Source organism: Cibotium barometz, chromosome 40, assembly GCF_041138505.1.
Source record: "Cibotium barometz isolate CiBa-2024 chromosome 40, ASM4113850v1, whole genome shotgun sequence".
Classification (NCBI taxonomy): Eukaryota; Viridiplantae; Streptophyta; class Polypodiopsida; order Cyatheales; family Cibotiaceae; genus Cibotium; species Cibotium barometz.
This window is the reverse complement of record NC_141085.1, coordinates 43,580,638-43,652,726: the sequence shown is the minus strand read 5'-3', so window position 1 is coordinate 43,652,726 and position 72,089 is coordinate 43,580,638. Positions and strand designations below refer to the sequence as shown.

Here is a 72,089-nt window from a genome sequence, read left to right as displayed (position 1 = left end):
ACTAATCTATTACTCATTCAAAATTACATTGGGTAACAATTGAAATTTTTTAATAATAATTCTTATCTTAGCTGTCACACTCTACGCTTACATCCTCCACTGTTTTCTTTCAATTCTGCAAGATTGCAAACTTTATTCTTTCTTTGTCTTTCACCTAATAGAGTTTCTTTAAACACCATATTAGATAATTTGGGAAAAATCCCATTTCCACTTGAAAAATGGGATCATGGTGAACTTGTCCAAAATTGTGTTGAAACCTCCTCACGTGACATATCATTGGAAATATCTTAAAGAGTAGACTCTAGATCTACAATCTCCGACAAATTTGGGATTGGCATGTTTAAGATATATCCAAAATTAAATGGAGTGAGTGATTCCCAAAATATGGGATTTTTCCCAAATTATCTAATATTGACTTTTTACTTCTTGTTTTTCTAAGTTTCTCTTTTGTCTTTTGCAATTCTTCAATCTCACTTTGCAGGTAGTTCCTTCAACATTGAATGCTCAACAATCTTTTTAGCCTTTGTCTGTTGCTTCTTGTTGATATAAGTGTTTGTACACATCTACAACTACCGAGTGACTTGATATATATCTAAGCAGACCTTTATAACCATCCCTGATAAAATTTAAGAGTGATGTATGTTGCTTTATTGCTGATATAAGTGTTTGTTGCAACTACCGAGTGACCTGATATATATTCGAGCAGACCTTTATAACCATCCCCAACAAAACTTAAGAGTGATGGTGGAATGAAAAAAGAGGGAGTTGAGTCTGTGATTGGACATTTGGGATAAGTTGAAGCATCACACCATAGATCAATGTGGTGCAATCCTGATGACCTCATGTTCTCTCTCTCCATATAGCACCAATGCGTGGATCCTTTCTCCTTTTCTGAACTAGAGCATAATCTGCTTCAAGATCTATATAAAGATGATAAAGCCTCTTTCGGTTTGAAAATTCACCTCCTTCCTTTTTTTTTGGTTGTCTGCTAAACAAACGAGACCTTTTATCATACTGAATTAGGACTAATGGCACAAAACTTATTTGTTACCCTCCAAAATTTAAAAATTCGGTGAATTTAATGTTTGATAATACCTTCAGTTTGGAGTGTACAATAGTTAGTGTTCGTTAATATGATGTGTAACATAGTTAGTGTCATATATTCTGTCTTAAATGCACAAGGATCTAAATATATTCTATCTTAAATGCATGAGGATCTAAATATATTCACCTTTTCAATATGTGAGAATATTATAATGTTTTTTTAAATTGTGTTTTTCTTTTTTACACATTCTTGACATCAAATAAATAGGAAAATAAAGAATTTCTTAAAGGGCCCCAAAATGAGTTTTGATTTTCCCTAATGTCACAATAAATCAAAGTAAGGAGTTTCCACTCTCTTTCCAGTTTTTTGTGACCTATCAATTTGTTGCTACCAAAGGTGCACATGATTGGAGATGGACCAAATCTTTCCCACCCTACAAACGAGAATCAATCACCCTCTCCTCATAATTTTCTCCATGGCTCACCTGACATTACCACACCCCAATGTGGTAGCAAGATATTTTTTGTAAAGGAAAATTTTCCCATTGTATATATTGTAACAAATTCCAAATTTATAGTTACATTTATAAGGAGCCCAAAAAAAAGGAAAAAAAATTCCAAGAAAGGAGTAGAAATTGAAGATAAAGGCAGGAGTCCCAAGGCTTGAATCTTATGGAATTTGAATGCACCAAGCACCCTAGAGAAGAGGAAGAAAGACTCACCATGTCTTCTTCAATGCACTGATGGAACTGTCATTCGTCGAGTCACCTGTCAGACCATGTCTTCTTCAGCGCACTGATGGAACTGTCATTCCATTATAGGTGACACCCTACCTTGATGCCCTTGGCCTTCAAGTAGTCAGATCATTGACCCCATGGGAACCTGGACCTTGCCATGGTTGTCAATTACATCCACTCTTACAAGGCAGCCACCACAGATAGTAGCACCATCACCCGTCCTACTCGCCAACCTCTCACAGTCACCCTCTCCATTGACCTGGTCCACACAGCACTGCAGCTGCCACCACACAACTAGAGATTAGGTTCATGTCAAAGGCACATTCATCTAAGTTGCATAGCATTTGTGGTCTCTCACAATTGCTTACCCTTTGAGGAAATTACTCAAAAGAACCTGGTAGTTCTCGCCCATGTTCTTGTAATTCTTCTTATATATACCTAGATGAATCCAAGAACATGCCCAAATTCACCTTATAAGAAAGTGCAATTTATAACCTCATGATAGTCATCCATAAGACAATAAACCATCAACTCCATCATGCATAGAATGGACTAGATACTATGACATCCCCACACCTGCAAAGGAATAATATGGGTGCTAACAAAGCTCCATGTTGCTCAACCACAAAATTGGGCAGACTACTTCACCACACCAAGCTTCAAAGTTGTTGTCACAACCATGCAAAGAAGGTAAATTGTTCCTACCTTCTCACCAGAGTTCTCTACCATGCAGCAGACTTGAAAGTTGCTGTCTCGCCAACCATGCAAAGAAGGTAAATTGTTCCTACCTTCTCACCAAAGTTCTCTACCATGCAACAAACTTGTAACTATTATCTCAAAAGCATTGACCTCAACAGCCACCTCCTAACATCTCCATCACCACTTTTATTCCACATGGGCTTCCTATTGTGCCACAACCTTCTAAACCCACACACTCAAAAAATCCCAAACCAACATCACAGTCCACATTGCTGCACACTCTAAAACCTAATGTTACTTCTATACTCCAACATAACTCCATACTCATTAGTAGTGCCTTTGGAGATTATACTAGCTGCTGGAGCATTTTTGACACACACTACCATTATCCCCATGGCTAATGACCAGGCTCACTTCACCAAGGGGTAGCCATCCCCTCAAGATGATCGTCCTCCAAGCCTGCCAATGCACTCAAGCAACTTGGCTCGAGCTACTGCATCTTGTGTCCACTACTTTCGACACCATGATAAAAAATTTGCTGGGAAAATAGTGACAAGCACACTCAATAGCTCTTCTCCCTACTACAAAAGGTGAAAAGAATAGATCCAACTTACATGCCCATTGCTAAATGGGAAGAGAGTTTTAGTGCCTCATTTTTAGAGCAAACCCTTATGTTTGGGCACCCCCCGCCGAGGTGGTCACACTTATGCAAGTGTGAACACAGATTCATAAGTGTGGATGTACTCCCATGTATGAAAGAAATTTGCAAAGGAATAGAGGAATCTCCCCATTATACTCAATTGATTCTTGCTTGTGATTGCAATCTTTCCTCTTGTTATTAGCTAAATTAGCAAGCATACCAAGGCTAATTAGTGTGAATGCGAGGTGAGGGAGAGCCCTATAGTGAGCTTCCAATGGCATCTATGCATAGAGGAGCTTGCAGCTACCCTAATGATTACCTTGTTGACAACAGGAAGTGAAGAAGGAGCCAAGCTTCCTGGTAAAGGAAGTAGAGACCAAAGATTTTGGCTAGTGGAAAGTCCCCAATGACAATTAGGGTAAGCCTTAACAGCATTATCAAATGAGCTTTTAGTGAAAGACCTCTTTTTACCATTATGGTTATGTTGGGGATTTTTGTTGGTTATGTTTGTTGCTTTACAAAATTCCTTATCATCATTGAAACAGTTAGTTGATATAGTTCACCAAAACCCACTGCTTTATTATTGGTATCCTCCAATGTTATACTATAGGGTTTTATAGTGGTCTTCATGTACTGACATATATTTTGAAATAAATTTGTGCATAACATCATGATTTGTTACACATTGATCCTTCTATAAAAAATTGATAAGAGCTCTTCCTTCCTACGTGCAAGCCCTACCTTTTCAAGGAGTTCTAACAAGTTAAGGTTAAAGGTTGCTATGGCTGAAGAATATATTGTAGGATAAAGAGTGGGCTAGGAGAAGAGTTTTGAAACTTAAGTGGCCCAATGGCTATATAAAGGGATTATTAAATGCAAGAGCCACATGTGGGAGGCATTGTTGTATAAATGGGTGGGAGTACTGATGCCACTCTTGGCGAGGGAATAGACATGAAACTAGAGGTGGAACATGGGCCAAGTATGTGGACCCTACATTCGAAAGGTAGACATGATCAGTCCTGGAATGCAGTTAATGTATAGGCCAAGTTCATGGACCCTACATTCATAAAGGTGGAATGGTGGGTCGTCCTGGAATGCAACTAATGTATGGGCCAAGTTTTTGAGGAAGTTCAATGGTTCTTCAGTCGATTGGGAAGCAGAGGTATGCCCCAAGCTTCCTAGGATGTTCTCACCACTATGTGGAACTTGGTTTGCATCACATTCCCCACTTCATGAAGGGTTTCCAATGTCATTTGATCGTGGATGTATAGGGGACCAAGCATGTCAAGCAGCACTTTTTCCATCTAATCTTGGGTCTCCGATCAATAGGTTTCTATAGAAATTGATGGGGACACTTGACCTTCAAAAACCTTTTACCTATTGGTGTAGCCTTCTTTAATCGCATTCTTTGCTAAGAATCTTGGGATAATAGATATTTACAAAGGTATTCGTATAGAGGGTGATCCCACTGCGGTCCATTAATCGCTAGACTTTTGGATTCAAGGGTTCAACAATATTGGCCATTTTGACTCCTTTTGGTCTCATAATCTAATAAACATAATGGGTTCCATCCACATATTCCACTTCATGCATGCTAGATTAGTGATATTTTTCAAGATACCCATCTGTGGACATCATGGTTTTGTGTGAGGATCTACACCCAGATGGGAAATAATAAAATAGAAAAAAGTGAAGTTCCAAATGACACCAAACAAAGGATCACCTAGACAAGGATCATGGTTGCCAAGTGGTAAACCTCCATATAGTGTTCTAGAAGTTTTATAGAAGTTGAACTCCATGAAAGATATGTAGGAAAGCTCCACCCATGGGTGTCGACCAACAAAGCACTACTTGAGTTTCTTAAGATCCCTAGACTAGAGGCTTTTACTCACATCCTAGCTTTCTTAACACACCAAAGAGCCTTGATTGCCACAGTAGGGTACTTCTCATCATCCTCTATAAGCTACACCAAAGATAAAAGCCATTAGGGGATTCGGGATATCATCTTCTAAACAGAGAAAAAGTCTATATAAATAGAATAGAAACTTTAAAAATGGAAGTTTGCACTCTAGAAAGGTAACTTAGTGTATTGAAGCTTTGGTCTAATTGATAGATAGCAATTTAAGATATTCACCAATATCTTATTAAAAATACAAAAAAAAGCTAAACAAATGTTAAAACATTGCCAAAATCTTTTTGATAATTACCTTGTGATATCTTGTAAAATAAAATGTATCATTCACAATAATTTAATATATGTTTCATTGAAAATTAAAAATTTTCCTCTTCTTATTTAAAACTTCTTTTTCACGTAAGTGTTCTTCTTCCTAGTCTCAAGTAGCATTTTATATTTTATAGATTTCTCTTTGCCTGATTTTTTGAAAAAGTAAATCTTGGCATTTCTAGAATGCTCTAGATTCCCTTTGAGTTATTCAATATATAACAATTTAAAACACACTAGACAAATTATCGAATTAAACTCTCATCATTATGAAAAGATGTTAGGTACTTCTACAAGTTTCTTCTTGTGGGAATGAGTGAAAAAGGTTGTCTAAAATATTTTAAACTTTTCTCAAATAAAAAAATTGTTAGATAAGTACTTGTATAGCATGTTTTTGTGCATAGAGATCATCAATTAAAGAAGTGCCCAACAAGTCTTCCTTACCATAGGCCTAACTATAATTTTCTTTGAAATTCTTTCAAAAGTGTATTTCTAGATTTTAGTATAGTAAATTTTATCAATGAAATTTTTTTGATGTTTAAAGATAAATTTTCATCATTGAATATTGAATGGTAGGTAGCCAGTTCAATCTATCATTGGGATCTTTGATGCCATGCATGCTTTTCTTGATGAAATAATAATACATGGATAGACTATTACAGGTTCTTACAAAAGCTAGTATTTTCTCTTGTAATTGTTCTTTCCTCCTCACAACAAGAATGCCCTTAAAAATCTAGGATATCTAACACTTGAAAAATTTAAAAGTGAAGATTAGTTGCATCCAGGTTCAAAAAGCTAGTGAGAGCTATAGATATGATCTCTTTAATGATGTCCAAAGATTCTTGAGACATAGCATTGCTAGAAAAGAAGTCAAAACCAAGGTCTTCACACCAATAAATGTTTGTGTTGAAAGTATTACAAAGAGATTGTTTGTATACAAAACATTAAAATCAAATAATATATTATTTTTATACAAAACATTGAAATCAAATAATATTCTTGAATTCTTAGATAAAGGTTGGGATAATAAAATGTTTAATGGAATAGAATGTAGTAGAAGGCTTGCAAGTATAGATAAACATTCAATCTTTATCTTATCAATTTTCTACATTTTTGGCACATTGTATCATAGTACTTTAGTTCCATACAATTAAGATATTAAAATATTCAAGGAGTGAGATTAAGTGGTTAGTTCAAGACCGATCTGCAACTAGATATAGGAAAAAGTGATGGAAAACTTTAGACATCCCTGATGGTAGTAGGCAGCTTTTGTCGAGGTAGCATGGGAAGTGATAAAATAAGCAATGTAGAGGTGGTTTATGTTGGGCCTCCATTGGTTTTGGAAGTGGGTGGGTAGCCTTGACGACAACCAGCTTGTCAAGGCAGCATAGGAAGTGATAGGCAATATAGAGGTGCTTTATGCCATTTGTGGAAATAGTGTGGACCCTTCAACATGAGGTAGCTTTGGCAAAAGGAGTCCACACCCTAATTTGGCAAAATGAGTGCGAGGATCCCATGGAATGATTGGCATCATGGTGGATGGAGGTCCATGATGTTGTGGCACAATAGGGTATTATGATCGGATCTCATAGCCCGATGCCAAGAGATTGTGCTTTTATGTGACAAATACATCAAGGCGAGATTTTTTTGGTGTTTAATTGGACTTGAAGCTGAGAATATAGGAATGGCAGTTGTTGTTGGAGGTACTTATGAGGTCGAGGGCTCTCTAGTAGGCGATGGGTCATCCCATTGAGACTAGACTTGTGTCTGCCATGGTCCTCCCATCCAAAGATGTACCTAAAGGGTTAGCATTGACGAAGTTAGTTGTAGGTGCATGTGTATGTGTATTCCATGAGAGATGGGAGAAGTGAAAAAATTGTGATGTAGTAGTGCAATATGCAAGTGACATGCATTGCAAGTTGAGGGCTCTCTAGGTGATGGATTATACCATGGACCAAACTTACAGCCCCCCCATTGTCCCCCCATCCAGAGCTGTACTTGGAGGGTTGGCATGAAGAGGTTAGTTACAAGTGCATGTGTATGTACATGCCATGAGACAAGGGGTGGTGGTCAAAGATGACGAGGCCACGGGAAGGTCCAGGTGATGGGTCATACCATGGGTCAAGCTTGTACCAACCATGGTCCCTCAAAAGATGTAGGGGAGAAGGAAGCTTGAGCTCTTGCAAGCATACACACACACTCACACAAACCCTAGAAGAGAACACACTAGATGAGAGGCTGAAAATTATTGTTCTTCTTCTTCAACAAAAGAGGTCTACAATGGAGATAAAGTGACTAACACACATACTAGAGTATATACAAGAGATCCATAATGTGAACACGCTAAAGTGGAGTGGGTAGGTGTGGACTAGTTGGTGTAGTCCAGCTGTAGAATCTCTGGCCAAGATATATCGATGCCAACTACCAAACCCGCCAGTGATGTAAATGTCACATGGTCATGTAGGTGTCTCGTGAGTATCAGCTCATATTGAGCTTGACATCTCAACACTCCCCCTCAATCTCAACTCCAACTGGTAAACTCTAAGCATATCTCAAAATCTTCGAAGCTTCTCAGCTCCCAAGGCCTTCATGAAGATGTCACCAACCTAATCCTATGTGCTGACATAGGCCAAGTCGATGTCACATGCCAAGACTCTCTCCCTGATGAAGTGGTAGTGTACCTCAATGTTTTTCGTTTACACATGGAAAACTAGGTTCTTGGCCAAGTGCATACTGTTAAAATTGTCACAATATATGACAACATTTCTGTCCACATGCAACCCCAAATCAGTAGTAGCTTGCATAACCAAGCTACCTCAAATGCTATCACTGTAGCTCCTCTATAGTCTGCCTTTGTACTCGGCAAGGCAACTATGGGCTGCTTCTTCCTGATCCATATCATAGCAGCACTCCCCAATGAAAACATAAATCCACTGTGGTAGATCTCCTATCTAAGATGCTACCTGCCCAATCTGCATCTGTGTACCCATATAGCTCCAATAATACACCTACTGCATAAAACAATGCATAATCAACAGTGGCCCTCAAATACCGAAGTGTGCATCACACACTGTCAAGATGTAGTTTGCATGGAACCTACATAAATTGGCTCTCTAAGCCAACAATCTAACTTAAATCTGACCTGCTGATCGTGAGACAAAGATAAAACTCCCCACAGTATTCATGTACATAGTGGGGTCCTCCAACACATAACCTGCATCCACAGCACTGAGATTGCCATTTTGATCTAATGGCACTGAGATTGGCTTACAACCAGCTATCCCATACTTGGACAATATGTCCAATACATACTGTCTCTGTGGATAGCCAAATACCATCAGGCGTGCGAATAACCTCAATGCCCAAAAAGTAGCACAGATCTCCCAAATCCTTCATGCCGAAATTCCTTTTAAGAAGACTTTTTAGATGCTCAATCTCTTCCAAGTTGTCATCCCCAACAGTAAGATCATCTACATAGATGGTGATGATCACAATACCCTTATCACTCTTACGCACATACAAAGAGTGACATACATCTGTCATATGAAAACCAATAGTGATCAGTAATCTTGTCATGCCATGCTCGTGGATCTTGCTTCAGCCCATACAAGGCCTTACGAAGCTTACATACATACTCTGGGTGACCTGTATCCTCAAAACTAGGGGGTTGATCCATATACACTTCTTCTTGCAAGTCACCATGCAAGAACACATTTTTTACATCCATTTGATGTAAAAACCAGCCTTTAGTTTGCAGCCACCACAATCATAGCTCTCACAGTTGCCATCTTTGCAATCGAAAAAATGTCTCCTCATAATCAATCCCATGTGTGTGCGCATATCCTTTGGCTACCAATCTAGCCTTGTACCTGCTTATGCTACCATCACTGTTATGTTTCACCTTATACACCCACTTACATCCAATATCTTTCTTGCCTTTAGGCAATGGCACCAAATCCCAAGTCTCATTTCCATACAATGCATCCATCTCCTCATCCATAGCTTTCTCCCAATACACATTTCCAATAGCCTCATCAAAACATGTGGGCTCTATAACCTGCACAACTTTTGCCATATAACATAGTGATGTGCCACATAACCATCGTAAGTCAACCTCTACACAAGGTTTTTGACTCTTCTAGATCTTTGTAACTTTGTATTCATGGCTTCCAAATCCTTCTTTACACCAGGAGTTCTCATTGCTGGAATCCAAAGTCCTCATCAAGACTCATCTCCGAGCCACTAAACTCTCCATCAACAAAAGAATGCCCTGCAAAAATATCAGGCATACCAAGGGGCTCAACCACTTTCTCTTTTCCTTTATGTGATTTACTAACTATATATCCAGGATTGGTATTATGATGCAGCCTCTGCCATTTCGTGGTCTATCAATAGAACTGCTAGATGAGGACTCTCCTAGTCCACTCAATGTGACTGTGATTGCTAACTTGCATTCTGTGCAACCACATTTCCACTTACATCAGCCCCCAATAGCATCTTTTTCAACAACGTACTAGCTACTCATCTCATCAAATACAACATCACTGCTTACCCTCAATTCATGTGTAGCAGGATTATAACATCTATATCCCTTTTGCTCAAGGGAATATCCAATAAACACACATTTTTCTGCCTTTGGATCCAGCTTAGTATGCAACTCATCTAACACATGCACATATGCAATACATCCAAAAACTTTCAAGTGAGAAAAATCAGGTTTCTAGCCACAGAATTTCTCCTCTGGCATTACATCATGTATTGCTGCATTAGGAGTCTTGTTCATGATATAAACTGCTATAGAAACAGCTTCAGCCCAATAACTATGCAGCATATTCTTCTCTATCATCAATGCACATGCTATCTCTGCAATGTGCCTATTTTTTTGCTCAGCAACTCCATTTTGCTACGGAGTGTATCGACATGTAAACTATCTCTTAATGTCATTCTTCTGCAAGAAATCAAAGAACTCATTGGAGAAGTATTCTCCCCCTCCATCTAACCTTAGGCACTTCACATGCTTTCCTGTCTGCTTTTCAACCATCACTCTGAAATTCTAAAAATGAGTGAAAACTTCACTCTTCTCCTTCACGAAATACACCCACACTTTCCTCGTGTGGTCATCAATGAATGTTACATAATACCTGCATCGCCACCTAATGGATGTAGTTTTTGCAGGACCCCATACATTTGAATGCACATCTAGTACATTCCTACTCACATTTTTGTCATGTGGAAATATATGCTTTGTTTGCTTTCCAAATTGACATGCTTCACATACTTTTTGCATACCATCAACCTTAAACTTAAGCAGCCCTATCACAATTTCTTTAGTCTACATAGACTACATTCTTTGCACATTTACATGCCCAATTCTCTTATGCCAAATGTATGCATCTGCACAACAACTCTTGAATCATTTGCAAACATTACAGCACTCACTTCAAGCATATTCACATTCAGTGTAAACATTATGCCTACTCTGTTGCCTTTTGCAACCAATCTACATTTATCTTTAAACTCTTCTACATAACAACCATCGAGGTTAAACCGCATCTGCAAACCCTCCTCAATCATCTAGCCAATAGAAACCAGATTCTTTGTAATGTTCAGAACATCAAGTATATCTGCAAGATACTTCACCTTACCATCCTGCATAGACAATGGCATATCTCCAATATGAGTAATCGAATGAGCAGTGTCATCCCCTATTTTAACAAAACCTTGTCTTTCAAGACTCTTCATTTCCTTGAACCACTCACCATGACTTATCATGTGGTTGGAAGCACTTGAATCAACATACCATACATCATTTCCAGACATAGCATTAACTACATGTTGCATAACAAACAACCTCTCATTATCCTCATTATTTCTACTAGAGAACCCATAGTTATTTTGCTACACTTTTCCATTTCTTATATCATTTTTCTTCTTATAGCAATCTGCCTGCACATGTCCAGGCTTACCGCCGCAATAAAAACACCCTCGTGTATCATTATGCTGCCTTTTCTAATTACCACGACCTCTTTGACTCCCCTTACCTCTAAACTAGCCTCTTCCACCTGTGTGTTGTTGTTGTGAATCCTGGGACTATTGCTGTTGACCATAATTTTGATTATATGTTCGGCCACCACCTTGGCTACAGCCTCGTTCCCTCTACCTGCACTTGTGTAGAAAGCCTATTGCTCCGAATTGCCTTTGTTTTGTGAAGTCTGGTCTTTACCCTTTTCTAAATCTATAAAGTTGGGAATGTTCTCCCGAATCTGAATAGACGTCTTGAATGTTCTCCCGAATCTGAATAGACGTCTTGAATGCCTTGTATTGTGGCTTGAGACCACATAGACATACTTCTGCTCTATCATTATCATCAACATAAACACCAATAGATGCAAGGGATTCCACAATGCCCTTGATCTTCAAGACATAATCATTCACAGAAATATTTTTCTTCTCCACAGTATAAAGCTCATTCTTCAACTAAATCTTTCGTGCCTTGGTGTTAGTTTCATACATCTTCACCAAGGTATCTTCACCAAGGTGTCCCATGCCTCCTTGGGTGACTTGGTATCCTGTATATGCCCAATCATAATGTCATGTATGCTAATAGAAAGCCCAATCATAATGTCATGTATGCTAATAGAAAGCTCATTCTTCAACTAAATCTTTCGTGCCTTGGTGTTAGTTTCATACATCTTCACCAAGGTGTCCCGTGACTCCTTGGGTGATGGTATATGCCCACAATCATAATGTCATGTATGCTAATAGAAAGCCAATACATGGCTTTCCTTGCTCCTTGATTCCAATCCTTGTACTCTTTTACATCTGCAGTAGTTGGATTAATCTTTGGTATGTCTGGTGCCTCCTCATGTTCACCTTCAATGTAGTCCCAATAGCCTTTTCCCATCAGGAAATTTCTTAATCTAAACCTCCAAGCGTGGAAGTTATTCTTGTCAAGCTTTACATTCTCATAATGCTGAGCCAACTAGGTGCTATTATATAGTGCACTGGTGTGATCACATTAAGGATTCATGTGGTAGTGTCATCTTGAGTCATATAATGTCTCTCATGCATGTCACTTTCATTTGACACATTAATGAATTTGTGTTATAGATCACCCAAACACATCCAACAAGAGATTACTTGGTGAACCGCAACTATCGTTCAATGGCTGAGCTCATAACCCTTGATGTCTCCAAGCTCTATAACTCCTTGAGAAGCAATTCCACCACGTCTCCTATGAAAGTTGTCGCACCGCCACATTGCACTACGTGTATTCGTCCCTCCTCTCACCTCACTTCACTCACACACACTCACTAGCATGCATTAGAGAGGGAGATTAGCAAGAGTATTAGCAAGAGCAAGACTCGATAATAGTACAATGGGAGAGTTCTTTGTATTATGAGAGACATTCACTTATATACATGGCCATAAGTATTCACACTCACTTAAATTATGGCCGGTTGGGCACTTTAGGCTCATAAGAGGCCTAATGCTATTACAATGACTACTCTCATAATATATCCATGAAGTACATCACTTTTTTGGGACTTCATTCTAACTTACTACCACACGCTCTTGAAGTGAAAATTGCCATAGGTATTCCATAGGACCATTATAGGCGCCCGTCCAAGTTGTAGATTTGGACACCATTGCTTCATATCTTGCATGTATGACCATTTGGTGATTATGTTTCTCAATTCCTCATCTAATTCATTGAAGCAACATTCATCATTTGAAGAAATTGGCCTTCGATGATGTCCCTTTCTGGCAGGATTCTTATCAAATCTTGATGAGTAGGACCTGTTCTTGCATGCTTCTTTCCATGTGTAGTTTATGCTTTTATGTATATTTACGGGCGCTATGAAGTAGAGATACATGAAGTACATTAAATGAGTCAAATGGACTCTTATTGAGCTGTTGTTGTTGAGGTAGCCACGTGTTGGTGAGGCATGAAAGAATTACGTCGACTTGCGAGGCTAATATAGATATTTTTACTAAGTATTAAAGACCGATGTGTTGTGAAAAATTATATTTGGAGAGGTTTGCAATTTAAGGGAAAGTGTAGGCGATGGGTTGTACCATTAACCAGGATTTAGCCCACCATGCCCCCCCATCGAACGAGTGACATACCCAGAAAGTTGTCGATGATAAGGCCTTGGTGCAAATGTCCTCCAGTGCATGAGTATGGATATGTACTCATGGAGCAACTGCTAAATTAACGTAGCCAAAAGAATAGTAAGCTATAAGCCTAACAAAAATGTAATGGCTATTGAAGATCGTTGGAAGTTGCTTGTGATATTCTACCATTTTTAGGTAGGCCATATGTGTGACTCCCTTGTGTTTGTGACTCTCTTTTTGAGAGAATAGGTTCTTGTGTCTACTCTCCATTTTGAGAGAATAGGTTCTTATGTCTACCACATAGCTTCTACACTCATGCTTCTCATCCCCAGAGGGGTGACAAGAGCATTGTGAGTTTGTCTTTGATGCACTCATAAGTCTCCATTGCAGATGTGGGTATTGATTCGTGAATTTGCTGCCGGCTGTTGTCGAGGCGATAGGTAGGGCTTCTCATTGGTTGCCATTGGGGTTGACTAAACACACAAGCTCTTGTGTAGGGTGGCTTGCTTGATGTTGCTTGGGTCTCCATTCTTATCAAACTTTAGGTGAAACTATTGGGGTTGAAGTCGGTGGTGAGGCTATCTTCACTTTGTTCGATTTTGGCAACCATATGAAGGTATTACCATCATAATACCTTTGTTGTTATTGAAGCACGTTCATAGGCACCCATCTTTGATGAACATTAGGAGTTAATGGTTGATGCCTTTGGTGCTTAGGTTTCTTTCTTTGTGCAGGCTTAGGGGACTTTTTGATGTGATTGGGGATCCAAGCTTTGGTATTACCTTGGTAGTACCCTTGTGCTTAAAGTAATGTTTTTGGTACCCACACTGTTGAGATGTTGAAGTTCTTTGAGGAACTCGCATAGGCTTTTGTGGACGGTGTTGTGGACTATACTTTTATTTTTACTTGGCCTCTCAGTGTTGTGTTGAGGAAGAGGCTTTGATGATCGAGGCACCCAAATTAGATTGGTGCCTTCGTAGTAGTCTTGGGCTACAAAAGTAGCTGTTTCTCCACCCACATTTTGATACCATTAAGATACCTTGATTTTTGTTGTCTTGGTGGAGTTTTCTTTTTGGTTACAGTGGAAGGCTAGGGGCCCTCCTTCACACTGGTTTGGCACTGTGGTTGCGGTTTTAAGACTCATAGGCGTTGTTAATGATGAGGCTAGTGTCTCTTGTGGAGTGGTTATTGATGAGGCTTTTGAGTATGCAATCATCTCATGTGGTGAGGGTGGTGAACGAGGAGTTGTCGACGTAGAGGCTTTTTCTTTGAGTTCCTTTTTAGAGATAGATGGTTACCCTTGGGGAACTTTTTCAGGAATATCTGTTGATTGCGAGGTTGTGGTATTTGACTTTATTGGTGAGGATGGATCTGAAGGGGTAGATGCTTTATCAGAGTCGGTCATTGATGCAACTGGTAGGTCATTGTGTAGAGGGACTTCCGTGGAAGAGGCTTGTAACTTTTTGCGTTCTGCATCAATCCATTAGTGTTGGATCCTCTTCCGTGCAGTATGGTATTGTCAACTTTGTGTTGTTGACCATCATGATGACCCTATTGCTAGCAAAGCACAATGGTGCTTGGGCAGCAGTAATAGTCCATTTATACCCCAATATCAAATATGCTTGGGCAGTAATAGTCCATTTATACCCCAATATCAAATATGCTTCCAACACATACTCAAACCACAAAAAAACTTGCAAGTAAGGGGGTTAGTTTCAATATACATTGTATGTTCAAAGTACCCCAAACATGGCATATTCTAGTCTTGTGTAAATGGAATTCTTTCAGAATGAGCATGAGTGTAGGTTGACCTAACAAATCTCATAACTCGAGGGTCATGAGATTCTTATGTTGTGTTGGATAAAACTGTGTAGAATTGTGGTGAGTCTAGTGGAAAGTTCCAATCTGACCATAATTCTTGGGATATTGTCAGTAAGATATGTTGAAAGTTCCAACTCCTCCAAGGTCTCTTCCTCCCGTAGCAATTGCACAATGCCTGCACGAGTGGTCAAGGTGAGTGTTTGCATGGGTTCATCAATTGAATACAACGAGACACGTATCCAAGTTCCACCAAGGATGACATCATACTCAAGGGGATCTGGGGTAACATAGAATCTAAATTCCACATTTCCACTGATTGTTTGAGTAGCATAGCTAAAGTAACCTAGAACTTCAATGTTTTGTCCATTGGAACCTCTTGCAAGACCATTTTCTTTAGGGATGATTTTAGGTTACCCCAATGACACCCAAGTGTCTATTGTCATGATGTTATGACTAGCTCAAGGGCTAATCAATGCGTGTTTGCGCTTAATATCATTGCTCAGAGGGAAATCTAACCATACCATAATAGAATCTTCAAGAGGAACCATGGATGTTTCAGTTTCTGTTTCAACTTCAGATCCCGTTTCGGTTTCATATTCCCATTGACTTTCATCCTCTTCTTGGTTCTCTGCTTTTTCAATAATACCCAATGTGTACAATAATACCCAATGTGTACAATGGTACACTCGATCCTTTGACAGCTTTAACTGAGGTCTGTTTGGAAACTTGTGAATCCTCATAGTCCCATTCTATGTAGCTCTTGATGTCTTGGTATAACTCATGGTGAGCCTTTAAAGTTACAAGTGTTGGCGCCATACTCACTTCACTATTAGAGAAGAGTACTCCTCCAAATGAGGATTTGAGAGACTGCTTTAATTTTGCCAAGGGATTCATTGAATTTCTTATGTGCTTTTTCAATCACATAATTTGTGCAATCTGCCTCTTATGCTTTTTCAATCACATAATTTGTGCAATCTGCCTCTAATGACTCTTCTTGGCTTAATGAGTGCATTTTTATAGTAGGGAGTGCGTCTTCCTCTTAAAAGGGGAAGCGATACTCCTCTGGTTTTTGTATGTGGGTTGATTTTTTAGGTTTGACATTATGAGGTTCAATCACACATGATCTTGTATAACACTCAACAATGCTAAGCACGCTGTCCTGAGCTTGCTTTTGGTGCTGCACATATGTCATGTGATCAGGATTTTCAATTTGGGGTGGTTGGGCGGGTTCTAGTTTCTTGATTGGTCTATGAGGTGCACTTAATGAGAACTTGGTTCATCCTCACTTAGTGATGTACTAGAACTTGTTACATCTCTTGACTTTCTTTGGATCGTCAGATGTTTATTATGTATGCCCATGCGACGAGAACGAACTTCTTTTGGGCTTTTGTATCCTGTGTCGCACATGTGGGTGTTGTGGTTTGAGTGGTAGCCTTTGAGGTGGATGCTTCTACAATCTGTGTAACTTTTGGCTCTTTTAGGGTCATATCCTCCACAGGCTCCTTTCACCTTTCCTTTATTTCAACCTTGGTTTTGATAGTTTGGTTACCCTTGTTTTTCTTGGGTTTAGAAGGTTTTGCTTTCTCTTTTGGTTTCTACTTTAAAACATGCTTTTCCACCTATTTCAAAGTGTTTTCTTTCGCATTCTTTTTTACTGTTTCTCATGGCTTGGCTTGTAAGCGTGTAAGCACATTCAAGGGTACTGTGGACAATTACCCATTTTGCACACTTAAGATGTTAAGAGTTGCATTTTGTGAGACAGGTTACAGTGAAGCAACTCGCCTTGGGGCAATCTTGGAACTTGTGATCGATGTCACATCATTCACATATGGGTTGCAAGGTATCAATGACATTAGGCATGAAAGTATTCCAAACTATGCATTCTACCACCTTGTGGAGTCCACGACAATAGAAACACTGAAGTGTTTGCTTGACTGCTTTCTAAGCAGTTTCTACACTTTGGAGTGTTTCTGCTTGGGGCACAGGAGATGGAGGTTTTGAGTTAATTGTAGGTGAATTGGGACATTGGGGTGTGTCATGACCAAAGGTTTTGCAACATATATAGTACAAAAAAATAGGCACCTTGTACGCACAATGGGAATTGGGATGGACATAGTGATTGCAACGGCATATCACCCATCACTTGGAGAGGCATTAAGGATGTTTTGTTTTGAAGGAGCTCATCCTCTCTTAAAGATGTCTGTTCAAAGCCTTTAAGCAAGGCTGCATAGATTTCAGGGAATGACAATTCCGAGATCAATTTTTCTTTAGCCATTTCTTCGCTTGGTTTTAGATAAAGAACATCTCGTATCATGATCATCTTCCATCATGTTTTCATCTAAATGTATCACTTCTTTACAACACTGATCGAATGTTTTTGGATTAGATACAATGATCAAGTTGTGTAAGTTGTTATTCTTTAAGCCCATCATGAAACATCTCTTCAATTGAGCATCATTTAGTTTCTCCCATGGCTCACATCATGAGTCCAAGATTTTTATTCGAAGGATAAAATCTCTAATGGTTTCGTGTTATTTCCACTCAATCGAATAGAGTTCTCGTGCTGCACTCCACCAATCACCTTGTCTTGAAAACCCGTGGATAAAGGCTATTTTCAAGATTCTAAAGTTTGTCTTTAGCATCAATGTGATAAACCAACGACTAGCCTTTCCCACTAAGAAAAGGTTAAACGCATGTACCTTGGTGGGGCAGTTTGGATTTCCAAAGGCTTCTCATCAAACATTTGTATGAATTGAACAGGATCAGTCCTTCCATCGTATTTGCCCATGATTTTGGAAATCTACACGACCGTGTTTTGTGAGTGCTAATGTGGGTAGGGACTCACTTAGTCCTTGAGCCCCTTCCTAGATTAATCAATATGTCCAAGGTGTGGGATTGCAAAGGGTTGGTACCTAGCATATCTAAAGGCTTAGGACTTGTGATATTACTAGGCGAGGGGCCAAATCCTAGAGGAATTAATATGAGAGGGGATGTAAAACCCGATGACATGCTTGTTGTAGGCATGGAAAATGGTATTGGGAGATGCATTTAGAGCATGGACCTCAATGGCTTGAAGAAGATAGCCATTGGGTTCATTCAGGGTGTGGGCCCACGTAATTCCTCTATTGTTGCCATGTCTTGATGTTGTCAATAGCTCCTGAATGAGCAAGCAGAAGTGTTTTTTTAAGGTTTTCTTACAACTCGTTATAGCCTCAAGAGGCCTGGCGTACTCTTCATCACTAGGTCAAACAAGTGTCTGTTTACCTTAATTAGCTTAGACGTTACACGCACGTGAATGACCAAGAGATATTTTTCCAAAAAAAGTGCATGCTAGTAGCATCTTAGATAGAACAGGAGGTCTCAAAACCTATTTTCCATCACTATCTCAAGATGAAAAAAAAATTCACAAAGATTTTTCTTGTTTTGCAGCCCACTTTTGAATGTGTTTTCCAAAAGGAATTTAGAAAAACTCCGTATGAGAGAGTTGTAATATTTTTGGAGTACTACAACTTTATCTCTCTGAGTTTTTCATGATTTCGTCATTTAGACTCTCAAAAAGTAGCCCGAATATGGTTCGTAATCGTTTTCAAACTGTTTTGGGTGATTTTTAGTGCTTTAAGGGTTGTTTTTTGCCTCGATTTTCAAGTCGAATTTTAAGGCTGTTGGTCGGAGGCCAAAATGATGGATTTTGTCCTCGAACGCTCAAGACCAATTTCGAAGAGCTCGATGCCAGCTTTTTGTTAAGCACTAGAGCGCGTTCATCAAGTTCACCGTTTAGGAGATATGAGCCTTCAAATAGGACTGTTTTCCAGACTCCCTTTCATGACATGAACCAACATGATGGTTCACGGATTTTTTTAATTATTTTTTTTTAAAGAGTGTGAGACCTTAAGGCTTGAACTGATTAAAGCGTGAAACGCTTAAGGCATGAGATGTCTCACTGATTTTTATTTTATTTTTAGACGTGAGACACGTCATGGATTTTTATTTTACTTTTTTTTGGGCGTGAGACCTTAAGGCATGAATTGATTAAGGCATGAGACATGTATCTCACAAATTTATTTTCTTTTGTCTAGAGGAAAATTTGAATTTCCTTGTTTGGGGGGAATATTTTTTAAATTTTTAAATTGGGAAAATATGGGCATTTTTCCAAAAAGGCAAGTGGGAATCAAAAAGTCAACCCTTTTATGACACACCCTTACACCCTTCATAAATGACCCCCAAAATGGACAATTTGGCAACTCATTGGCATATTTTTATTCAATTCTTATTAGCCTTAATGAGTTATGTAAAAAAGTACTTAGGAATTAATCAAAGATTAATCCTTCTCCCTTTTAGACTAATCAAGGACTCTAATTAACCACTATCACTAATTAATTCATACCATTGAGCACATCATTGGATAGAGCATGGAATTGCTAAGCTAAGTGCATCAACTAATGTGTAAATTAATCCATAAATTAGAGATTAATTAAACTCTTAATTCTAGTCTCTTCGCTTTATCCAAAATTAAGCAAACGAGAGAAAAATTCATCTAATTGATTAAGAAATTGATGGAACTACGTATTTTGATGCATCTAGATGCTCTCAAAACACTTAAAACCCCTAATTTTGACTTCTTACATGATCAATTTGAATCCCAAATAACACATTTTCTAATCTTTTTGCCTCTTGAACTGGATTAATGACAAAAACTAGTCAATTAAGGAAGATAAGTCGATTTTAAGGATTTTTTATGGTTTTGAAAAAAAATTAAAGTATTAAGCTACTCCTAATGCTTGCTAACACTCTAATGCATACAAATCAAACAAAAATTAATGATTCTAGCTCTATCTTTAACTCTAAAGAGAGCTAAAAACCACTAAAAATTACATTCTATTACATTGTTTAATGCAAAGGATGCAAACTAAACCTAACACACTCTATGTGTATACTTAACAAACACTAAAAACTAGATTTAAACTAACAAAACAACACTTTAAGCTAAAAATCATTCTTTCAGAAAGAGAGTTATTTCTCACCAAATCACACACAAATCTCCATTAAAACCACATCTTTTTCATGGAAAACCATTAATTAAGGGAATGGGCAATGGATAATGCGTAGATTAGAGAAAAACAATAGAAAAAGCCAAGGGATGGTTTCCCACAGCACAACAGCACTAAAAATGTTATGGCTCATCCAAACCCCCCTTGAAACACATCCAACAAGAGATTACCTGGTGAACCGCAACTGTCGTGTGAGTGAGGATCTTTCCAATGGCCGAGCCCAGAACCCTTGAGGTATCCAAGCTCTACAACTTCTTAAGAAACAATTCCACCGCGTCTCCCGCTGCGAGCGTTGGCACACCGCAAGAGCAAGACTCTATTGCACAATGGGAGAGTTCTTTGTATTATGAGAGATATTCACTTATATACATAGCCATAAGTATTCACACTCACCTAAACTGTGGCCGATCGGACACTTTAGGCTCATAAGAGGCCTAATGCTATTACAGTGACTACTCTCATAATATATCCATGAAGTACATCGCTTGGGACTTCATCCTAACTTACTACCACACGCTCTTGAAGCAGAAATCACCATAAGTATTCCATAGAGTCATTACAGCCGCCCGTCCAAGTTGTAGATTTAGACACCATTGCTTCATATCTTGCATGTATGACCCTTTGGTGTATCTACCTTGACTTCTTCATGTAAGATAATGGTGGTAGCTCTTATTAACCCTAGGAATGGGTTAACAATTGGAGAGACCACCATCCCTCGAGGAAGAAAAATTACATCATGTCAATTCATAATGTAGAGTTCCCAAACCCAAGGGATTGAAGTCTAGTATGGAGTGGATTTTAGTTTGCATACATGGTGGGAATTCAAGCCATAGAAAATCTCTAATCCACAGTGTCTATATCCTAAAGGGAGGAGGAAAGCCAAGTCATTTGTCAAATAGAGATTGGCACGATAAGCCAAAAGAGAATGCATCCAAGGGCCCGATAAATTTCAACAACAAAGAGGTGTTGTAGTGCTGCATGTCGCAACAAAGACATGAACCAATTCAACTAGGGAGCAGGGGTCTTGGTTACACCCATTTTTCAAGTATACTTGCTCTAGTAATTTATTTCTTGAAATTGGTTCTTCTAAATGCATATAAAATAAGTAGTTTTGTCATGTGGTGATAAGAAGTTATCGTTGATGGTGCTAACCCCAGTGTCGTAAGTAGTGACAAAACACACATATTTGTTGCCTAAACTTATGTATAAGTGTTCTCTAATTCTAATTAGTGGGGATCACATTTTATTTTTATACGATTAAGGGGGGTAAAGTAGAGGAAGTTGAGGAGGCAAGCAGGGGATCAAGAGGAGGTAAGTATTGACAATCACACATGTTTTTTGCCTAAACTTATGCAAAAGTGTTCTCTAATTCTAATTAGTGGGGATAGCATTTTGTTTTTATACGATTAGGGAAAATGAAGTAGAGGAAGTTAAGGAGGCCGCAAAGTAAATCAAGAGATCAAGAGGAGGTAAGACCATCCTGTTGATATTTAGATGGATGCCTAGCTCCTTTTTTGGCTAGTAAGATGTAGTGACACTATACTTCACCACTATTGTCTGCATTTTGTATTTTTGAGATATAGGGTTTCTTAAGCAAAATTATTTCTGTTTGCGATGAAGTTGTTACAAGTATATATTTTATCTTATTTTTGATGCATAATGATCTTGATTTAATGTGCAGAAATCAGCTTAATGGAATGTGTGAATATGCACAAGATTATTATATGTGCGAATGTGTACAAGGTTATTTCATGTGTAAAGACCCATTAGCATTTATATTTGGGCAAAGGTTTTTATATGTACAAACCTTAAGGATTTTGATATGGTTAATAATATGTAAAGAAAGACCCAAAAGTGAGAAAAGCAAGCCCAATTTGTACGCACAACTATTAATAGCTCCTTGGGCTATTTATTTTTTCTCTCAGTTATTAAATATGTTGGCCATGTGGTATTTGATGAGTTATTTGAATTAAATCAATTCTTGCAAAGTTTCTTTAAAACTCTATTTTCCTAGAAAATTAGATCCGTGAAGTGATAGTGGTATCAGAGCTAGATCTAGGATAATGGAGACAAGAATTGAAAAAGCTTGATTCAAAGGTTTTTGAAGAGTTGCATCTATTATCCAAGGGACAAAGACCAAAGCATAAGGGGGGAGGGGGGCGTAAACCACTCAAACCACTCTGAACCATGCAACCATTATTTTCTTCATGAAACCACTTTTCAAGACCATTATTTTCTTCATGAAACCATCATTTTCTTGAAAAGTGGTTTTTCCCAATCCAAATCCTCTCACTGATCCAACCGTATAGATTGAATGAGCTTTTAAAGGAGAAATTAGCCCCATAATCCATCTGCTAAATCATTGCAGAAGGAGGAAACCTAAGAGAAAACTACTTCTGCAAGTTTCTTTTTTTTTGGAATTAAAAAGAGAAGAATTAAGGCTTTATAAGCTTTACTCAAGCTTAATAATAAAGCCTTTTTTTTTAAAGAGAGCAATTAATAATAATTAACTCCTCTCCCAATTACGAGCGGCGGCATAGATTTACATTTCTCTCTCTCTCTCTCTCTCTCTCACTCTCTCTCTTTTCCCATGGCGGCGACAACATGATTTCTTTTCTCCCTCACAGTCGCGCATGTCGGCGGGTTTTCCAAATAGAGAGAAGCGTCGTTTTATTTGTTTTCTATCTCAAAGCTTTGCTAAGAAAGCTTTATAATATAAAGCTTCAGAAGTTTTTTTTTTAAGTGGATATAGTTTTTATATTCTAATCTATTATTATTATTTAGGTTTTATTTGATTTCTATCTCAAAGCTTTGCTAAGAAAGCTTTATAATATAAAGAGCTTATTTAAAGGAAAATTTTCCAAAAAAAATCTAGATTCTTTTTTTACTTATTGCAAAAAAGTTTCAAAAAATATTCAATCTCTTTTTCGAAGAATTGGAAGCTTCGTAGTATAAAATTTTTGGCATCAAAGACATATAGGCAAATTCTTAAAGGACGGAACAATTCTAAAGCTAAATTTTTAGCCTTCGTTTATTTATTTGCATTATTAAATTGCATTGTCTTTATCTATATTGTAAGCCTAAAGCTTTTTTACAATCTTAAAGCTTTCAATTTCCAAGAGGCCCCACAAGTCTTGAAAAATTTCAATGAAGTCAAATCACAAGAAGAGTTCATTCATATGCCAAGTTTGAGTAGCCGTGAATTTATTGAAAAGCAATTTTATTTTCTCAACTCCGTTTTGCAATTGGCTTCAAATTTAGCATTATATCGGCATTAAGAAATTATTGTCCTGGTTATCCTCTTTAACAATTTTTCAACTCATTTTACGACTTCTTCTTCGAGTTATTATTTGGAGTTATTGTCGATCTCAAGGCGTTATTGGATTATTATTCTTCATTGAACACCATCGACTTCGAGTGCTTCAACAAGGCTTTGTTCGAATATACAAGATTCAGATAAGTTTGTTACTTTTTCTATTTTATTTCTACATTTTCATATTATTTTGCTTCATTTTTCTACAATGGCAACCTATCCTCTACCCCCAACCATTCAAGAACAACTTCAGTCACTTCAAAATCAGATTCTTGTTGAGAAGAAGTTGAGGATGGATTAAGAAGACAGGTTATTCCGCAAAAAGAGTTATAGACATGTCAATGCTACATCTTCATATTCCAATGGTGATCAAATTCAAAGAACCATACAAGCTACTCTCACAGCTCAAGAGTTTACAAAAGAAAAGAAGATTAGCTGCAAAGCTTTTACTTTCTAAAATTTTGATGGCAAGAAGGATGCTCGCACCGTACTTGCTTGGCTCAATCAACTACATGACTATTTTTCAACAGAGAAATTCTCTGAGAAGGATAAAATCAAATGTGCTACTAATCACTTGGTAGACAATGCAGCATTATGGTAGAAAGTCATTAGAACTAGCAAGCGTAAACCAAAATCTTGGAAGAGATTTTAGAAACTCATCAAGAAAGATTTCCTATTTTCACAATACAAAGCTAAGGCTCGACAAAGATGGTCTACATTCAAATAGCTTAACGGAGAGAATATATCAACTTATGTGGACAGGTTTTGGCAAACTTTATTACAAATGCAGGTAATCGAGAAGATTCGCGCCAAGGATCAAAGAAGAAAGTTCATATAGCAGGTTTGAAACCTACAATTCGATCGAAGGTAAATATGTTTCGACCACATTCTCTTAACCCCAGCTATTTCATTAGCCATAAATTGTGAAAAGAAAAATGATTTTTCTAAGAAACCAATACAACACCAAACCTCAATATCAACATTTTTAAAGCCTAATCCCTCTTCGAAATCAATTGATACATATCTTAATGACCATAACACAGGTATTGACACTAAGATAGATGATTCACAAAAAGTTAATAAACATGATTCAAAGAAGTGTTACAGGTGTAACGAGATTGGACATATCGCACCAAATTGTCTATGGAAGTCAAAGTTTATTTCACTAGGACTCAATATGATCGATTATGATGATGAAGAAGAAGAAGACTACTCAGACTCTTAAGGTAACATATTTATTACATTTGATTATTTAACACTTCTTAGTAAATTTCAAGGATAATTTTTATACATCAAAAGTAGAACTTCATGAAGGAACTGGCCCTTCCATCTTGAATTATACTTTATGAATTTTTCACTATGTATTAGTCTTGTGGTATGGGACACGAGATTAATCCTGTGTAATTTCTAGTGATATGGGACACTAGAATTTATTACACATAGAAGTACTTGATACAATGTCTTTTGTTATAATTAGAGAAGATACTCGAATTTATATAGCATACGTTAATTGATCTTCTTTTCTCACAATAAGCAAACACACATCTGAGGTTAGTTGATTATCCAAGCAGGAGGGATGTTACATAATGTCCACCCTTTAGTTGTACGAGGACACCTGGATGCTAGTGTGCCATCCTAGTGAATTGGTATCGTGGGTGACTCCACATTAAATACTAATTACCTAGTGGTATTGGCATAGCTTGAGACAATTCTTGACGGGTGTAACAAGTGGTAACTCACACTATGCTAGATGATGTGTACATAATGATACTCTCATCATAGTGAAACAAATGGTAAATATATGTTGTGTTTGTGCCTATCAATGTTTCATATTGGGATTAATTGTACAGAAGGTAATTAATTGGGATATGTTTACAGAAATAGGTGATGAGCAAATGCATGTGTGTCGCATATAAGGGATCTTGTCTATATCATATTATTTTGTATTATTATTTGTGATTTGATGATAAGTGCGAGGGTCACCAATTTAAGTGTCGCACGAGTTTTTGTTGCTTAATCAGCTGAATGGAATGTGTGAATGAACACAAGATTATTATATGTGCAAATGTACACAAGGTTATTTCATGTATAAAGACCCATTAGCATTTATATTTAGACAAAGGATTTTATTTGTACAAACCTTAGGGATTTTTTGATATGGTTAATAATATGTAAAGCAAAACCCAAAAGTGGGAAAAGAAAGCCCAATTTATACGCACAACTATTAATAGCTCCTTAAGCTATTTATTGAATACAATTCTCAAAATACTCATGTCGTGGAAGTGGAGCTACACGCATCACGAAGGAGATTACACCCATCTTGGAGTCGTACTTTGTGAGCTGAGTATTTTTATTTGTTTTCTCTCAATTATTGAATATGTTGACCATGTACTTGAATTAAATCAATTCTTGCAAAGTTTCTTTAAAACTCTATTTTCTTAGAAAATTAGATCGTACAAAAGTTGTCTAGAACAAACGTATCTCATTTTGCCAAGTGTCGCAAAATAAGTGTCACAAATAAACAGTATTGCAACACTTATTATGGCACATCTAGTGGGTGTCTCAATACTTATTATGGCACATCTAGTGGGTGTCTCAATACTTGTTTTGCAATTGTGGTGGTTTCTTTTTTTTTCATTTTTTCCTGTGACTTAATATTCTCATGGAATCATTGTACTACTTTTTGGGGTCATAGACCCTAGGATCTTTTAAAGACATTAATCAAAGTCTCTCTCTCTCTCTCTCTCTCTCTCTCTCTCTCTCTCTCTCACACACACACACACACACACACAAAATATAAAATACACCAATAAATTAGTATTACAAGGGGGCTCTGCCCCATGATGGTAAGAGGGTACTCCACACCATTGTAGAGGGTGCAAAAGAAAAGATAACCCAAGAGAAGGAGAAAAAGATTGCTAAGTTAGCAATTAGTATTACAAGGGGGCTCTGTCTCATGATGGTAAGAGGGTACTCCACACCGTTGTAGAGGGTGCAAAAGAAAAGATAACCCAAGAGAAGGAGAATCAAACCTTCTTTTATCTTACACTGGGAAAGAAGGACCTCTTCATGAGTCGAAGTTAGTGCACATGAGAGGATTTGGCTATCAAAGTTTTGCTATTATCAAGGAAAGATAAGAATATGCATGAGGAGGTGGATTTCCCTATGTGCATGGACAAATGGGGTGACCACATGTATGGGAAATGTGCCACGTGTTAGAAATGCAAGATGGTGACAAAGACGTGTGCATGCATGAGAAGATGGCAAGAATGTTAGTGATAGCTAACATGTGATAGTGGTGACGGTCGTACACATGCATGAAAGGGTTTTAATAGTAAGGTTTCTAAGCGATATTCAAGTGAAAGATTTAAAGGTTACATAAGTGATTAAGAAAGTAGTCATACGAGCGAGCCCCCACACACTCTACGTCCATGATTTAGAGAGGTAAATGATTATCAAATGCGTTGGATTGTCACATACACTTTGCAACACCGAGCCCCCACACACTCTACATCCATGATTTAGAGAGGTAAACGATTATCAAATGCATTGGATTGTCACATACACGTTGCAACACGTATTTATTTTGCCTATGCAATTTTGGAAATATTTGGTCTAAAAGAAGGAGTATATCTCACTATCTCCATGTAAACCAAATATTTGGTCTAGAAAAAGGAGTATATCTCACTATCTCCATGTACACCAAATTCCCACAACACCATTTACTTTTGTAAATTTAAAAGGGAGTATATCTCACTATCTCCATGTACACCAGATTCACCCAACACCACTTATTTTTGAAAAGCTACTATAAATTTAAATGTTTAATCAACACTTTAGCCCACTTTGCAATCATTTCTATATCACATTTCAAAAAGTTATAATCAGCACTTTAGTCCACTTTGCAATCATTTATATATCACATTTCAAAAAGTTATAATGGCTCTAGAACTTACATTACATGTAATGATACTTGCCCACATTTAAGCACAAAAAGTAAAACCCTTTTCTTTTAATTAAGATTTATTATTTGAACCTTGCTTCTTCATTTGTTCTTCTTTAGGCATCCATCTTAGGCATCCATCTTCCATTAAAGAGAATGCATCTTTCAAAAGGAAAATCAAAAAGTATCACAAAAAGAAAAGCAAAAAGTATTACAGCTTACAGCAGAATATTGTTGGGTGAATGTGGAGCAATATGGTCAAAGTTGGGTTATCAAAAGGGTGGTTGTGAAAGAAAATATCAAAATATGATAAAAGAATGTTTTATATGATAAAGCGTTCTCCTTTTGAAATGATATATTTGCATAATAATTTTGAAAGCTGAAGAAGATCATAATTCACACATTTGAATGTTGGATTAATTTACTTGAAGATGATAAGCTTCACATATAGGTGCAATGTAATAGTTATACATGTATAAATCAAAATGAATTAAGGTATAGCTATATGTGGAAAGGGTTTTAGAACACTTATGGAAACCACCATAACACCTCAAACTTAAATGGTGTATGTTTCCTTCAAACAAGGAAGTCATCTACATGCTTGCACTCTCCATTTTTTGCAAACTTCATGTGACAAGACACTCACACATTTATGTGAAGGGTGATGTAGAGGATGGAAATAACATGAAGACAAAGTGTGGACATTCATTAATGTGTGCAAGGGTGTTGGCCTATATGCCTATAGGAATGAGATAGTCTTTGATCAAAGTAAAGATCAAGCCTCCAAAGTACAAATGCTGATATTACTTTTGAAGAATAAGATTTTTCTTCTGAAGTAATAAAAAATTCAAAGTAGATAGATTGGAGATGGAGAAAGGAGGGCAATGGCAGGAGTTTTGTTCATACAAAAATGTATATGCTTCAAGACTTTCCTACATAAGAGCTAAATAAGATTTGGGGATTAAGATGGAAAGCAAGCACTTAGAGGAGTAGATTCTAGAGAATTTCTAGATTATTTCCATGGAGGGTTTTGAGAGGTTGTCTCATGGAAGCTAGCACATAAAGAATTTCTTGGATGTTAGATGTGAAGTTATAGAGGAGAAACAAGTTCATCTATGGTAGCCGTGCCCTGGAGTTACATTTTTAAAGTCTATGGTGCATTAGGTTCAAGTAGGCTACCAAGTATAGACAACTATTGTTTCTTAGCTTCTATGCAAACCTCTCAATGATGTTGTGATATAAGAAGAATCATTCAAAATGTTTGTGTATGGCATGTTGAAGTACATATGGAACAAAATGTTTAAAATACTTTTCAACTCAATCAAGGCAACTTACAAAGAGGGGAGTGTATGAGAAGCATGCTTATTGATATCAAATGGTTTACAATCATCAAAAAAATTATGAAACAAGTTGTTAATTATCTCCTTTAGTCCCTTAGTTTGCCTTTATAGCACGGATCAAAGAAAAACCTATCTCTATATGTGGATCACCAAAGTGTAAGAATTTTCTTTTAACACCTGTCAAAAAAGAAAGCAATTTCGATCTACTAACGTTCATATCACACTATTATCAACTTTGCTAAAAGTAAAGTTGAGGTTACCATTTGTCTAGCTACATATGCTATATGCTAATGTGAGTATAAAACACTTGGGGCACAAATACACCCCTTTGTTTTTATAGTGGCATGATATTTAAAAGAAAAAGCGCATAAATTTAAAACTAGATGTAGTACAAAATAATAGTATCTTTGTGCTTGAGGACAACTTCAACATGATATTTGAAAGGAAAAATGAATAAATTTAAAATTAGATGCACTACAAAATAATAGTATCTTTGTGCTTAAGGACAACTTCAACATTGACAAGAGAAAACCTTTTTAATTAACTTGAGATTGAATAATAGCCCCTTTTTTTATAATGGCATGATATTTGAAAGAAAAATGCATAAATTTAAAATTGCATGTACTACAAAACTGTGCTTTAACAAAACATGTGGAAATGCTAGTGGACACAGAAAGGACAACTTCATCATTGACTAGTGAAAACCTTTTTTAATTAATAAGATTGAATCGTGGAGAAAGGAATGTCAAATAGCGAATTCTTTTCATGGAATGAATCATGACATTCCACATGAGAAAGCAAATGTTAAAAATATCATAGTGGAAAGAAAAGTACATCATAGTGGAAAGAAAAGTACACCATGGACCTTTTCACACTTGCCACTGAACAACACAAGACAAAGATCTCCACGTATTATTGCGAGGCACTGATAAGGAAATCTTGGCCACCACGAGTCATTTCCTTTGGTTGTTTGTGGATCAATTTCATCGCTCATGGCATTCAAAGTGTGTAGACACACTAGGGCATGGAATGGTTCTATAGAATGGTGTGCACAAGCTAGGGGTATAGAAGAATGGTGTAGGGGTATAGAAGAATGGGGTGTGCTCAAAGCTAGGGGCAACACGTGGACACTTTCTAGACGAGGGCACTTTTAAGCGCATATAACTAAAGGGCGGCAGGTGTTGGGTAAGGCTCATGTAAGGTTTTTGAGGAGGAGGAGGAGGAGGAGGATAATGCGCAAGGGCGTGCTCTTCGTTCTATTCTTGTGTTTAGTTGATTTGGGCGTGCAAGCCGCCCGCTATGGCGACAGTGCCGTATCACTGACGGTGCTGACGGACTTCAAACGGCTGCTTCACGGCACGGACGCGCTGCCAAGTTGGCGAAACCAGTCCCGCCAATTAGGCGGCGACTTGTTCTACTGCAACTGGCTGGGCGTGAGCTGCGACCGGAGGGGGCGCGGCAGGGTGGTCGGTTTGGAGCTTCCAGGCCTCGGCTTGCAAGGCACCATCACTCATTCTCTCGCCAACCTTACTTGGCTCCGAACGCTAGATTTGTCCGGCAATGTGCTAACTGGGGACGTCCCGCCAAATCTGCCTGCACGACTAGAGCTGCTAAATCTGGCCCAAAACCATCTGCATGGGGAGGTGCCCCAATCTCTGAGCAGGCTATGGCGATTACAGGAGCTTAGTCTTGACCGCAATTGGTTGCATGGGCCCGTACCGGCTGCGCTGGCCAACTGCACGCAGCTTCAGACCCTCAACCTGGCTCAGAACAACCTCACCGGCAGCATACCGGCTGGTCTCGGCGACCTGCCAAGTCTACAGGCCCTGCTTCTGTGGTTCAACAGCCTCACTGGTACACTGCCACCGTCGCTTGCCAACTGCTCACAACTATTCCAGCTTGAAGTTTCCATGAACCCCAATCTCAATGGCCACATCCCTGCTGAGTACGGACGCCTGCAACAGCTGGGCATACTACGCCTCTTCGACAACCAGCTTTCTGGCGCGCTGCCGGCCACACTGGGCAACTGCAGCGAGTTGATGGAGCTCTCTGTCTTCTCCAATCGCCTGTCCGGGGAGCTACCAGCCATGCTAGGTGAACTCTCATCACTGCGACTGCTCAGCCTTTATAACAACAGCTTTGCAGGGCATATTCCAGCCAGGCTGCACAACTGCTCAGCGCTGGTTCAACTGGACCTCTCACTGAATGCATTCACTGGTGCAATTCCACATGAGCTGGGCGCCATCTCCTTCAGTGCACAGTATTTTGACACAATTGTTCCACCAGGGTCTGCTGGCTATCTGAGCTTGCGTAACAACTCACTCAGTGGTGAGATACCAACGGTTCTAGGCAATTGCTCTGGCCTAGGATTTCTGTATCTGAATTTCAACAATCTGCAGGGATCCATTCCTAAAGAGCTGGGCAAGTTGGTCAATCTACAGCGGCTGTACATCACGGGAAATCAACTGACACGGCACATCCCTCCCACACTAGGCAATTTGTCACACCTAGAGGAATTGTACCTAAACATAAACTGCCTGAGTGGGACCATCCCAGAAACCTTCACCAATTTTGCCAATCTTTCGATGCTTGATTTGGGTACCAACCAGCTGGAGGGCACTCTCCCAAACCATCTTGGATCCTTGGCCGCCCTGCGGTACCTTGTGTTGCTGGATAACAAGTTGTCCGGCACAATGCCGCCATCCCTAGCCAACTGCACACAATTGCAGCAGCTTGAGCTCAGCATCAACTCATTAAGTGGTTTGTTACCACCCTTCCTTGCACAACTCCCCCATCTCCAAGTCTTGAATCTGTCTGACAACCAGTTCTCTGGCCACTTGCCAGTGACATTCTCAAACGCCACGGCAATCTTTAGCTTGTCTGTTGCACAAAACAACATTACCGGCCCCATACCAAGTGTGATCGGGAGGCTATCTAGCCTGCAATTGCTGGACCTTCATGGAAATCAATTCGAAGGGCCCATCCCAAGCGAGCTTAGCAGATGCACCAATCTTTATGACCTGGATCTTCAAAGCAATGCCTTGCAAGGACCCCTTCCATCAGATCTTGGCAATCTCTATTCTCTGAGACGCCTGCATCTGCAGTGGAATATACTGCAAGGTGACATTCCTGATAGCCTTGGCAACTGCCATGAACTGGAGGATGTTGATTTGTCACATAACAACTTCACGGGTGCCATCCCAACCTCACTGGTCACCCTTCCCTCCCTCGAGTTAAATCTCCTCTTATCTCATAATTTCCTCACTGGATTAATACCTAAAGAGGTAGGAAAATTGAATCTTATCCAAAATATCGATTTTTCTTTCAACAAGCTTTCTGGTGAGATTCCTACTACATTTGCTGACTGCACCTCTCTCCAGGCATTGAGCCTTTCACACAACAGTTTACACGGGACAATTCCCCAAGCATTAGGTAAGCTCAAGAACCTTCTCTACCTGGACCTTTCCATCAACAATTTGTCAGGGCAAATACCTGCTGAGCTTGCTGCCATACCAGAACTCCGCTTCTTCAATGTCTCCCACAATCAGCTAGTGGGTCCCATTCCTGCTACATCATCCTTTACAAATTTGACAGCTGCATCCTTTTCAGGCAATGCCGGGCTTTGTGGCCCACCACTCGCTGTTCACTGCCGAATGCCTGACCATTCTATGGCAAAAAAGATTTCAAAGTGGGTGATTGTCATTTGTAGTGTGTTTGGGGTCACACTAGTCCTCTGTGGTTTCTTCCAGTGGTGCAACCGATCCCAACTGTTTTCAGATGCTGGGCAAAGGAGGTTCTTCCAAGGTAAGGCATTCCTTTCACATGCTTCTCTTGTTCCTTTAAAACTAGTACAATCTACCTTGGCTTTGATAGCATGTTTTTTCTGCTGGAAACACTTGAAAACCACACTTTCTTCATGCTTAGATCCACTCGAAAAGATGTCATTACGAGTCACTGCTGAGGAGCTTCAGATTGCCACAAGAGGGTTTAATGAGGGCAACCTCCTGGGAAGTGGTGGTACTAGCAAAGTATACAAAGGCATGCTGAAAGATGGACGAATGGTAGCAGTAAAAAGATTCAATCTAGAAAACAACGGTGAGGAAGCAGAGCGCTTTTTCCACAAAGAATGTGAGACATTGGGCAAGATCAGGCACAGAAATCTTGTACCTATTCTAAGCACCTGCTGCAATCTTGACATGAAAGCTCTCGTTCTGGAATACATGCCAAACGGAAGCCTGGAAGAGCTTCTGTTTGATAGTGAACGTTTTCGATTGGACTGGAAGAAGGTTTTCAACATAGCCCTGGATGTTGGGAAAGCATTAGTGTACTTGCATCACGAGTGCAGTGTGCCTATTATACATTGTGATTTGAAACCAAGCAACATACTGCTCGATGAAAATTATACGGCACATGTAGCAGATTTTGGCATAGCAAAGCTTCTAAGCCCTGACACAACCACTTGTTCAGCATCCTATTTCAGGGGGTCTATTGGATACATTGCACCAGGTCTCTCTCTCTCTCTCTCTCTCTCTCTATATATATATATATATATATATATATATATCTCTCTCTCTCTCTATATATATATATATATATATATATATATATATATATATATATTATATATTATATTTATATAATATATATATATATATATATATATATTATATAGATACATGCCTACATGCTTGCATACATCAGACACATAATCCCTGAGTGCGTGCACACACACACACACACACATACACAGATAGATAATCGATGCTTGCGCTTCTTCTGTTGTGTCTGTCCCAGAAATCAAGTTTGTTAAACACCATTCACCACTGTAGGGTCTACCAGAAATCTATACCCTTACACACATGATCCTTTTGCAGAGTGTGCTGAGTTTTTCCACCATACATCCAAGGGAGACATCTACAGCTATGGAGTTGTGCTGCTGTGTATGCTAACTCAAAGGCAACCGACAAGTGAACTCTTTGACAATGGGGTTGACATGTCAAAGTGGGTAGGACGGTTCTTTCCACAGAGGTTCCTTGACGCACTCAACCCAAGTTTGCGTGCTGAAGTGGAAGCTGCAGGATGTGAAACAGAGGTGCTTCTGTTTATGAAGGTGGCTCTCTTGTGCACTGCACAAGATCCATCAGAGCGCCCGACATCAGAACAGGTAGTGCAGAGACTGTTGCGAATAAGGGAATGTCCGAGTAATTCGAGCTGGAGAAACCTGGATATGGAGATAATGGAAGAGTCAATAAAACCCCGTCATCATCTTTCAAATGATTACTCCTTTGGAGGTAAAGTCCAGCTATCTCATACATCTTGGTAGCTTCCTACAAATCGCTGCCTCTTTCTTTGTTGTATCCATGGTCATCGAAAAGCATGACAGTGAATGATGTCCTATGACAAAGTGCAGAGTGCAATGTGCATACTTTTGGTGTTGCATGCACATGGAATATATTACATGAGTAGGGCAACCAGAGAAGTGCTTCATGAAGTCCCCCCTGTCAAGGCATGATACATGTAGAAAAGAGCCCAAGTTTGACTGAACCCTAACAAAGGTGACCAATGCAGTAAATGCCCGAGTTTCCTGCCTTCAATGCATGCTTATGAGCTCCTGTAAATTGCATTACTGCTGATGAGTGAGGCATGAGGATTAATGAATGAAGTGCTTTTTTTAGGTTGGTGGGGTGGGGGGGAGGGGGAGGGGGTGTTTATACTATATAGGCACCTCAACCCCCCCATATGCTGGTCTGCCCAACCTGCCCAGACCTGTCTGACCTGCATGACTGCTGCCCACGCCTATCAGGTAGGCGCCCATAAGCAGCTGTCTGACACCCTGAACACTGACCAGCCTCTTCTCTGTGCAGCCCATCCCTGGCAGCAGAGGCTGCTACAGTGCAGGTGCATAACAATTGACCTGGCCAGTCAGGCTCCAACAGATTGCCTATCAAAACATTTTATTGCAACAATTGAGATATACACCTTTGCCAACCAATTCAATGTCAATTCTTGGCATCTTCTGCATCGTATTTGTCACGAGATTTTCTACCGGGATATAGTGTATTTAAGCGAGTAAATGTCACAAGATGGGGAACACAGAACAATAATATAATAAACCAACACTTCAAATACCACTCAGAGAATGAAAACACAGCGGAAGAACCATAAAAATACAATATAAATACACCACACTGAGCCGGAACGGCCAGCCCCCAGTAGGAACTTCTTTATTGAGATAGAAGCTTTACAATACACCAAGGTGCGGATGCATACAGCACCGGATTTTCTACAAAGCATCAACACATCTCTTGCCCAAATCTCAGTCTAGAGCCAAGATACAAACATAGCTCCAGAAAGCCATCAGATAGACTATCTCAAAACAATCCCATAATCAGCACTTAAACTGTCCACCATAAAACAGCCCGCTATGGAGCCCAAAACAGCCCCGAATTCTGTGCCAAATCAGCCCCATAACAGAGCCATAAATCAGCCCCCGAGGAGCTCGCGGGCTCTCAGATCAGCCCCAAAAAACAGTCCATAAACTAGCCCCAGAAGAGCTCTCAAAATTGTCCCAGATTCCTCCACAAAGAGGAGTCAATCAGCCCGATCAGGCTCTAGGAGAAAGTGACCAGCCATGTGGCTGTCCTGGAAGAAGTCGACCAGCTCTATGGGAGGTTTGGAAGAAGTCGACCAGCCCAGTAGAGGGTATGGAGCAAGTTGGCCGGCTGAAACAGCCCCGAATCTGCTATACGGCCAACACAAGAGAGAGAGAGTGTGTTCCCGATTGCTGCCCCTTCTTTTTTTTCTACAAATTCAGTCAATCCTCCCTTTTGTTGGAGTTGGCCAGCTTTTTTAGCCCTTGCTTTTCCCCCTTTGCCAAAAGTGGGATTCGCTACCAAAAATAACTACTTTTAAGCTTTTTCCCAAACTTGCTTCCCAAGCTGGAGCTAGGCGCCCTGTTTTGTCCACATAGACCTATCCAAAAGTAATAATATGTCCAACCCTTTGTTAATAATATGTGAAAACACTGACTTATCATGATTCATTTTAATGATGAAACAAGGGTTAAGTGTCCAAAACACTTACAATAAATAGCAAAAGCCAGCAACTTTGCAAAACTCGAAGTATACTTAGCTTTTTTTCTTGCCAAGTTCGACATGAAGCCAAAAGAAATATCTCCTCAGCATATGCATAAGATATCTTGAGATATAGCTCCATATAGCTTGCTCATAAACTTGATTTATAACCCACAATAATCCATATGGAAAGAGTGCTGAATATGGGCACATAAAACCAACTCCATACTCCGAGGATAAAATCTGTGAATCCATAAATCCTTAGACCAAGCTGTATACTGCTCATGCTCATGACTGCTTCCATAAGCTCAATAACAAAACTGTTGATCAATGTAGTCCCCACTTCTGATCTTTTCTCTTTCTCATTATTGAAAGGAAGTCTCTTGCTTCCGAGAAAGCCTATGCTCTAATACCAATGTCACAAGATGGGGAACACGGAACAATAATATAATAAACCAACACTTCAAATACCCAACAAAGCATGGAAACACAACGGAAGAACCATAAACAATACAATATAAATACACCGCACTAAGCCAGAACGGCCGGCCCCCCTAGGAACTTCTTTATTGAGATAGAAGCTTTTACAATACACCAAGGTGCGGGTGCATACAGCACCGGATTTTCCACAAAGCATCAGCACATCTCTTGCCCAAATATCAGTCTAGAGCCAAGATACAAATATAGCTCCAGAACGCCATCTGATAGACTGTCTCAAAAGTAATAATATGTCCAACCCTTTGTTAATAATGTGTGAAAACACTGACTTATCATTTTAATGATGAAAATCCCATAGTCCTCATGCTGCATAGCCATCTTTCAAGCCAAAACTTTGCTGGTTCGTGCTCCCGCTTTCTTCTGTGGAAAAATCCTCGTTCACACCTTGGTTCCACCCAGTGTGTGAAACACTGGTCAAGACGGGTGAAGGGACCAAATGGTGACAACAAAGCTTTGTGCATGTGTCACAGTTAATTCTTTCCACTCTTCACTTTGTTTCATGTATGCAAAACCAAGGATCCCCTATTGTAAACATTTCACAAGGCATGGAGGCCTTACCCAAGTCAAGTGGAAGAAAGGAAAGCAACAATGGTCAAGGTAAGAAGCAAGAGATGAGAGTAATTTAGCGGTTTGGAGAGATGGGTAGTTGAGAATTAGGGAGATGAGGATCGATTGCTGGATTATAAGAGCAGGATGAATTGGCACTCCCATAAGTGAACCCCAAGGATCTTTTTCTTTTTTCAGAAAAGAGACTTCTATCAAGTAAAATAAAATCATACAAAGGGAGATCTCAAAGGGAAAAGAGACCTCGGTGACTCCCTCTGAGAAGAAGGCATACTCCTTGGGTTCCACATCTCCTGAAGGACCATAGTGATATGCTCCCCAAAAGTCATCCCAAAATGTCAGGAAAAGGGTTGGTGAAAGGCCACCATCCCCTAGACACTTACCTTGAGGTAATGCATGGAGTGCCTACCCAAACTCGTCAGCGGAGAAGGGGGCATCAAGTAAAGTACACATGTTCTCCGTAACCATCCAGGTGCTGTACACTCGCCCACACATTCCCAATGACTGAAATTCAGTAAAATAGCTCTTATTTTTGCTGTAATTTCTAGTCTTTTTGCTGAAAACCCGCCTTCCTTTCTCAAGTTGAACCATAGGGGAAGCTTTCCCAGGGCTCTCTTCATCCTCTTGAAGACTTTTGTCACGAAGGATTGTGACAAATTGAAGATTTCAACACTCCAACCGCTTCGATCACGAAGACTTCCGCTATCATCGACTCTACTTGAAATTGGTAAGCTTTTATGCTTAAATATGGAAGCAAGTAGCAAGAGGGAGGAACCGGACTCCAAGATCACATACCCTGTGTAGTGTTCTCTTGTCCTACGTGCTCTCTTGCAGATTGTTGGTACCATGTGTTGGTGGAACAATAGAGAGCAGATGGTAGGGAACATGGACACTTGAGAGGGTAGTGTGAGTTGCAAGTCTACACCGACAACCACATTGTTTGCAATATTGTATTCATATGCATTGGTATGGAAATCTCATCAGAAATGCCCATGACACTATGTACTTGATTCTCCCAAGATCAATATTCTTTATTTGAGGGAGGGGCCAACCTTTCCAGCTCATTGTGCGTCTCTTGTCAATTCAGTAAATTACTTCTTGTATTGCGCATGTTATCCATTAAATCTTGGTGTATTTAAGTGTATTGATTAGCATTATGTTCAACCACGTTACAGAAAATAAAACGTGCATTGTGTCTCTAGTCAGCACCACTCTCAGGGACACATCTAAGAATATGGTACATGAAGAGATCCTTCCTAGGCTCAGTACCAGGAAGAAATGCTCTAACCCCCAACTTGCAAAGCAAAGATTTGGACTAGATCTGTGGATCAATGATGTTCAATCTCCCTTCATGCTTGGAAAAGACGATAGTTTCCAAAGCACCTCTAGCGTATCTAATGTGCCATCAAGCCCTGACCATAAGAAGTTGCGGATCACCCTCTGCAACTATCTTATGCATCTACAGTCATACCACCAACAAGAAGTGACATACCAAGCTACAACAAGCAACACCTAGTTTACTAGGGCTATAGACGCTGGATCGAGCTTCCTGGAGTTCCAATGAAGGAAGTTTTCTTTAGTCTCATGAGCACATGAGAAAATGCTGAACAAGTGTAATTAATGTCTATCCCAACTTGGCATCCAAGATATTTGGCAGTATGTCCTCTAGCAATCCATATGAAGCCAACATCTGTGGCCCAATCAATTCTCTCAAGGTCACTAACCCAAAATCCGACAATCCGACAAACTTATGCTAATTTATAAAGACCCTTGCTGCTAGAGAAAACTCTTCCAAGGCATTGCAAAATGAGCAAAGACATGAGGATGCCTCAAGAAACATTGTTGTATCATCAGCCAACTCAAAGTCAAAAAGCTCCTCCTCTGTGTGCAGTGACAATCTCAATCCAGATACTCTGGCACTCGAGCAAAGGAAAATGCTCAAAGTTTCTACAACAAGGAAGCTAAGGGGCAGCCCTGCCGTTAGGAGCAAGAGTATCATGTGCACGCCCGTGCCATGGCTAAACCTTAGCATGAACATCATTAATCCTTGATTAATTATCAATTAGGACAGCAATAGCATCAGTAGCATAAGCATCATCAGTGTCAATATCATCATCAGCAGCATCACATCAGCGTGGATGACATGTAGAAGTCTTACCTCAGCATGGACAGCATGAAGGAGAAGTAAAAGAAGCATGAGAAGGTCCCAGAGGCAAGATGAGCACTTGTCCAAAGCATTGATGGCTATACAGCAACAGTAGAAGCCCTAAAAGGGCTGTCGGCAGCCTACAGAGGAGGCAGCAGCCATAAAGAGGAAGTCCAAGAGCATACAGTCATAGTTGACAGCCTTCACAGCAGTATCACAGCCAGTCGGCATCATGCACATTGTTCCTCAGAGTCGGCAGAAACCCCAGCACAGTTTAGCCTAGCAAGCGCATGCATAAGGAAGGGGTTTGAGAATTTAAAGCATTAAATGGATTTTAAGTCCCTTTATTGAAGTCCACAACAGGCCGACAGCACCTGGTGCTGGCCGACCTGCATCCCAAGCATTAATATAAGCATAAGAGCATAAATCAGTTCTTCAAGTCATTCTTCATCATTCATCTAACACATAAGTCAATAGAAGCATGTAGAAAGGGGCCAAGGGTCACCCCTATGGGGCTGATCAAGGCCCAAGCCATGTACATTCATCAGTAACCTTTTGTACCATATAAAAATACAAGAAAAACCCTGACACCAATCTCTCTCTTCTTCTCTCTCCCTCTGTCTTAAATATGTTTAATCAGCATCTTGTTTTTAATCTGGCTTAGAGTTGTGGATCAATACAGCAAGGCTTCCGCACATGCAACATTGGTATTAGAGCATTCAAACTCAGCCCACTAAGCATAGTCCCAAGGAAGGTGCACAGTTACAACAAAAGAATGTAGCAAGGTAGCAAATGAGTGATCTGCCAACAGGCAAAGCTAGAGGAAGCATTCCCTAAGGGTATGCACACATAACCATTACATCATTGAGCTCTCAGATCAGTTCCAAAGGCCTCCATCTTCTCGCTACGACTGTAGCATCCCTAGAGGCCTCTACTCTGGTATGCAAGATTGTCGGCAGCCGCCCCACGCATGGCCAACTCAGAGATCTCCTTCAGGCTAGCCTCCTAGGTGCGCTTGCAAAGATTGCAAATATTCATACATTGGGGCATGGTTACTACCAGGTTGAGTTCAATTCACCAACAGGGTCTGATCTTGTCATGCACCCAAGCCTCGTTGCATTGTGTACGGCCCAAGCCTTCTTTGCACGGTGGTAGCACGGCTTCGACCTAGCATCTGACCCTCTAGCTCGAGTTTCAAGCTTTCTCGTGACAGTCTGCTTTCCATGCCTCAAGAAGGAATACCTTCCTCTTCTCCCGGTGATTGGTGGTGCCATCAAGAGAGTGATGGAATCGCCCCCACTGCTGCCTCGGCCCTCGCACGAGCAACCGGGATTCCATCTCTCCGCATTTGTGTTGCCTCGCCGGATTTAGTGTCTCACATGATATCTATTCCCAGTCTTCGGGGCGACCCCATTATGCAGAGAGTGGAGTATTCCGGCCTTCCAGGCCAATGTTTCATTTGTAGGCTGATGGGTCATCTGGCCAAAGCTTGCCCTCGGCATCAATCTAGGAGACCGCCCCCGGTGGTTCCCCCTCCTACTTCCCACTCAAATCCGCACCAGGGGGCCGAGGCAAGAGCAAGTTCCCAAGCCGTGGAGCACCAGGTACCAACCGTGGATGACCCATCAGCCAGAGAGAGGCAGACGGTTGGCCCCCGCCCAGATCGCGAGTCGAGCACCAAAGCTGAGCGTCACAATTGTGCGCGCCAAGAGGCTGGCAGCATCCAAGAGGATTCGGTTCTGTTAGAGAACCGTATTACGAGCACTTATCACAGCATCCACTCGCAGACGGCGGGCCCCCTCCAGTCACAGAGAGAGCTCCTCCGCTCCACCCGCCGCAGACGGCGGGCGATTCCTCATCGCAACTCCTCTTCCGGCCCTTAGTGCCCAGTGGGGCCGGTTGACCCCACCCTCTCTCCGTCGAGCCTTCCCCATCAACCTTCCTCTCCGATGGACGCCTCTCAGCAATGTCCCTCTCCAACCTCTCCACCTTCCCGCTCCCCCACCCTCGCCTCCAACTCTACCCGCAATCGCTCCATCTGCCCCTTCCTCTTCTTCTGTGCCCACCCCCCCCCCCACCCCCCCCTATTGCTGCTCTTCCAGATAAAACTCCATATGAGGCTTTCCATGGTGAGAAGCCCTCCGTTGTTCATTTCCGGATATTTGGGTGTACGGCATATGTTGGTTCATGTGCCTAAGGATCATCGCTCCAAGTTGGACTCGAAGTCTCAACGCATGACTTTTCTCGGATACAGCACTGTGTCCAAGGCATATCGTCTTTATGATCCTCAGGCCGGTAAAGTGTCACAAATCCCTATATTCTAGGGACATGCGGATGCGTGTCAGGCCTAGAAACATGCGGATGCATGTATGTATTATACCTGGGCATGTGTATGGATCATATGAGTGGATGCATATGAGTCCAAGGACATGACAGGACATTTGTGGACTTTCGGGCGGTGCCCGTGTGGATTCCGGCCATGCACACATGGTGTGTTATGATGGCAGGCGGAATATTTTCAAGTACAAGAATGATGATAGGTGGTTCTCCAAGTTTACATGTGCACAATGCATAAATGATGCATGCCATAACTTTATTTTACTTTGTGTGACATTGTCTTGCTGCCTGGACAATGCTTGTTATTTTGGCTTGTGAAGTCCGAGGGACCGGGGACGCCCGGGCACCTTGTGGACGCGTGTGTGCACTCCTGTTTGGGCCTAAAACTGTGGGCTTATGGGTTTTGCAGGTGGTAAGTGCGTCCACACTCAATTTACAGCTTATTTCATTTACTACTAAAGTTTATTGGTTTGCAGGTCCACACTCATTAATAAGTGGCCGGACAACTTATAATGCGTTCCCATTTGGTTGGACCAAAATTAATGAAGTCCGGACAACTTATGGCCATTTCCCATTTGGTTGGACCTAAACTTATACAAACAGGACAAATGGAGCACTATGGGCTGGACACCTACCTGGACACCTTATGGGGACACTTGTCAGCCTGTATGTGTATCCACCAAGCCCCTTAGGTGGCACTGGAGAAAGGCGCCTCCTTCAAGAGGCCTTTTGGGCTGTTTTATTCATAACTTAACACATTGGAGAGCTGGTTGAAGCTTTGGGAGTTGCTACAGGGCTGGTTGCTTGCTTCCCGGACTCACACAAGCTTGGATATCGATCCCCACACTCTTCTAAAGGGCTGGTTGGTAAATTTCAGACCTGTAATTTCTGGTTATTGCAAGTTTTGGGCTGGTTACAGGTGTCCAAAGCCAACTTGGACAGTACAGGACAGCTCTAGGGACCTCCACAGGGCTGTAGGACCCCTTACAGGTGGATTTCTCGCGACAGAAAGTTGCTGTTTTGGACTGGTTATTGCACAAAACAGGCCGGACAGCAATGGAATATGTGAGCATGGATGTGTCTCAAGGATTCCTGGTATAACAGGTGCTTAGGGCAAGCATTGGGGACACTTGCTCGCGGAGAACACAGGTTTCTGGATCAGTTTCTCGCGTGGAAACAGGGCCTAAAGATCCATTTACATCCTGTGCAGGGCGGAGTACCTGTGAGGATTGTGATACTCTTGTGCAGGGCGGATGTACCTGTGAAGAGGCTTGTGCAGGGCGGATGTACCTGTGTGTAGGGCGGATGTACCTACAGATTCTCTTGTTTGAAATGTATTCATTCATGATGTATTTGGAAGAATCAGGTGCAGGCTGGTGGTGAATCCCCAGGCACCCGTAATCTTGTACTTTGCAGACTCTTTTGGTAATATAACCTAAAGGGGGGGGGGGGGGGGGGGGGGGTCAGCCTATCATCGGCCCCTTTATGTGGTGTACTGTCATTTTTCAGCTTTGTGGTTGTAATGCTCAATTGTTAAGTGCTCAGAATCTTGTTCACATTTATACGATTCCAATACACGCGTCCGCCTCCCGTTTCATTGGTATCAGAGCTCAGTTTTTCCCCCCATTGGAAAACGGTCTGAGGCTTGGAATCATAAGTGGTGACCTGATTTGAGTGTCATGGACAGCCACATTTCTGACAGTGTGGAGAACACACAGGACCGTGAACTTCATGGTACAAGGGATGCAAGAGATGCTGCAGGCAATGATGTCTATGGAGATGCAGGTACTCATGACACTATGCATTCTGATTTGGAATCTTTGAGGCGTCAAGTGCGACGCTATAGGGCTGAAACCGAAGAGCTTAGGTCATTGAAAAATGACCCGGATGTACAAAGGGTGTTGGCTGCGAAGGCAAAGGCTTCGGTCCATGAAGTCACTTTTGAAGCAATTGCAAAGGAAATGGATGTTGAGAAACCCCGAGAGCTTGCACTTGCATACCTAATGGTTAAGGGTGATGTATACACTGAAGCAGATGGTAGTTTGGCTTTCAAGAAGCCACCCCTCATGGCTGCCCGTGGTGATGCATATGATGCACAACAAGCAGAAAGAGCACAGCAAGTGCCAAATGCTGAAAGGACAAGAGTCCCTGGTGCTAGGCTTGATGCAGGTCAAGAGAAGAGTAAGGATGAGGGATCCTCTACTCATTCCCGCTTTGCTCCAAGAAGACATGTCCGTTCCCGTGTTGAGCTTTCCACTCATTTGGAGAGTGTGACTCAAGAGAGAACGAAGAGGGATCGTGAATCTTCATCGCGGCATCATCATCATGCAGATGAACAGGATGTACATAGGGATGCATATAGAAGGAAGAAGCCTCGAGAGTTCAAGTCCGGTGACAAGGATGTAAAGTTTGAAAACTTTCAGGGACGGATGGACTCTACCAAAGCACTTGCTTTCATCAGACAGTTTGAGATAGCTTTTTGCAATGAAGACTTTTCGGAAAAGTCTATGCTCAGGCATGTGGGAATGCATCTCAAGGATACGGCAAGTGATTGGTGGCTTGCAAAAATACTTGATGGAAGTGCTGCCCCAACTTGGTCTTCTTTCAAAATTCAGTTTTATGATCAATTCTTACCACCAAACTTTGCAAAGGATGTACGCAAGGAGTGGGATTGGCTGTCCCAAGATGAGGGAGAGTCCGTTGCTTCATACATAGCAAAGTTTTGGAAAGTCCTTCTCAAGGTTACTCCCTTCATGAAGATTGGAGAGGACGAGAAGAAGAGAAAGTTTGAATCGGGGCTCCATCACATCATCCAACAAAGCTTGGGAGTGTACCCAAATAAGACCATACAAGAGCTTATACACTCAGCCATGATTGCGGAGAACTTGCACATAAAAGCACCCACAAATAAGTCATTTGCAGGTCAAAACAAGAGCAAATTCAGGGCTGGTTATGACCAGAAAAAGGGTGGACAGCCACCTAAGAATGCTCCCAAAGATGGCCGAGATGCAAAGGATGACTCCGAAAAGAAGCCGGGGGGTAAACGCCACAATTTTGGGCTCTCAAAACAGCAATTGGAAGAGTACAGGACGGCTGGAAAATGCTTTAAGTGTGGCAGTAAAGATCATATATATCCTAAATGCCCACAGAATCCTAAGAATGCTGAGCCTAATGTGGAAAAGCCTCTTGTGAATGTTGTACCCGATGTGCAGGGTAATACAGGGCATGAGCCCAAAAGTAGAGTCATATGCAAGGCTTGGGGCAAATTGAAGGATCAGCCTGCTTTGTTTCTTTTTGATGATGCTTCCACAGATAACTTCATATCCGTACAGATGACTGCCGCCATAGGTCTCAATGTGGAAGACATGGGAATGCAAATGAATGCAGATGCCGCCTTTGAGGGCAAACAGGTTGATGTAACTCCGGTCCTTGGTAAGCTCCGTGTACATATACAGGACTACCTCGACTATGAGAGCTTTTTAGTGGCTCCTCTTACAGGTTGTGATGTTTTGTTGGGGATGCCCTGGCATCACCGTTTAGAGCCTGTTAAGGCTTACAAAGAGAAGAAAATCAGCTTTGTACATAGAGGCCGTGAGCACTCTATAGATGCTGGTACTACTGGAAGTACCATACCTCTTGTAAGCCATGTACAAATTAATAAGGCAATAAAGAAATCAGCTTGTTCTTACTTGGTTTTTGTACGTGATACCATTGAACATTCTAGTGTTGATGTTAGTACATTAGATCAAGACAAGCTTAACTTTTTGAATGAGTTCAAAGATTGTTTTGCGAATGCTTTGCCAGCAAGGTTGCCACCAGAGAGGCCGGAAGATCATTGCATAGATCTAATCCCCGGTAGCTCTCCACCTAATAGGCCACCATACAGGGTGAGTGCTAGTCAACAAGAAGAGATTATGGCACAGGTGAATGAACTTTTGGAAAAGGGTTTGATTCGGCCTAGTTCCTCGCCATATTGCTCGCCGGTACTTCTTGTTCAAAAGAAGGATGGTACTTACAGGATGTGTGTTGATTACCGTGCCCTCAATAAGATAACCATCAAGAATCGGTTTCCGATTCCGCGCATTGATGACATCTTGGACAAGCTTGAAGGTTCGGCATGTTTCAGCCGAATAGACCTCAAGAGTGGGTATCATCAAGTGAGAGTGGCACCTCAAGATGTACACAAGACTGCATTTAGGACAGCCTTTGGTCTTTATGAGTTTTTGGTGGTGCCTTTTGGCCTTACAAATGCACCCGCTACCTTCAACAGGATGATGGACAGGGTGTTCAGAAAACATAGAAAGTTCACAGGTATATTCTTTGATGACATTATTGTATTCTCAAAGAATGAAGCCCAACATCGTGAGCACCTGGCTATTGTGTTTAAAGAGCTTAAGGAAAATCAGCTCTACATAAATGCAAAAAAGAGTGAATTCTTTCTCCCAGAGATTCACTATCTTGGTCACATTGTATCAAAGGATGGTGTGCGCATGGATCCCGCAAAGATACAAGCCATGCAAGAATGGCCAGAGCTGAAATCAGTCCATGAAGTGAGGAGCTTCCTTGGTTTATGTGCTTACTACAGGAGGTTCGTCAAGCATTTTGCTTTCATTGCCGCTCCGTTACATGACTTAACGAAGAAGAAAGCAATCTTTAAATGGACACAAGAAGAGAGAGATGCCTTTCAAAAGTTGAAGAGTGCAATCATCTCGGGACCGGTACTCATTATTCCGGATTTGCACAAACCTTTTGTGGTGGAATGTGATGCATGTGGGGACTGCATAGGGGCTGTTTTGAACCAAGAAGGACATGCCATTGCCTATGAGAGCAGACGCTTGCAACATGCAGAGCTTCACTTACAGGTTTATGAGAAGGAATTGTTGGCTGTAATTCATGCCCTTACTATTTGGAAACACTATCTTTTAGGGGCTGATTTTATGGTCAAAACTGATCATCAAAGCTTGAGATACTTTTTAACTCAAAGTAAGCTCTCAGAGAAGCATATGAGATGGGCAAATTTCCTCTCAATGTTTCATTTTCAGATTTTACACACTCCAGGGAAAAAGAATGTGGTGGCGGATGCCTTATCTAGACGACCACAGGTTCATGCTATTACAGTTGCATACCATGAGGACTTATCGGATATGCGTAATACTTATCATCTGGATGAGGATTTTGCACATGTATGGGCTGATTTGCAAGAGGGTATTGCTGTCCCATCTTATGTCATAAGAGATGGATATCTCATGATGCAAAATCGTATGTGTGTGGTAAAGAACCTTCGCCATAAGGTTATGGATGAGTGCCATGCTCCTCCATATGCAGGTCATAGAGGCATTTTGGCCACAGCACAATCTTTGGAGAGGTATTTCTTTTGGCCACATATTCGCAAGGATATTGAAGCATATGTACGTGAATGTATGGTATGTCAAAAGGTCAAGTTTGATCGACATAAAGCACCTGGATTGCTTCAGCCTTTGCCTATACCAAATGAACCATGGGAAAGCATTGCTATGGATTTCATTATGGATTTGCCAAGGACGCCACAGGGAAATGATGCTATTTGGACCATTATTGACAGGTTTAGCAAGCAGGCACATTTCATTCCCGTGCGCAAGACAATAAAGCCAGATCATATGGCTAGGATATTTTTGGCACAGATATTCAAACACCATGGCATGCCTAAATCTATTGTGGGGGATAGAGATCCTAGAACCACAAGTTTATTTTGGCGCGCATTGTTTGACAATATGGGTACAAAGCTGAACTTCTCATCAGCTTACCATCCACAGACAGATGGGCAAAGTGAAATAGCAAATTCAGCCGTCCTCGACTTGCTGAAATCTTATGTATCCGACCGCAAATCAGATTGGGACAAGTATTTACCACTTGTGGAATTTGCCTACAACAACACGGTACACACTTCTACGGGCAAGGCGCCCTTTGAGATTATCTATGGCAAGGTGGTACTACCACCCATCCTTCGTACAAAGGATGAGATTTTTGCAGCAGATGAGTATGTCAGAGACTTGGATACTGCATTTGCACAGGTACGGACAGCCATAGAGAGGTCTCAAACCAAGATTAAAAAGGCAGCTGATAAGCATAGAAGGGATGTACAATTCAAACAAGGTGATTGGGTCTTGCTGAAATTTGAAAAGGCACGCCTTCGGAAGAGGCCAGGGAGAGAGGGAAAGTACCCTAAGCTTTCCAACAGGTATTATGGACCTTTTCAGATCTTGGAGAAGATCAATGATGTTGCATTTCGGCTTGTACTCCCAGATCATTGGAACATGCATAATGCTTTTCATGTGAGCCTATTGAGGCCTTATGTGGGACCGACACCGTTTGAGCCGGTCTTGGAAGACCCACCCGAGGTGGATGAGCTGGAAGAGATTCTTCAACCTGAACAGATTGTTTTTCACAAGGAACGAAAGCTTGCGGGAGGCAAACTTGTTCGTAGGTACCTTGTGAAGTTCAAGAATTATTCAGCTTTGGATGCGAAATGGATGGATGAGGCCTACTTCGAGGATTACCCAGATCTTTTGAAGGCTTATCTGGAGGCTTTTCAGTTGCGGTCAACTGATTAGAAGCCGGGGGGATGTCACAAATCCCTATATTCTAGGGACATGCGGATGCGTGTCAGGCCTAGAAACATGCGGATGCATGTATGTATTATACCTGGGCATGTGTATGGATCATATGAGTGGATGCATATGAGTCCAAGGACATGACAGGACATTTGTGGACTTTCGGGCGGTGCCCGTGTGGATTCCGGCCATGCACACATGGTGTGTTATGATGGCAGGCGGAATATTTTCAAGTACAAGAATGATGATAGGTGGTTCTCCAAGTTTACATGTGCACAATGCATAAATGATGCATGCCATAACTTTATTTTACTTTGTGTGACATTGTCTTGCTGCCTGGACAATGCTTGTTATTTTGGCTTGTGAAGTCCGAGGGACCGGGGACGCCCGGGCACCTTGTGGACGCGTGTGTGCACTCCTGTTTGGGCCTAAAACTGTGGGCTTATGGGTTTTGCAGGTGGTAAGTGCGTCCACACTCAATTTACAGCTTATTTCATTTACTACTAAAGTTTATTGGTTTGCAGGTCCACACTCATTAATAAGTGGCCGGACAACTTATAATGCGTTCCCATTTGGTTGGACCAAAATTAATGAAGTCCGGACAACTTATGGCCATTTCCCATTTGGTTGGACCTAAACTTATACAAACAGGACAAATGGAGCACTATGGGCTGGACACCTACCTGGACACCTTATGGGGACACTTGTCAGCCTGTATGTGTATCCACCAAGCCCCTTAGGTGGCACTGGAGAAAGGCGCCTCCTTCAAGAGGCCTTTTGGGCTGTTTTATTCATAACTTAACACATTGGAGAGCTGGTTGAAGCTTTGGGAGTTGCTACAGGGCTGGTTGCTTGCTTCCCGGACTCACACAAGCTTGGATATCGATCCCCACACTCTTCTAAAGGGCTGGTTGGTAAATTTCAGACCTGTAATTTCTGGTTATTGCAAGTTTTGGGCTGGTTACAGGTGTCCAAAGCCAACTTGGACAGTACAGGACAGCTCTAGGGACCTCCACAGGGCTGTAGGACCCCTTACAGGTGGATTTCTCGCGACAGAAAGTTGCTGTTTTGGACTGGTTATTGCACAAAACAGGCCGGACAGCAATGGAATATGTGAGCATGGATGTGTCTCAAGGATTCCTGGTATAACAGGTGCTTAGGGCAAGCATTGGGGACACTTGCTCGCGGAGAACACAGGTTTCTGGATCAGTTTCTCGCGTGGAAACAGGGCCTAAAGATCCATTTACATCCTGTGCAGGGCGGAGTACCTGTGAGGATTGTGATACTCTTGTGCAGGGCAGATGTACCTGTGAAGAGGCTTGTGCAGGGCGGATGTACCTGTGTGTAGGGCGGATGTACCTACAGATTCTCTTGTTTGAAATGTATTCATTCATGATGTATTTGGAAGAATCAGGTGCAGGCTGGTGGTGAATCCCCAGGCACCCGTAATCTTGTACTTTGCAGACTCTTTTGGTAATATAACCTAAAGGGGGGGGGGGGGTCAGCCTATCATCGGCCCCTTTATGTGGTGTACTGTCATTTTCAGCTTTGTGGTTGTAATGCTCAATTGTTAAGTGCTCAGAATCTTGTTAACATTTATACGATTCCAATACACGCGTCCGCCTCCCGTTTCATAAAGTTGTTGTGAGCCGTGATGTGGTGTTCGACAAGACTCCTACATCTTCAAAGGGGGGTGGTGAGCTTCTTCTTCCTTCGCCTCCTTCTCTTCCTCCTCTTGCTCCCGCTACTTCTGTTACACCTCCAACTGAGGATACTCAGTTAGATGTTGATGACCCTGCTCCTCCTCCAGCGAGTTCGAGCAGATCTGTACCTGGTTGGTATTATCAGACAGTTCGTGATTCTGGGTTACGTGAGCTTCCTTCTGCTCCTCTGCCTGGTTCTCTTCGGCGTTCTTCCAAAGTTACAGGGAAACAAATTCATGAGGGCAACATGTTTGTTAATCATGCTCTTATGTCTACTATCATTAATGGTCCTTCTGATCCCACTTCTGTAGACGAGGCTCTTTCACATGAGCCTTGGCGTCGTGCTATGCAGGCAGAGCTGGATGCTATCGAACGGAATGGCACTTGGATTTTGGTGCCTCGGCCATTGCAGCGTAAGATGATTGGTGTGCGTTGGATCTTCAAATCAAAGTTACTTGCTGCTGGCAGCTTGGACAAGCACAAGGCGAGGTTGGTTGCCAAGGGTTATGCTCAGCTGTAGTCGACTTCGATGAGACCTTCGCTCCGACGGCCCGGATAACTACCATTCGCACCGTTCTTGCACTTGCAGGACATCATAGATGGCCCGTTTTCCAGATGGACGTCAAGTCGGCTTTCCTGAAGGGAGAGCTTACACATGAGGTTTATATTGATCAGCCGCCAGGATTTGTTGTTCCGAGCAAACAAGATCATGTGTACCGGCTGAAGAAGGCTTTATATGGTCTAAAGCAGGCTCCGCGGGCTTAGTACCAGCGGATTGATGAGTTCTTTCAAAAGCATTCGTGCTTAGGATCATCTCAGGCCAGCCCTCAGACAAAGTGTTCCAATTGCCTCAGAAGAGCAGCTTCGGCAACCTTTGGTTTGGAACCCCCTGATCCGTTTACCCAGTGGCCACATGCTAGGGGCCCAACCACATATATCCTGGGGCGCCTTGAGCATGGGACAAGCCAGGTCTCTCGGAGATTGGATTGCACATAGGTAGTTACCTCAGGAGGAGCAAGAGAGAGAACTAACAAGGACCCGGGTAGAGACAGGCTCAGCATCGACATAGACTCAGCTATCCCGCAAATCGGAGGAGACTCTGGATCCCCCTTCTTTGCATATACAGCGCTACTTGGCCGCAAGATCCAAATGCCTAAGATAGATGGCACTCCGGCAGTAGCAGCACACTAACAGTCTCAGGGCCTATCACAGCGCTTCCTTTCAGATTTCTGGAAGAGGCTTTTGGGAAAGCTTCCGGCCGAGGAAGATCATTCTCTTTCTTTGGCTGATGGCACACAAGAGTTTGGCAGTCGGTACTTGGCTGGCAATTGGAGGTTATTCAGCAGCTTGCCCGAGGTGCCGCCACCCCCAAGAGAGAGAGATAGAGGTGTGTAACTCTGCTCTATATACACAAGAAGAATCCCGGAATGATACAAATGTGACAAGGGGCTGTGGGGCCATTTTATATGGCCCCCAAACAGCAGTCGGCCTGCTGTAGGGCAGCCGACAGGACTACAAACTCCACAACCTGCTGAAATGTACAGTCGACCAGCAGCAGGGGGGTCGGCCAGCATCAAGAAGGTCCACGAGCTGTGCAAAACAGTCGGCCACCTCCAGTGTATCCACAGATGCAGTCGGCCAAGTTCAAGGTCCTCCCACCACTACAAGACTGCCTCCCATGCCACAAAAAAATAGGAAAAATGGGGAAAAAATACGGGGAGTGAGGAAAAATGATAAAACACCTACAAAGGGCGGGCACACCCACAACAGAGGCCTTGGTGTCAACATAAAGACAGGAGATGACTTCTAAAAGCCCCGATTCACTAGCAGACGTTTTCAGTAGCGGGTGGACTACTCTGGTCTCCCTGGACAGTGTTTCATCTACAGCCAGATGGGACACCTAGTGAGATCCCGCCCTTGTTGCTGCTCAGGGAGTAACCGGCCGACCCCAGCTCCCCCAGGTTCAGTTTCATCGCATGGCACTACTCCTGCTCCCCTTGAGGGGGAGGCGCCTTCCGTTCCACCGCTGCAACAACAGCTGCTGATGATTGCAGAGGGCTGGCAGCCTGGCCAACAACACTGATGTCGGCGCCTCCCTCCCCCCCGTGGATCTAACCTGGCACGCGGGACCCCTGAGGTAACAGTTTGATCTGAGAACCATTTGGAGTATTAACCCCTGGAGGATGCGGGAGATTCGGGTGGATCCTCGGCAGCCTGACAGGCTCCCTTGGTTTCAGCTCCAGATGCGGCACCCCCAACGGAAGCCACAGGATTACCGCAGACGATACAGGAGATCCAGCTGGATCCGCAGTGGCCTCAGAGGCTCCCTTGGCTACAGCTCCAGATCTTGCAGAATCGGATGCCCCACAGTGTTGGCTTGGGGTCAACGTGCGGCTTTTAGAGCCCCCTCTGCCGGTCTGCCACTGATTTATTTTGTCACGGTCTAGTAGAGAGGCTCCGCCCTCGAGATGACTCTCCTTACACGCATAAGACGACCCTTGTGGATCCTCAGAATGCTCTGATGTTGGATGCTGCCCCTCCTCCTTGGAGGCTGGGAGGTAGATGTCAACACTCAGAGTAGGCCCCTAGTGTGGCATTCTATCTTTGTATTAGCAATGTAGTAGCCTTCCTTTGAGAGCGGCCAGCCATGGAGGAAGTGCCCCTCTATGTTGTGTTAATTTTACTGCTGTAGCAGTGTTTGTACTCTGCCTTCTTCTAGGCAAGTCTTTTCAACTAATAGAAGGATCTCTTTTTCAGGGGGGAAAAAAGAATATTCAAGGAGACTACCCCTTACCTTTCCTAAGCAGCTCTTTTAATGGAGGATAACCATTGCTGTCTTGTCTTGCCCATTAAGAGCAAGCTGAATTCTAGAAGCATGGATCTGCTTTTGATCTTCTCCTTCTTCTAGATGTGTATGGAAGGCTATCTCCCCTTCGGTTTGAAGAAAATTTTGGATACAAAATATCTCAAACACACGATGGATGTTTGGCAACTTGAATTTTTCCTTCCAAAGAGCTTCAGTTTTGCTTCCAGTTGATAAGGGCAGGGACTCTCCAGGAAATATGGAGTATGAGGAATAAAAGGGGATGTAGCCAAGGTCCAGCCATCAGCCATCAAGTTTTCTATTTGTCAGGACATGGTGAGCATTTATAAACAGTATACTGTAGGCCTAACCCAAGTGAGAAGAATCCTGTGATTCTGACCCTCCCTTATTTGCTCTTGGTGTGTAGTGTAGTGTCAAGATCTGAAGGGCGTGGCAAGCATTGTTAAGCAGTATAGCAAAGGCCAGAGTGAGCATATTTCTTTATTGGGTGATCTAACCCTCCCTTATTTGTGTGTGGAGTTTATTATTAGCTAGGATTCTGACCCTCCCTTATTTGCTCTTGGTGTGTAGTGTAGTGTCAAGATCTGAAGGGCGTGGCAAGCATTGTTAAGCAGTATAGCAAAGGCCAGAGTGAGCATATTTCTTTATTGGGTGATCTAACCCTCCCTTATTTGTTCTTAGTGTGTGGAGTTTATTATTAGCTAGGATGATATAAGCCTTTGACAGTCGTCATATGCTAGAAAACTTTTTTGGTCATCGGCAGTTAATAAAAATATCTTACTTCCACCAAAAACAAATGTTTCTATTATCATATAAACATGCTAAACTCTGATACTTTTGTTTGATTTTGTGACAGATACTATCCAACTAGGATGATTTCAGAGTATAGGCTTTTCATGCAATGTGGTCTAGCAGAAGAGGCCATCTTGCTGTGGCGATGGTGGTTTTGCCCCCTACTTCAACATCTTGTTGAAGCTGCTCTTGATTACAGAGAACACTTTATCAAGCTCTTAAACATCACAACTTGCAACATTTAGTTCTTTTACTATTAATTTACTGAGAATGTAGGCAGGGAACACTGTGACATCACAAATTTGATAATGCAAGTACATACTAGTGATATACACCTACATCAAAACAGGTTACTACATAGCAATGCATGCATAAATCCAAATGTGCTGGCATGCTAGCACATGCAGGTGCATGTACACATGAAAATAGATGCTTTAACTCCAATGCGTTTGTGGAACCATGTGATCTTATAATAGTCTTCTTCTTAAAGTTGATAGAAACTATCTTAAGTTCCTTATTTCTTTTTAGGGCGCTTACTCATAAGCAAACATCTGGATGACTTAGTTTGAGAAGCAAGTTCTGGTCCTCGAATTGGATGGAGCTTCCATGGCTATTTGCTTACCTCTTTAGGTCCTAGCAAGAACTTGTTGGAGGCTGCAATCCTCGTGTCAGTGTGAGGGATGCGTGGCATTGATGGGCGCTTGAATTATCCCACATAGGAGAAATCTCCTTTCTGAGGGAAAAAAAAGGTGGGGAAAGTGAAGAACGCAAGAGGCTCTTCCTTGATGTCTAGCCGTGCTGAATGAGCAGAAGGAAGGGGACTCTCTCCATCTCTCAGGTAAGCGAGAAGGGCCTCTGCTAGAGGGGTTGTCTACCTTGAGCGCAGAAGGGGCGGTTTGCGGGTGTGTGGAGGCAAGGAGGGGGCGGGGACAAGGCATAGTGCATGGAGGGTACCTTCACTCTTGCCTCTACTTTTCTCGCCACACCATCATCGTTAATCCACCATCAGCTTGGCTCTTCACCCGGCCTCTCCTCAACCTCAATACTGCTCGTTCATGCAGTGCTGAAATTTGAAGCCTTCAGAGGCCAACAAAGCCTTTGAAAATAGGGTGCGGCCACTATTTTGAAAAAAAAAAATACACAAACATATATATTTTGAACGTAAACCTAGTTTATGGCCTTCAAATCGATGCATTCAGGAGTGTGGCATGGGGTCTTTAAGACCCCCTTGATGTGGCATCAACACTCATAGTGATCTTGCCACCCACCCCATTTCTTGTCTGTCCGATTTTGGGTCAACTAAGGAGGAGGAACGGTTTAAGCATCTGGATAAACTAGGAAAAACTCTAATAGATTCCCACTTTAATGATGGTACCCCAATTACCACTTTAATGAAGGCAAATCATTCAAGGAGATAGATCTTTTCTTTGCCTTCTTTTTCTAAGGTATTTGGTAAGCTCTCTCTCTCTCTCTCTCTTTAATTTTTAGTATTTTACTATATATCTATATTTAACCATCCTAATCTAAAACAATCATAGTTATCCTAATTTTCTTTAGTGTGGCCTTGTTTGTATGATGGATCAGATTGAACACATCACAAGCGACTTTGAGTTTGAAGAGTACTCAAGTTATCATACAAACAACTATGTAACAAGTGATTATCCAAATGTGGAAGAGCTTTTTCAACGCACATTTCAAGTGCAAGGGAGAGCGTAAGATGGATGGCTGAATTTTTTTCTATTCTCTTCTCTTCTCTATAGCCATTAAGAGTACATACTATAAGGGAAAATACTCTCCTACTATAACATACAAATAATTGGTCCATAGTGTAAACTCGGCTACATGAGCTAGCCCTATAACTATGCCATAACTTTGATAAACCAAAATGGTTGTCACATAGCTTGCAAACCACTGGGGCAACATATCACCCATAATCTCACCAACCATGCTTATGGCATAAGTATGGAGTTGTCATCCTGGCGTGTCACCCATATTCACACTAATTGAGCTCGATATCTCAATGCTCCCCCTTGAGCTCAACTCTATCCCCTGCACTCCAATTAAGCTCCTAAACTTGTGGAGCTTCTTTATACCCAATGCCTTGTAAAGATATCAACTACCTACTCCTTTGTGTTAACATACACCAAAGCCACATTACCTGTTGAAACCTTCTCTCTCACAAAGTGATAATTCACCTCAATGTGCTTTGTCCTAGCATAATACAATAGGTTGCTCGCTAACAAATGCTACTCATGTTATCACAAATAAATGATAACAATTATATCCATAGGCTCTCATGTCTACAAGTAGCTTTTGTAACCAAGCTACCTCACATATGTTGCCATAGCAGTGCCCCTATACTACTTAACCTCTATACTCGACAAAGCAATTGTTGCTTCTTATTGCTCCAGCTACTAATAGTAGCACTCCCAACATAAAGTTACTAGTAGTAGATCTCATATCTGAGACACGACCAGCCCAATCTACATCTATATATCCATGTACCTATAGATGTACTCTAACCTCATAGAGAAGTCTATACTATGGACTTCATATAACTGCGTATCCTCCTAGCCGCATCCAAGTGTGGCTTCCTCAGGACCTACATAAACTAATTCATGAACCCAACAGCATCCATGATAGTCATGTAAATTCCCTATAATATGCATGTACATAGTAGGATCCTCCCAAATATCACTTGTATTTGTAGGCCAATTTTGTGATCTACTCCTGGCACTAAGATTAGCTTACAACTTGTCAACCCATACTTGGAAAATATTTCGAAAGCATACTATCTCTACAAAAAAGCCAAATGTCATCACGTGATCTAATCATTTCTATACCGAGAAGTATCACAACTCACCCAAATCCTTCACTTCAAACTTTTTATTGAGAAGCATCTTCACCTCATGAATGTCAACATCATTATCCCCTGACAATCAAGTCATCAACATAGATGACCACTAGAACAATACCCATGCCAGTCTTTTTCACATAAAGTGAAAAATCTAATGTAGATATATGAAATCCAATAATGGCAAGATACTCTTCTATCTTAGTATGATTTACAATGCTTTTGGGATAGCTTTTTAGGCATGAAAAATTGGAGTTTTTCATGGCATTCAGTGATTTTTCACGCCAACTATTCTTCTAAATATCATGCTTTTGAGTTGCTTTTATGGTTCTCTTTATTATTATGGAGTGCTAAGTATGGTTTATGATCTTTTTAGAGTAAAATTTTTGGGCATGAAAAACTTAAGATACTCACTGTGTCACTATCTAAGGAAAGTCACATGTGGACATTCCCACTTGTTTGTTCATGATTGTATCCAGGGGTATAGGAGACTTTCTTGACTTTTCTTTTACTTCCCCTTTAACTTCAGGATCTGGTACCCACTCTCTTCCTTTGCCATTCAGGGTTATTATAATTGGTGCACGAGAGGCTTGCTTTAGCCCAACATTTTGAGGTTATGTACTTTCCGATGTTGGTTGAGCGATGGTTGTTTATTTACACTCAACACCATCACTGCTTATACTCATCACAACCACGATTATGATGATCCACAAGAATGTCCCTTCAGCTATGATCCATTTTAAGATGAGGAACATAGCCCAACTTAGGTTGTATGGGCCTATGCCTAAGAACTTTATGACTTTTAGATGAGTTTATCGTGTTCTTAGTTTCTTTATTCCCTGACCTAGGATTTTGCCCCTCCTCGAGTCATGGACGGTGCTTGTGGTATGACAAGTTGAGAATATCACAGGGCTATCCAGATGAGGGTTGAGGAGAGATCTCGTGGGAGAACTAAGGAATAGGATTATTAAGATTTATGAATCTCTTTGTTTATAAATAAACTTGATACAATTAAATAACTAATTGTTTGCCTACTACCTTCTATACTAATGGCTCAGATTTTGACTTCTACACAAAGAATAATAAATCTTTGAATTAAAAGAGTAGTAAACGTGATTAGTTTACTACTCTTTTAAGCCAACCGCACATGGAACAATTTTTGGAGAGTACATGTAGGTCTTTGTGCTTCTAGCACTTACATCCATGTTACTTACATGGGCTGCAACTTGTCACATGTATAACATCAATATCTGCTATTTGATTTTTAAATCTTAAATAGGGAGTGCTTGAACTTCATAATTGGGACTCATATGCTTAGAAAGGGGTATAATTTATTTTTAAAAGAAACTAAAATAGGGGGTTTTTATGAGTTTCATACGCTTGGGTGCCGTCCCCTTTCTATGAAAAGTAAATTCCTGTGGTCACTAAGATAGCTCCAAAGGGAGAGAAGATTTTTCTGGTGCTAGCACCCTCGACACACCATGATTGAATGTCCAACCGCATCCCATCCTACTCAAAGTACCATAGGACTATGCTTCCAAAGACCTGTTGCTTTGCTGTAAAGCAACCAAGGACCCCCACCCCAGAATTGGAAAAATTAAAGAAGGAACTTGCCAACTCAGCCTACCATGTCAAAAGCCATACTATTGTAGACTTGGAAGAAGAAGAAAAAGGGAGAATTCATGCAGCCATTGAATATCAGGGTTAGAACCAAAATTCTCCATTATCCAAGAACCAATGAACTACCAAGGTAAACAATTTAAGCTTCTAATTAATTTTGGTAGTACTCATTTGTTCATATTGCCTTGCTACTTGCAAAAGTTGAATCTAGACTAGAGAAGTGGTAAACCAATGCAAGTCGAATTGGCTAATGTGGGAAGATGCTTCTCACACCACCACCACGAGGCATACAACATTTAGTTTCATCTGGATGGTAGCACAATTGAATGTAGATTAAAAGTCTTGCTTGATTTGGCAGAAATTTTCCTCGTTCGTGAAGTGGATCAGAAATTGAGCTGATATGACATGCACAACCTATTGCAAAAAGAGGGCCTACAAAATGTATATTCGTGAGGCCATTGAGCTTAAGGAGCAATTGAGATAGCTCTTGGAGAAGAAGTTAATTTAACCCAATGTATCTCCTTGGGGTGCTCTTGTGCTTTTTCAGAAGAAGAAGGATATTACCTTGAGGTTATGTATTGATTATTAGGGATTGAATCAGTTAACAATTAAAAATGAGTACGTGATCCCCAAGGTAGACGAGATTTTGGATCATCAATATGGTGCTCAGATATTCACAAAGATTGATATGAAATTTGGGTACCATTAGATCAGAATTAAGGACCAAGACATTCCAAAGACTACCTCCAATGTAAGGTATGGACATTACAAGTTCACGGTAATGCCCTTTGGTCTTACAAATACCTTTGCAATTTTTAATCAAACTAATGCAAGAAATTTTCAGAAAACATTTGGACAATCTTGTTCTTGTGTTCTTTGATGACATCTTGGTTTATTCAAAGAATGCTGCCAATTATGAGAAGCATGTATGGAATCTCAACTAATCCATCCAAAGTGAAAGCTATCAATGATTGGCTAGAGCCAAATACTGTGAAAGAAATTTTGAGGGTTTCTTGGTTTGACAAGATGGTACCTAATATTTATTAAAAAATACACCAAGATTACCTCCCCCTAACAACACTTCTCAAGAAAGGCATGATTTTAATTTTTAAATGGACTCTAATGTATCAGAGTGCCTTTGACAAACTCAAAGTTACCTTGGTAACTAACCTAGTGCTAAAATTTCTAGAGTTTGGCAAACCCTTTGAGGTTATCATCGATGCACGTGGATTTACAATTGGAGGGATTCTTATGTAGGAAGGCCAACCTTAGATTATGAGTCTTGAAAGTTAAAACCTCATGAGAGGAATTATGTAGTTGATGACATGGAACTTTTAGCTATTACTTACACATTGAAATTATGGATCTACTACCTACTTGGGTAGAGATCCACTCTAGTGACACACCATAAAAGTATGAAATGGATATTTACCTAAAAGGATCTCAACATGCGTCGAAGGAGATGGATGCAGATCTTGTAATAATTTGACTTTGAGATAAAGTACAGGTCTATGAAGGAGAATGTGGTTGCTAATGTTCTTAGTTGGAAAGCTTCTTTATTAACAATAGCTATGATCTCCAACTCATTGCATGCTAAGATAAAGAAGAAGATCGGGACATATGAGTTCTTCACCCTAATTATCACCCTATTAATGTAGAAGAGCAAGAGCCCTCAAGAGCAAGAGCCCTCAAGAGTTAAGGAAGGTTCAAGAACACAAAATTGTTAACAATTGCATGTATGCTCCTCAAGAGGGTGAGATCAAAAAAAGAATCTTGATTGAAGCTCACGATAGCCTCATTGTAGAACATCCTAGTTATTGCAAGATATCCTGGTTATTTGCAGGACATCTTAGGTTACGTAAAAACTTTTATGGTGGTCAAGAGGAGTTGTTTTTAGCCTAGATTGAAAAGGAATGTACTCAATCATGTACAACAATGCCTTACATGATAGAATATTAAGGTTGAATGAGTGAAAATGCCTAGGAAGTTGCATCCCCTCAACATTCCACAAATGAAGCAGGAATATATAAGTATGGAATTTATCACTTATTGTCATTAGTAAGCGCATGCCATGACCCTATATTCGTAGTGATAGATAGGCTGACTAAAGTTACACATCTGATTCTAGTAAAGAAAATCTTTTATAGCATTGCCAAAGTGTTTTTGCACAAAATATTTCGAATTCATGGATTTCCTTGCATAATGATCAGTGATAGAGATGCCAAATTGCTTATAAGGCCTCTCTCATCGAAGTATTAGGATGAGCCCATTTAAGGCATTATATGGGGACAAGGATGTCTTACACCCTTAAATTTGTCAGATCCATTGATCAAAGTGGAAATCTCAAAGAAAATGCTAAATTAGATGGATCATCAGATGCAATCCATAAAGAAAGATATCAAGGCTACTCAAGATAGGCAAAAGCAATATGATGTTGATCCGAAGAGATTTACTAAGGAGTTGGAGCCCACTTGTTTTGAGCAAGCACTTGGAAATAAAAAATGGGAAGATGCCATGAATGAGGAGATGGCATCATCGGATGCAAATACAACGTAGGAGCTAGTGCCATTGCCTAAGGAAAAGAAGGCAATTAGATGTAAGTGGGTGTATAAGGTCAATTAGTGAGTGTATAAGGTCAATTAGATGAGTGTATAAGGTCAATTAGATGTAAGTGGGTGTATAAGGTCAATCATAACTTATATGGATTAGTGAGAGCAGGTATAAAAGGCAAGATTGGTTGCCAAGGGTGTAGTCCTATGGCAATGACTATGAGGGGATATTCAGCTTGATTTGCGAGAATGAAATCTGTGAGAGCTATGATTGTTATGGCTACAAAACGAAGGGTTGGTCTTTACATCAGTAAAAAATGCTCTCTTGCATGGTGATTTGTGAGAAGAACTATACATGATGATATAGCCACCAGGTTATGAGAGTGATGCACACCTAGATTTTGTGTGTAGGTTACACAAAGCCTTGTATGGCTTGAAGCAGAGGCACCTAGAGCATGGTTAAACAAGATCGGGAAGTAGCTTGTTACCATTGGATTTTAGATATCCACCAATGTATATTTTCACTTTATGTGAAAAAGATAGATAGAGGGGTCATGCTGTTAGTCATTTATGTGAATAACTTTATCACTAGTGATAGTGATATTAACAAATTTGATGTCAAGAGGCTTTTGAAGCAAGTGATTGATAATCAAGTCATTTATGTGGATGACTTGATTATCACTGGTGATAGTGATGATATATATGATGTCATAAGGCTTTTGAAGTTAAAGGGTGAGCTACGATATTTCTTGGGTATAGAGGTGGTGAGATCATCTCATGGCATTTTGTTATTATAGAGGTAGTATGGCTTTTGAAGTTAAAGGGTGAGCTACGATATTTCTTGGGTATAGAGGTGGTGAGATCATCTCATGGCATTTTGTTATTATAGAGGTAGTATGGCTTGACATTATTTACAAGTATGGTATGACAAACTATAAGCCTATTTCAGTGCCATTAGAGTAGAACAAAAAGCTTTTCACAAATACAGGAGAGCTTTTGGAGGACCCCACTATGTACAGGCGCATAATGGGTAGCTTGATCTACATGATCATTACTAGGCCAGACTTGAGTTATTTGCCAAACTTGAGTTATGCTATCTACATGTGCATAGTGGGGGTAGCTTGATCTACATGATGATTACTAGGCCAGACTTGAGTTATGCTGTTAGACTTGTGATTTAATTTATGCAAGCCTCTAGGAAGCTACACTTGGATGTGGCTAGATAAATTCTCAGGTACATAAAGTCCACAATTGATTATGGAATTTTTCATGAGGTTGGCATAGAGATACAACTACATGGTACATAGATGCTTTTTGGGTTGGTCGTGTCATAGAGAGGAGATCTACTAGTAGCTATATGTTTTCTTTTGGGAGTGTTGTTGTGAGTTAGAGTAGTAAGAAACAATCGATAGCATTTGAGTACAGAGGTAGAGTATAAGGACACTGCTATGGGTGGCTTATGAGGTAGCTTGGTTTTATAAGATACTTGGTGACATGGCTAAGCCCATGGATAGGGCTGTTGTCATTTATTATGACAACATGAGTATCACTTTGTGAGGGAGAAGGTTCTAGCAAGTGATGTAGATCTAGTACATGTCAACACAGAGGATTAGGTGGCTGACATCTTCACCAAGGCATTGGGAATTGAGGAAATAAACTAAGGGTGATGTTAATGATATCCTTTTCAAAAACGGTTTTATCAATATTGAGAAGTTTTTCTCTCGTCTTTAAATTTTGTTAAATGTTCATTCACATGGACCCTTTTTTTTGCATAGTTTCATTATCAAGTTGTCTTCTAAGAGGCAATTCTAACATTATTTTTATCTTGATACATACCTTCTAGAGTGTTCCAAGAAAGCATGAATGATATACAAGAGTAAATGTGTGGAACAATAGACCTCTTAACTAGCATGATGTGAATCCTGTCTTCTTTGGTCACAACAGTAATTTGAGGAACTTGTTGTTGGATCTATTGCCCCTGGTCCCTTTGAGGAGTAATGGGAGCAATTACGTAGGGCAGGGATCATCACCACTCACTTGACTCCATAAACCCTTTGTAACTAGGAAATTTCTGACCATACAACTCCATAGAGAGTAATTTAATCCATCCAATTTATCATCTTTGGAAAGAATAATAAACAAATCATTCATAGAATTGACGAAGATTGGAAAATTTGAGAAGAGAAGATGCTAAAATAAAGCTTGAACTCATGTCAGCCTACTGCTGCTATACTGGTGGTGATGAAACAATCTACAAAACTGCTAAAAATTAGTAGTAGATGGATGATTGTTAAAGGTGGAATCAGAAAATCCAAGAAGGTAGAATCGGACGATATTCTTGAAAGTAGGGTTAGTTGATCCAAAAATTTGAATTAGGTGATCCAATAAGTGGAATCGTTCGATCCCAAAAAGTAGAATTGGATAATCCTAGAAGTGGGTTCAGTCGAGCTAAGATCACCAAAGAACATGGAATTGCCAATTAAGTGGAATCGGCAAAGTAGGATCAGTGGATTGGATCATTGGAGTACTAAGAATCAAAGTGATTCCAATAGATTAAAGAGTGGTATTTGGTTGATCTATAAAATCAATGATTTAAGAGTTAAATTGGCCGATTACAAAACCTATAAACGATCACAGAATTGGGCGATTGCACCCAAAAAACGATCATGAAATCAATTGATTGCAAAACCTATGAACGATCACTAAATTGGGTGATTGCACTTGAAAACGATCCAAGATGAAGATGACCCAAGAAGCAGGAGATTCTATCTGCCACATATTGCAAGTGAAGCTCTCGAAACTGGATTTGGATCGTTTCACTGAGATCAAAATGATCTGACTGTGAAAAATGAGTTAACTTTTGTTGTGTTGGAATCGCTTGTAGAATAGCTTATAGATGCTAAATCCCTTATACAAATCAACTATATTGGAGGTGATTCTTGAAGGTAGAGGAGCCGATTCATTATGAAAATGCCTCCTTCATAGTACAGAGAGTGTAAGAGAGCTTCAATGGTTTCAATGGAAAGCTTGCAACACCATCGTGAAAGAGCTTCAACCTGAATTGAAGCCAATTGATAAAGACTAAATGAAATAAGCTATTGAAATCTTGAACACAAGCTATGGAAGCTTGTACACAGTGAATATGAAAACCAAAATGCAAGCTATGGAAGCTTTTACACACTGAATATGAAAACCAAAATGCAAGCTATGGAAGCTTTTACACAATGAATATGAAAACCAAAATGCAAGCTATGGAAAAGCTTTGCTCTAATACCACTATTAGATCTCACAGAATGGAGAGCTGGACTCACACACAGCCAGTGCTCAAAGATAAGAACAGTAGAGTGTGAGAGATATTTGCAAACTCAAAGGAGACAAATGAAGCTCTTTACAAGTATAAAGAGAGAGTATAAATGAGCAAGCAACCTAAATGAGCAAGCAACCTAAATGAACAGTAGAGTGTGAGAGATATTTGCAAACTCAAAGGAGACAAATGAAGCTCTTTACAAGTATAAAGAGAGAGTATAAATGAGCAAGCAACCTAAACTTTAAATGAGGTTGTTTATATGCTAGCTAACCTAAGGTGCCCGTTAACGCTTTGATGGTCATAGGAAAAAATCCAGTGGGACAAAAGTGCCCATGGCATACGACCAAATATTTAACAAATTTTGTTGTAAGTGTAGCAGTATTTACAAAAGAAGTATTTGGTAAGTTCCTGCTTTGCATGTAATCATGTTTAACGATTTATCCAAGATTGAGAGCTAGAAGCTAGATAAGAATAACTTCCAAGCATGGAATTTTAGGATGACCAACTGTCTTATACAGAAGGATATTGAGAGTTCACAGCAGGTGATGAAAGGAGCCAGAGATTGCTTTAAAAAATCCCACCCCACAAGAAGTTTAGGCATATAAAGCATGGCATGAAAGAGCTAGAAATGTGCTATGTTGGTTGTTTGTCAGTGTGATAGACTCTAAAATTATGCATATATAGGATTCACAAATGCTTAAGGAAGCTTGGAACACCTCAAGCTCGAAAGATGTAGCTAAAGATCAAGTTGCATAACTAGAGAGAAGCTGAGTATAAATGATAATCGGTGAAGGTTAAAGGGCTTGCAAATGCCTTTGCTTCTATTGGGTCACCAAGATGATATGGTATCAGTAACCTTAATCGTCTTGACAAGGAATATAATAAGTTCAAACCTCCATTATGTCATTGGTGTTTTTGAGTCACAAAGTCAAGCTTTGTAGTCATAATCAATATTTTTGAATCATGGTTGTGAGGAAACTTTTACTCATGTGTGAACTTTATTTAATGTTGCATTTATGCTCATGTTTTTGAGTCATGATTTTACAAGGAAAGTGTTTCTATTGTAATAATCTTGGTCATGTGATCAGATAATGTAGATCGAAGGAAGCAAAGGGAAGAATGGCACTTTTTGAAGCCTTTGAAAAAGGACTTTGAGAACAATGCTAAAGTGTGCAAAGGTAGAGTATTCCTTAGCATAATGCTTTATGGATCATCGATAATGGAGAATGCCAACATATTACCAAGAAGTTAAAAAGGGCTACTATCCCTCAAGTTTGTGGTGGAGTCCATCTTGGTGGTGTTGAAAATGATACCAAATCCCAACCACCAAAGAAGTTTTTTTCAATTTTGAATCTCCTCATTCCATGACTACTTCTATTGAACCACTTAAAATATTGAAAGCATTTATTCCTTACCTTATATACATGTTTGAACCAGATTATCCACACGAACCCACACTGATTCTTCTCCTGTAGTACTTGCATATTTGCATTTCTCTAGTGTATGCACTTTTTTATTTCCATTTTCTAGCTACATGCACTCACTATTCACAATGAGCCCCAATGCTTCGCTAGACACTAATAAGTAAGAATCTTAAGCCGACTCTCCCATGGTGATTATAGTTTGCAAAGCTCTCATGTTAGCCTCCATTTGAATTAGGTATATTATTACTTTATCATTTTTGCAAGAAAAACTTGTGTGTGTGTGTGTGTGTGTGAGAGAGAGAGAGAGAGAGAGAGAGGCCATGTGTGTCTACATGTACATGTGGATTATAACTTTTTGTTTCTCTATTCTAGTTCAGGTTCTTATCCCTCGACTACCACCATGTCAACTTTTCTTACACCTAAAATTAAACCAAGTAAACTAAAAGTGTTTTACAATACTGTTGAGGATTTCCATGCAGAGTATGGCCTAAGCATGGTGGGTGTAAACCCTTGTCACCTCACATTAGTTGATGTACCTGATAGTCTATGGCTGTTAGTCTTCAAATAAAGCATAGAGACAACCTAAAGAAAATGTGAACGTTCACATGGTCAAGTTTGAGTTCCACCACCAGGACTTGATTACACTCTATAGGAAAGTGTACCAAAAAGTAGAAATCACAAACAAGGAGTTGTGCCTTGCATTTTCCAAAGGCTTTGCTTATGAATATAGTAAGTACCAACAAGAGATGTGCATGGGCATATTATGCTATCGATGTTATGAAAACCATGTGAATACAACAAAGAAAAAATTGGATACAAAGCTTCACAAGTGGTCAAGTCATAACTAGGAAAATGTTATCTATTTATTGCCATAGAGGTGTATACATAATCTAAAGCTCAGAGTAGTGGCTACTACTATGATGAAGAGATAAGTGAAGAGAAAGAGTTTGTAAATGCTATCTTGTTGGATAGAAAAGAGGTGCTAGAGCAAGCAATGAAGGAATTGGATAAAGCAGCTACAATGCTTGAAATAGCAAGGTGCAAAATGTATCACAGTGAAGCCACCCTTACAATGATGAACCAAGTGAATAGGGACATAGCTAGCACTATAGAAGCCTTAGAAAACATAAAAAATGCATTGGAAAAACAAATGCTACAAGTTAAAGTAGAAACTCTTAGACACACTCTAGAGTACATGGTATGGGACCAAGGGGCATTAAGGAACATCAAAGGGCACTAGCTACTGTAGAGGTATGTTTTTTTTCCTAATTGAATGTTGTTTGTATACTAGCATAGCTTATCATAAAGTCTGATTTTAAAAATGTGAATAGGGACATAGCTAACGAAGCCTTAGAAAATAAAAAATACAAACAATGCATTGGAAAAATGGATGTTGCAAGTTAAAGTAGAAACTCTTTGGACACACTCTAGAGTACATGACAGGTGGACCATGGGGAATTAAGGAACATCAGATGGCACTAGCTGCTCTGCTATTGTAGAGGTATGTTATTTTCCTAAGTGAATGTTGTTTACATACTAACATAGCTTATCATAAAGTCTGATTTTTAAAAATTGCATTCCTCAAGAAGAAATTCATATGTGGCGATGAAGTTGTAAAGAAAACCCAAAACATTTGAGAAAATGGTAGTGCATGTGGAGAGGGGGGGGTGTTGGCATTGTTGCCTCACATCACATGTTGAGAAATATATAACCATGGAGCACACGTAAGGTAACGAGTGAGTGCTAATCTAGCAAATAACCACATGAGCAAGTATGAAATATCCCACATGAGCTAATGAAGCCAAGTTGTACTAACCTCATATAAAAAGGGTCATTTTTAATTAATCAAATTAAGCAATCTCCAAGGTTGCATAAATATGACGCACCTATAGAACTTATTAACACTCACTTATAGAACTTAATAGCACTCACTTGCACTAGCACTACTGTTAAGGTTTAAATCTAGCTTGCCAACTCGATAGATTCAGCACAACTAGCACTTATAGAACTTAATAGCATTCACTTGCACTAGCACTACTATTAAGGTTTAAATCTAGCTTGCCAACTCGATAGATTCAGCACTTGACAACACTTGCTAGCACTTACTACCACTACCAATACTATTAGTGCCTTTAATCTATTTAGCACTAACTAGCACTTGCACTTACTAGCACTTAATAGCCCTTAAACTGCCACTATTGAGGTTTTTAATATCTTTGCCAGTTAGCACCATCACTTGCTAACACTACTAGCTTTTATTGCCCTACTAGTAGTATTATTAGTGTCTTCAATGTAGTCAGCAGCAGTAACTAGCACTTATTGCCCACTAGCACTTCCTATTAAGGTTTTTAATATGTTTGCCAACCAATGAGCACTTCTAGCACTTACGATTGAGGTTTTTAATATTTCGCCATTCAATTAGCACTTGCTTTCACTTACTAGCACTTACTGCCCCCTAGCACTTACTATTGAGGTTTTTAATTTGTTTGCCAATTAGCACTTAGTAGGACTTTCTGTAGCATTTTCTAGCACCAGCACTTGCTAGGACTTGCTAGCAATTACTAGAATTTTCTAGCACATTTTAGGTCTTACTAGCACTCATTTGCCACTAGCAATCATTGACACTAGCAATCATTACCACTAGGAGTGCTATTAAGTGTTTCAAGCTAGTTATCTCTAACTAGCACCAACACTGGCCATCACTTACTAACATTACCTTGAAGCCCTTACTACCACTAGTAGCACTATTAAGGTTTTTAATTTAGTTGGTACTCTACACCAAGCACCGTAAAAGAAGATAAGTGATACAAAGCTTGCATGACTAGTAGGTGAACTTTTGGAATGTCGGACGCCGCCATCCTTGGGCATGCAGCCATGCTTTGACCTTTTGGGCATGTCTACCTTAGTTGTTTAGTACGAATGTAGGCTCATTTTGTGCCTTGGAGGGAGATGCTAAGCATGGTTATTTGAATTGGCGCATTTGTGGCTCCTATTACGTTGCTAGATATTCACCCCGGTTACATAATCTCAAGAGAGGTTTTTATGTGCTCTCTCTCTCTCTCTCTCTCTCTCTCTCTCTCTCTCTCTCTCTCTCTCTCTCTCTCTCTCTCTCTCTCTCTTTCTCTCTCTCTCTCTTTTCTTCTCTTCTATTCTATTGCCCGCTCTCACTCTCTTTCTCTTCTTCTCTTACTCTCTCTCTCTCCAAATTGCATGTCAAGCGGCTGAAATCTCAACCCTCAAAAAGGAGCTGGAAGCCACTTCACAAGGCAAGCTTGAGGATGGAAAATTTCAGCCCTCCTTGATTGAAGAGCTGAATACCATCAAGGAACAAATGAGGATCATTTGAGAGGAGGAGGAGCAACATAAAGAGAAGACATCTTCATGGGTGGAGGTGATCACAGAGACACAAAAGAAGATGGACGAGGCGGAGAAATGGATCGAGGTCGCCAAGAAAGGGAAAGGTAAAGAATCGCCACCCATCCCCACTCCCACCATCATCAACATGACCCATCCCCACCATCATCAACATGACCCTTGAAGAGGAGCAAAGGAGGAAGACCCGGGCCTTACATGTACGAGTATCCAATCTAAAAGACCGTGATGATGCGGAAGGGGAAACCAAGGAGCTCTTCTCTATGATGGGCATTGAAGCCATGCAAACAAAGGCATGGAGAGTGGGAAAGAAGAGAGAAGGTAGTGGCGAATCTTCTAAGGAGAGAGCAATTATCATTCGTTTCCCCTCCATGGAAGCGAAGAAGAACTTCTTGAAGAGACGTCCTACACTCAAGAAGACGGGAATATTTCTTGGAGATGACCTCACACTCTCACAGCTTGCCCACACGAAAGAAGTTATGCCCGAGATAAGGGCAGCCCAAGAGAAAGGGAAAGTGGCCTTCTATAGAGATGGTAGAGTGGTGATTATGGAGAGGCACTCTTCATGACGGTGCGAGACCTATGGGACTACACTCAAAGTTGCTACTTGGAATTGTAATGGATCTCTACGCCTTGATGTAGGGGCTTTTGAGGATAGTTTCACTGGGAGGGACATCATCTTCTACTCTAAGATGCATCAGGCTCCTAGACAGTCCATGCCATATGTTAGTGGATACCAATGGGAGACAGCTTGTAGACAGGCGTAGACAGGAGACTCGTTCAGAGCATAGAGGACGGGGCTCAGGAGGAGTGGTAGTATTGTTTAGAGAGGAGCTGCAGAGACTGATACATATAATCTGCAGCAGAGATGAGTAGGCTAGGTACATGTGGGTTAGACTGAGGGCAGAGACGCGTAGATATCTCTACATTGCTATATGCTATTTTGCTCCTAGTACATCAGTGTATGCATCACCTAGAGGGTAGTCTCCCTTTTCTATTTTGGATGATGACATTTGGGAGTTCTCTAGGGATGGTGACATCATTCTCTTGGGGGACTTCAATGCTAGGACCGACAGTGTTTTATGATACCTCAGAGAAGATGTTGAGGGAGCTTGATGTTAGGGATATGGGCCTATCTAGACTCTCACAGGATGAGGAACACACTGAGTATAGGCGGTATTTGATAGACATGGGGACTGCACATGGATTGGCCATCCTGAATGGCCTACAGAGATTCCCGGCAGTAGAGCGGGCGGTCTCACTTGCTTTCCACATCAGCATGGTGCTAGTACAATGGACTATGTTATGGCTCAGCCCAGTCTCATTCCCTCTTTTCAGGATTTTATGGTAGGCACTAGGCCGGTTGGAGTAGCAGTGGATCATGCTATCTTGTCCTTCACTCTCACATTTTAGTTCAGCACAGTTCCATTGGGACAGGTCTCCACATACACTCGTTATACCTTTACAAGGGAGACTAACATCGTGTACACGGATGAGATATACAGACGCTTATGTGTCAAGGAGCCGAGAGGGCCATTAGATGAGCTCACTTAGATATTGATAGAGACGCTTCATGTTGTAGCATCAGAGGCATATCCCCATAGTCAGCCTACACGGAGATGATCCGGGAACATGCCCCAGAACAGCTGGCATGATGAGGAGTGCAGAGAGATGAGGATCAGATTACAGAGAGAGGTGCTCATGGGTGTTACCACTCACAGACACTCACGGATTACCTTCCGGCGCCTAGTGCGACGGAAGAAGAGGGCTTATCTTGCTCAGTTACAGTAGAGGGATTTGTATTAGTTATTTATGAGTTAGGACCTAGGCGAGGCATGGAGACTATTCCATGAGCATTTACCATCACCAACCATTACCTCCACAGAGATTTGGGGTGAGTATGCAGCATCCCTGTACACAGCACCAGGAGAGCCACCCATGCCAGACCCATCGAAGACATGTGCTTTCTTTACTGCTGAGATGGTAAGGAATCCTATTGACAAGATGAGGATTGGGAGAGCATATGATCATGATGGTTTGGTAGCAGAGCACTTTATTCATGCCAGAGATATGCTTGTAGAGCTTATTACTATGATGTTTAACCGAGCCATGTGTGAGGGTTTTCCTGAGACTTGGAATATGTCCACGATTGTGCTTATCTTCCAGTCAGGGGATCCCATGCTTGCTGCGAATTATCATACCATCATGATTGGTCACACATTGGCTAGATTATATTTATTGTTGCTTTGTGGATTTCCACAAAGCTTTTGACATAGTACCGAGAGCCAGACTGATGCGCAGACTACAAGAGATGGGAGTGCCCAACACAGAGCTGATTTGGAGAATCATGGCTTTATACAGGATAGTTGTGGGGCAAGTACGTACTACTCAGGGTATATTTGAGATGGTTCACTCCACTATTGGGGTGAAACAAGGCTGCCCCCTTTCTCCCACCTTATTTGGGATGTATGTGATGAGGTTTCGAACTATGTAGAGCGGGAGGGTGACAGAGGAGCACAGCTAGCAGCACAGCAGGGACATGGATTCTACTGTTATTGTATGCTGATGATATTGTGTTGATCTCAGATTCTCCAGAGGGGATGCAACATCATTTTGATGCATTTCACACGTTTGCACAGGATAGTGGATTGTCTGTTAACCTTGGTAAAACCAAGGTGATGGTGTTTAACACCATAGCGCAGTGGGTTAGGAGGTCAGCACCCACCTTTACATATGGTCAGGAGACAGTGGAGTATACAAATGCATATACTTACCTTGGTGTGGTTTTTAGTGGCCCACTATTTTCCTTGAGGAGAGCAGCGGAGACCAGATTGACCAGAGCTTATGCAACATTGGGGAGACTAGAGAGGATGTGTTCGCAGGTTCAGTTTCAAGAACCTCAAACAAAGCTCTAGCTCTTTGACACTTTGGTCACTTTAGCCATACTGTATGGAGTGAAGATATGGGGACCCTTGGCTCAGCTGGACACTAGGAGGACATGGATACAGCCGACACACGAGCTTGGTACGAAGATGGCTTTCTATAGAGATCATCTTCTCCAGCTCACGGAGGATGGGTTTGTGATTAGACCCAGCTACATGGATACTCATCTTTCTCATGGGGTACGGTGTGCTATTTTGGTGGTCAGATGCGCACATCCTCACACCAGTTAGAGATTGAGACTGGCAGGTCCAGAGGAGTACCAGCTAGAGATTGAGACTGGCAGGTTCAGAGGAGTACCACCAGCTGAGGCTAGGACTTGTCAATTGTGCCACATGGAGCCAAATATAGAGTTACATTACATATGTCACCGTCCAGTATATTATGAGATACGAGGCCGTTTTCACTGCCTGTTCAGAGAGGGTTTCGGACCACTTTCCAGAGTCATGAGATACCAAGATCAGAGATGCCTCGAATTATACTTGCTGGAGCTATGTAGACATAGAGAGGGTCTCTTGAGAGGGAGAGGATCAGAGAGGGAGAGACACCTACAGAGGCAGATTACAGACTTC

General features: G+C 41.0%; 1 protein-coding gene across 11 annotated transcripts; it reads left to right on the top strand.

Moving 5' to 3' along the window:
* The first annotated feature begins 29,673 nt into the window (after positions 1 to 29,673).
* LOC147615537 (uncharacterized) lies at positions 29,674 to 55,209 on the top strand. 11 transcript variants are annotated; one of them, XM_086779647.1, is made up of 8 exons: positions 29,844 to 32,208; positions 32,305 to 32,728; positions 32,849 to 33,430; positions 33,799 to 34,215; positions 52,869 to 52,974; positions 53,071 to 53,125; positions 53,230 to 53,310; positions 53,516 to 53,908. In XM_086779647.1, the coding sequence occupies exons 1-5, from the start codon at positions 30,157 to 30,159 to the stop codon at positions 52,913 to 52,915; spliced, it is 3,522 nt and encodes a 1,173-aa protein (XP_086635773.1). In that variant the 5' UTR covers positions 29,844 to 30,156; the 3' UTR covers positions 52,916 to 52,974; positions 53,071 to 53,125; positions 53,230 to 53,310; positions 53,516 to 53,908. The 11 variants fall into 11 exon arrangements, with proteins under 11 accessions (XP_086635764.1, XP_086635765.1, XP_086635768.1 ...); XM_086779638.1 differs by lacking the exon at positions 52,869 to 52,974 and having other exon boundaries at positions 29,674 to 32,728; positions 53,230 to 53,289; XM_086779639.1 differs by lacking the exon at positions 52,869 to 52,974 and having other exon boundaries at positions 29,674 to 32,728.
* The last annotated feature ends 16,880 nt before the right edge of the window (positions 55,210 to 72,089 follow it).

What these genes read in the sequence shown, in the direction of transcription:
- LOC147615537 (XM_086779637.1), top strand. Translation starts at nt 30,157, where the DNA reads ATGCGCAAGGGCGTGCTCTTCGTTCTATTCTTGTGTTTAGTTGATTTG. An exon ending in GCAAAGGAGGTTCTTCCAAG is followed by an intron (nt 32,729 to 32,848) that starts GTAAGGCATTCC and finishes CTTCATGCTTAG; the next exon opens with ATCCACTCGAAAAGATGTCA. An exon ending in TATTGGATACATTGCACCAG is followed by an intron (nt 33,431 to 33,798) that starts GTCTCTCTCTCT and finishes ATCCTTTTGCAG; the next exon opens with AGTGTGCTGAGTTTTTCCAC.